The sequence below is a fragment of the Polypterus senegalus genome, chromosome 8 (assembly GCF_016835505.1).
Source record: "Polypterus senegalus isolate Bchr_013 chromosome 8, ASM1683550v1, whole genome shotgun sequence".
Taxonomy (NCBI): Eukaryota; Metazoa; Chordata; class Cladistia; order Polypteriformes; family Polypteridae; genus Polypterus; species Polypterus senegalus.
Genome location: NC_053161.1, coordinates 29,049,006 through 29,121,094, shown reverse-complemented (window position 1 = coordinate 29,121,094; position 72,089 = coordinate 29,049,006).

The window sequence follows — 72,089 nt, the reverse complement described above, 5'->3', positions numbered from 1 at the left end:
TCCAACTAGAATTGTGATTTAGATTGCTTAAAAATTTATAATTTTCCAACGCCATTTTTGTTTTCTTCTACACTATCATTTTGATGTGTGATTGCCACTCAAACGGCACAGCACTGACATCATCAGACCAACTGAAGAAAAAGGTCAGCAGTGCTCTTCCAAGTTATCCAACAAATTGGTAACCATGGTATCTGTTAAGATATTTATCTCAGCAACAAACTTCTAGTTTCTGCCATTAAACTTTGATTTCTGAAATATCATGCAGGCCTTCTGTTAACGGCTTGCTTTGACAATTGTTCTTGACATTTCTTTTTCTGGTCACCACCATTCTTTTTTCATGCATTTTCTTGCATTTTATATAACAAAACTTGCCTATATCCATTGTGGACAAATTAAATTTGGAGATATATACGAAATAAATCGTATAAGAAATATTGTCTTCACTAAAACCTCATTGAGACAGGAATCAGGCAGGAGGAAACTTGTCCAGTTTGTCTTTTATATCTCTTCAGGAAATGTTGAAGAGGGAGCATTCATCACAGGGCACAGGAATGAATTGGGGTGAATTGTTTGACAGTTTGGGACTCCATGCATTTCAGATCTTAAAACTTAAACACTTTCTTTCTTCTATTAATGTGTTTAATTTGCAGTAGAGGATAATGTTTACAGCATGTAGTATCCCAATACCGCTTCCTATCACTCAACACTGTTTTCTACTACTTATTCAATTCTCTATAATACCAAGCTATCTATTCATCCTTGAATACAACTTCTTACATACCTTAGCTCTGAAATCCTGTCTGGCTATAATATATAATAGAAGATATACCTCTTATACATTCTCTTTTCAAAACTATACCCTTAGCCTTTAGAAGTCCAAAGTATCAACAAACTCAGTATACAAATTGTTTACTTACATCACTACACATAAACACAACCTCATGGGCTTTTCTTCTGAACCATTCTGTCCACTTTGTATCCCAAAGGTTTCAAGGACTGTTATTCACACGTTCTGGGAAATGTGTGTTACTTTCCCAATTCTTGTCATTTATAATGTCCTATTTGTTTAGTTCAGCGACCACCTCACGTCTCTCTTCTTCCCAATTTATAGTCTCTTTTCTTGTCTTATTTCCACAGAGAATTGTATTCTGTTTAGGAATAATTGTAGCAAAATTAATCTTGGATTCCCCTTATTCAATGGGAATTATCCTTTTATAAATGCATTTTTCTTGAATACTCAGAAAAGAAAATTAATTGTGCTTCTGCCTCAAACATCCATGGTAAACTATTACTCACAACATCTGAAAGCGACTTTCATCTAAGGAAGTATAAAACCTCTGACGCTCTTTCTTTATACATTATTGCTTTTCCTAATTTTCTTTCTGTTACAATGGTTTAATTGATCTCTTTTTCGCAGATACTTTGAGCATTGCCGAGGTGTCTTTTTTTACAGTTTATATTAAAAATGTATTGTTTCTCCTTTACACTCTTTAATACTTTGCTACAGGGTCCTGGGTTATAATTTCTGCCTGCTCACTATATGTGTTAGATTTGTATGTTGTATTCTTGTCTGTGTAGGCTTTTCACTGGGTGCTTCCGATTTTCCTTCCATATTCCAAGAATAACTGGACATGTTAAACTGGCCTGGTGTGGATGAATGTGCTGTGAAATGGACTCCCATCTTTTCTATTTCTGGTTTCTCTCTTCTATTTCTCTATTTTAGGGACAGGGTTTGCCCTACTATAACTATTACTATTACTATTATCAGAGTAAGAAGGGTGTACTCCTCTAGGCATGTTTGTTCTGTACTGTGCCCAAGCTCAATTGTCGCCCCTTCCTACTCCCCCACTGGCCTGTACTCACACTGTGCTTAACGTTCTGGGCACTGGCACGCTATTGTCATGACCATGCAACTTCATATAAAAATGACAAAACAAGATCAGAACACAGAGAGACAGCATGCAAGTCAAAATGATTTAACTTATTTTGTAGTTGTTTTGGAGTCTTGTAGGGCAGGATAATGCTCTGCCCTCTTACAGATTTATTGAGTGTGCAGTGCAGCATTTTGCTGTTAATCGTGCTGCACCTACAAGAACATTTTTATGGTAACAAATGATGTTAAGGGAGGAATTTGCAGCTTTTCTTGCCAACTACAATTCACGTTCATGTGTAAGGTGAGAATAAAAACCTGTTTTTAACTCAAATGGTCTTGAGTGAAATGAGAATGTTGCATCATTGACGTCACATCTGTTTTCCGTGCTCAGGCACGTTTAGCGATCACATTGTTCCCGAATGCTACTGTAGCATGTTCGGGCCCACCTTTCAAAGTGGGCCAGGGCACGGTACGGTTGGTCCGGCCTGGCGCAATCACACTAATTAAACAAAGTAGACTTTGTGGGGTTACACATGGACAAACGTGCTTGGACATGGAACAAATTGCCAGTGTAAATAAACCCTAAAAATAAATCGACCGATGCATTAAAAACAACTATCTTGTACTACTGGCAGAAGAATTTCTGTAATCAATGATGATCACAAAACTAGATAGGAAGGAGACAAACAAATTGCTGATTTCAACACTGTCACTTGTTAATATGAGTTAAGTATAGCTTTTCTCACTCGTCTGTTAATGATGTTTTCCATACCATGATATCAGCTCAACAGACCACTTGTGGAAGGTTGCAAATTGGCCCCTTAGTCACTATATTCCAATATCTTTAAAGTGCCACTTGATCAAATTTTCTAAAATCTATCAAAAGCAGAATCCTAACTGTGAACAATTTTGTCACATACCAGCCTTGAAAGGTCACATATTTTTGCAATGCTGCAAATTATGACTATTTTAGAAGAAAATGTTTACTTGTCTTTTAGATAGCATTATACTTAAATTTGTTCCTATATATCCTAACAGCATTTTTTGGAGTGTGTAGGAGGAGAACGGGCATCCTGGCTGGGTAGGAGGATGGTTTATTACCTGGATGGGAGGCCAGAGTTGAATGACAGATAGAGTACCAAGTGGGACAGAGAAATAACTTGTGTCCGGCCAGCATAATATAATGGAATGGACTGATAAAAGCAAAGGATTTAGAGTGGTTAAATTCTGCATACGCCATTTCAAAAAAACTCAGACCACAGCGAGAATAAAGTGTTTTTGAAACATTTATGGCAGAAAGTCCCACCAGAGAAACAGGAGACATGTTGGAGCTGAACAGATCAAAAGATTAGCACTGCTGTCTCACAGCTTCAGGATACTAGGCCCAATTACTGTGTGTATTGAGTCTGCACATTCTCCATCCAACTGCCAACATGGATTTTCCTTAGTGTACTCCCAAAGGCTTGCAGGCCTTAAGATTTGTAACTATAAATTGACCTAGCGTGAGTGAGTAAATGAGGTATGTGATGGACTTGTACCTTGCAGAAGAATTGTTACTGTCTTCCACTTAAAAATAGACTGACATCTTAATAACTTCAAAACTGGATTTCATTATACTGCTCGAGCAAGGTTTGATTTCAGCCCATTGTTTGAATTTCTGAATTTTTTATTTGTGTACAGTATATCAATTTGAAAAACTGGTTTTCTTTTTGCAGACTGGCACTCTACTAGCTACCTTATGTCATGCATGTACAATTGTCTGAAAAGCAACTGTGTAGTGCAGATTTGTTTCTTTATTTTAAAGTGTTGAGAGGCTAAAGAAATGGTTCAAAAGAGAAGCAAGACACGCCAAGTCAGCGATCACTAAATTCAACACAATGACCAAAACCAAAGGGTATAAGCAAGATTTGAGCAGTTTTACTTATGCAAAATTCAAAACCAAAAAGCAAAACCTAAAAAGTACAAGAGAACTGATCAAGAAGGTTGTCTTTTTTTGCTGACAAGCCCTTTCACTTTAAGAATTAAAGTGCAGATGCCAAGCTAATGTGTCTTGGTCTTTCATAAAAGACTGATGTAATCATAATATAAAGTTTACATCTGAAAGAACTTGCATGAACTAATACCATTTCAATAATTATCTGCACCATCCATCCTTTCGTTTTCAAACCTGCTCATCCTCACTACAGTTGCGGGGAAGCTGGAGCCTATCCCAGCAAGCATCAGGTGTTAGAAATGAAACCGAAAACGGCATTTGTAATGACATCACTTACACAAACAACCAATAATAGCAAATAATTCCTGATACAATGTTTCATTTTAACTTTTCCACCTCTTAAGAATGCTTGCTGTTAATGTTTGAAGCTTTTTATTTTTAGATCTTCTTCATTTATTGGGGAGCTTTTCAATTTAAACAAGCCCAAAACATATTAAACGTCATTATTTCAAAGCACATTTCACTTACAGTACATGTCTCACAGGCAGACAATAATTGTAAGTAGAGCTCAGGTACGTGGAATGCATCACACAGTGTAATAAAATGAATTAATGGTTGGGATTGTGGTTTTCAGGTCATGCTCCTTAACCTCTAAACCATGCTGCCCCTAAATCATTTCAAATCCCCACTAAAGCTGAGCAAATCTGTATGTTTATTAATTTAATATACAGAGTATTAGAACTGGGATAGGAGGACATCATTTTCTGTTGTATACTTGTGTTCCACAGCCATCTACTTTTGATAAGCATGCATTTTTGAATTATATTTATAACCTGAAATACAATTTCATTCAAGTTAATTTAGCTCTTTGTACTCGTAAAATAAGGGCCAAAAGCACTCAGCTGCCCACTGCTTAGGATATATAAAATACTTGCTGCTTTAGAAAGGCAAACAGGATAATAAAACACTTCAGCCATCCAGCACAGGCGCTTTTTTTACTCTTTTCTTCTGGTAAACGGTACAGGTCCATTGGAACTCGCACCAGTAGGTCCAAAGACAGTTTCTACCCAAAAGCTGCAAGAATGATGAACAGTCAATGATAAGAATTTATGTATTCCATCTATCTATCTATCTATCTATCTATCTATCTATCTATCTATCTATCTATCTATCTATCTATCTATCTATCTATCTATCTACACAGAATATATATTGTCAGGAAGGAGTGGCATGGTGTCATTTTCAGGACTCTGGAAAGGTAAGTGATATAACTTTGAACCAAGAGAGGGCATCCATGTTAATGCCCTTTTCCTCTCTGTTTACAGGACCAGAAGAGCCATGACATCACTTTCACTCCCACCACCATGTCCTCCCCCTTCCAGGTACACCATATAGAACAGGCATGTCAAACACGCGGCCCTCTGGGCCGCATGCGGCCCACAATAGAAATCTGTGTGGCCCGCATGACGGATCCTAGTTAGCACTAAACTTGTACAAAATGATTACTATCGTTTGTGATTGAATCATTCTGCATCTTCTGCGTTACTTTTTGACTTTTCTTACTTCTGCCTTCTGACAAAAGCATGTTTTCCCATGGCATTACGATACCGGAAACGTCATCTTCTAGTATAGCCATGAACCTTGACCAAAGTTAATGAGCTCCAACGTCGTAACTGAAGTGCTAGGCTGCAGCAGCCTGGCGCAGGGGCAGCCTTAGGCATGTGTAAACTGTGCACCTGCACAGGGGCGCCAAATCCCAGGGGCCGCCACATCAATATATATTGAATATAAAACAGAAAGAGAAAATAACGACACAGCTGACAGCAATGTGGCCGAAAAACATTGTGTTTCTTGTTAATTAGGACGCTGTATTTACTAATATCGCTAGAGTTGGAGCAGTAAGCTATGTAGTATTATAACGTTCTGCCGTAATGATTATATCATGGGCTGCCACTTGGTTTTCAAGTTACAGACACACGCATATAGAAGCGTGTCATGAGCACAAGGTGGCTATGCAGTTTCCGCTACGGACATGGCCATCCGCCGTGCATAATACCATATTGACATTGGCGGGCGAAGGGGCCACCAATTCTTTCTCTGCTGAGGGCTGCCACGAACCTAGAGCCGTCCCTGCTAGGCTACACTACTGGCTGGGCTGCTGAGACTGGCCACTGGGCAGAACTGACCATCACAAGTAGTAATAGCTTGCATATTTTCACATTTTTTTGCTCTAGTTTTATGTAATTTTGTGCTAGTATTATAACAAACAGTTAGTGCAGACTACAGCTGAAGATCTAAAGTAGATGCGAGAAGTTGATGAGTTGTTTATTAACAAATTTTTGTGATTTTGAGTTTGTAAAATTAGTGTAGGTCAGGGGGCTTTTTGCATATTGGCTTATTTTACAATATAAACTTTGAAGCAAACATAGAAAAGTAAAATTAGGTTTTTGGAGGATTTGTTTTCCAACTTGAATCACTGAGCAATAAATACAGTGACCGTTTTTGTGATTTCAGTTCACACGAACAGGACTTTGTGCTGTTTACGTCATCATACTCTTACAATGTTGAGAATGCGCCTGAGAATATCCAAATGGAATTGATTAAACTACAGTCAGATTCTATTCTGAAGGCAAAATACAATGAAGTTGGTGTGCCAGGCTTGTATGCTTACCTGCCACTTTCGTATGTGCAGATCCGTAAGTTGGCACCGAGAGTACCGTCTATGTTCAGAAGCACTTGCCTTTGTGAGAAATTGTTTTCGTTAATGAAAGCTACCAAAACCCCACATCGCTCAAGACTTACTGTTGAGCACCTTTCATTCCTCATAAAACTTGCAGCTGCAAAAGATTTCAAGCCTTATATTGATGAACTGGTTACTAACAAGAGATGCCAAGTGTCAGGACAAAAGAATTTGATCTCAGACTGTAAGACTCCTATATAAGGACCTAGCTAAGAGGCTAAGACTCTAATTGTACGCTGTTGTACGGAGATTGTATGGAAATAAATTGCTTTTCTTTAAACTTTACGTGTTACATTTTTTAAAGTTTTCAGTATTGGAAAGAAAGCTACAGTAACTGTATAATAGTATAATAGTATTTGTTACAGTGCGGCCCACTGACGCACGTATGGCAGTCGAAGTGGCCCACCAATGGTAGTGAGTTTGACATGCCTGATATAGAAGGAGGGGACTACAGGAAGTGGGTATTCAGTCTGAACCTGGAGATCGACCTGACATCTACTCTCTATCTCTATTTTGACAGATATGTTGTGATTTTCGCACCATTGTGTGCCACTTCACACCTCTGATGTCACTTCTGGTATCTGCCCACTTGGACCACCTCTTCCTGTCTGGCCTGTATTTAACCAGAAGTGTTTCCATTTAGGATAGCATAATTTCAGACTTGTGTATTCAGAGATAGTCCTTTTTGCTGAAAAGTATTATTTATTTTTGTCTTTACAATATGCAGGATCATGATGTTGCTCCAAATCTTTATCTCGTCTACAGGTATGTCCTCTTTTACAAATGCCATATGGAAATCAATGCTGTCAGACAGCCTTTTATCAGACTTTTTTCAAATCCAAACAATTCTTATGGATCAATGAAACACAACTATGGCAATGTTGAATAACAATATATGTATTTTAAACATAAATACATGTAACAAAATGATGACATTGAGTTTATACCAGGGCTGTGGAGTCGAGGAGTTGGAGACAATTTTTGGTACCTGGAGTCGGGGTCAGAGTTGGCAAAAATGTACCAACTCCGACTCCTAAAAAATTTAAATTGTAATGAAAAAAAAATACAGCAAGTTCAAATATGTCCCATTTCACAAACAATAGTCATAATTATGTACTTCTCTGATGTAAGAATAAAGCCCATTGCATAGTTGTGTTACTACTAGTGTGAAATTCAGCTGAGCTATTATACAACCTGACATTCACATATTGTAATCTGGATTATGGTACGTTACAATTAGTGTTTTCATTTTATTTCAGACATAATGTGTTTAACAAGTTCATTTGAGTGTAAACAAGTGTAATGATGTAGGTTTAGGTGTATTTTATGGCCTGATGTGTGTTCAGGTGTTCTTGTCTTTTGTTTTAACTGGCCAATACGATAGAGAGTCAGCTTCCTAGCCAGTATTTCTGAATTAAATGACATGTATGTTGCCTTCCTTCAAGCAACATGGAAAATACATTAGCATATTAAAACAGAGGAGTTGGAGTCAGAAGTACCGGAAATGTCGGAGTCGAAGGATTTATCTACCGACTCCACAGCCCTGGTTTAAACTATAAGATAAGTGGTGTGTCATACCATTGACTTTGGCAAAGTGATATTCATCTCGAGAGCAATTATCATATATTTTAGAGACAAATATATGGGACATTGGGTATTAATTTATGGTACTTGTAAAAGACAGCTTTTTTCAGTTTTATTCTCTCAATCACGATCACGCTCTAACACCCCCCGCCTCTCCTGATTTGATTCTAAGTAACAGCGCCAGCATAAATTCACACCCGATCTGACGCTGTTCGTTTTCAAATAATATTGCATTAGTGCGATGATGTTTTCTGATTGGTACTATTCAGGTCATAAAATGATTTCTTCAAAATGTCACATATATTGTTCTCTTTCTTTCAGGTGTGTAATAGAAACCACAGCATAGAGAGAAGTGTGCGCATTGCAACAGGTACACATGTCGTAAATGTAGGAAGGATGGTCCTTGCGTGTGTGTGAACTGTTAACATTTGAATTTGATGATTGCATATAGTGCTGAACTGACCTCATAAAAGGTCATAAAATGAATAATTCCAAATATCATATATTCTGTGTGAACAGGAATACTCAATAAAACTGAATAAAAAAAATATAGTGACGGTGAGATACAAAAAAGGCAGATTCACCAACGATTGTGTGTCAGCTTTTATCCCTCCAGATTACAGAATGTCCAGTTCTATTGCTTCAAAACACTACTCACATCTACAGTTATTCCCAGTTTCAAATAAAAACTAACAGTGTCAGGTCCCTAGTGCGGTAGTATGTATCGTGATCGTGACTGAGAGAATAAAAGTGAAAAAAAAAAAGGTAACTTTTACAAGTACAGTACTATAAATGTACATGGTCTGTTACAGACACAAACCAAATGTATGTGTGTACTGTATAATATTAGCAATAAGAGCAGCTCACTACTGAAAACAGTAAATATAGGAGACAGTCAGGATCGAACCGGGTACTCTTGATTACAAGTTATCAAATCTTACTGCCACGCCACGGAAACTGTTGTATCATCCTTGAACCTTTTGTGAAAGTGTTTATTTGATCTTTGGACTTCAGGCTTCACACATTCTATACTTTATGCCTACGTTTTGTAACATTTATTACTAAAATATGAAAAAGTTTCTGTTTTAACAATGTGTTTACACAGATTACTGTAGAAATGGAACACATGAAATGTATGTGTTCCAAATAACGATCTATTATTTCCACTCTAAAACTCCAGCACTTCACTCCCAGATAATCAAACAAGACATGAGCTGGGAGAACTTTGTGAACGTTCTGCAATGGTGAGAGGATGGAATAGCAGGCTGCTTGCTGCTTGACTTAATCGGCACATTTACAGGACAAAAGTCGCTGACAGAGAGGTGTGAACGGATTTAAGGTGGGCCGGATTTACGAGTTTTCTCGTGGGCTCTGGTAATTCTATTGTTAAAAGATGCACATTTGACAAATAAGGACCAATTTCAACTAAAAATAGACTGGACCATTCAAATTTTTTATTCTTGCTATAAAAGAAAACCAAAGGCATGGGAAGTTTAATCCATAAAACAATTCCACTTGTAGCAACTGACATACTGTAGTATCCAATTCCAAAGAGCACTATGTCAAGGTTGTGTGAACTTCTTCAAAAATACAGTAACTGCGGTATACATATATGCACTTGATATGGATGACAGAACATTTATACAAAATACATTCACATTAACTCCTAATATGAGCACTCATAAAATTACAAAGGCTGTAGATTTTAATTGCATTTTAATTAAACACTTGGATAGGTCTGCATAACATCTAAAACTGCAAAGACAATTACACAATTTATTACGGATCACAATCTATCAGACCCTTAGAGATTTTTATTACAGAATTCAAGAGAATATTCCTTCTTACCAGTACATCATAGTTACACAAAAATTATTTCCTCATTGATAATAAATTCCTGTTAACTATCAAAGCTTCTAAGTACAATGCTATTGTCATTTACAAATGCACTTCTGTTATTTTGGAGCTTAAATCAATATTTCCTACATATTCAAGTCACAACTAGTGTCAGCCTTATGTCATTAACAGACGAGGACTTTATAGTATTAATCTCCAAATAACTCAATAATTTTTAGAGACAGTGCAGAAGGAATACTCTAGAAAACTCTGAAGGCAGTTTTATTTGGACAAATGGTTTCATATGACTCTCTGAAAAATAAACTGTACACTAGGCAGGTGTCAGAACTGATAACTGAGAGTCCAGAATATATTATGAATATGCCAGATCTCCTAATGAGGTACTCTATAAGAAAAGACTGACAATTGTAATGGACAAAATAGGTTGGCTGGCATCCCGGCCAGGAAGCCCTTTTAATGAAAGGATGTGGGACGAGGGAGGAAGGACATACCGACCAGGTTGGTAAGTTTTGCCTTGATGGATGGGGGAGACTGCTTCCTTGGGCCATGTGGTTGCTTTCCCAGGACACTGGGTGACAAAATCCTTCTAACATGCATCCCATTTGAACACCTGCAGGACTGAATGGGAGGTACAGTTTTGCATGGGTAGCCCTGTTGGGATTCTTGGGTGCTGCTTGGGGTGGATGCTGGAGGCAGATGCTAATTTCCTGGATTCAATGTGACAGCACCAGAAATACTGCCGAGCATTAGCACAAGAAAAACCTAAAGGAAAGCTATTGCAGCTTGCTTGTAACCCTCAGCATTGCACACCTTCAATGGTAATGGCGTAACTAAAACTTCCACCAATCCTCCATAATGTAAGAGGACTTAAGGACTTAAGATCATCTTAGCGTGCCTAATAAAGATTTTTATTTAGGCAATGTTATCTAACCTTAAGGATTTATTGTATTCATTTAGAGTATACCTTTGTTAATTACTGCTTAGTTAACTATTTTAACTAGCTTTCCAAACAAGAGAATGCTCATATGGACTGCATTCAACTTGCATTCTAATTCCTTTTCAGACATATTGTAAGTTGAATAGTTATTCAATCACATTCACATTTAAAGTCTGTAATGTTTTTATCCATTCATCTAGCCACTTTCCATTCAGCTTATCCACTTCAGTGTTGTGGAGGATAAGTGCCTATCTAAGCAGCACTGAGCTAAAGCCAGAAACTGATGCTGTTTTGTGTGTCAATGCATCAAAGTATGCACTCATGCACACACACCTACACTAACACACACAAGGCACATTTAGAGATGGAAATTAACTAAATAAGCACTACTTTGTAAGGTGGGAAATGATTGCAAACACAGGGAGAATATACACAGATGGTGCCAGATGGCCCACATAAGACGTATAGATCTGACTATGGAATGATGGATTTTTAACAGTGTAAATGATTATTCCTGAGCCGCAAAGATGAAAGCTTATTTGCAAGAAATACTGAAATAGGGTCAGTAACAAGTGTCAATTATTTTTGTCAAAATTCAAGAAGGAAAAACAAAGCTTTCAATCACTGGACAATCAAAGTAAAAAAAAAAGAAAAAGAAAAAAGACAAACAGAACCTGATATAATGAAAAATAGGTATACTAAGAATATTTGACAGAACAAGAAATCTATTGGCACAGTGTGTGTGTTAGAGGGCTTGCCTATTCATATACCAATAAGGTATTCTGTCTTTTACCTCCTATTTCTCAGAAATCTGGCCTGTCCCTTCTACCACAGCCTTCACAATATGTATTCCTTCAGTTCTAAACTCAAATTTAGCCCTGTCCTTGTCACAGAACTTCATTTTTCATTCATTTTTATTCTGCTAAAGAAACCCATTCACAGATTAACACATTGCTGCCATCAGCAAAGATGTTCTTGTGGCATTCTAACATTGATTTACTTGTATCAAATGTGCACCATGAAACAACACTGCACACTGTTCTAGTGTCACCATCATCTTACTGTGCTCAGTAAAAATGGATCCATAAACACATTAGGTTATGTCCTTATCCTGGTTGTTCCATCATCATGAATAAGCAAGAACCAAGTAATAGTTTTCTACTCCTACTGTGTGTAATGATCATATTCCTTTGTCCACTGCAAATGCATCTTTTTGTCTTTTGTTGACATGAGTAGAACTCAGTTGAGTTATCAACTATCATAAAAATATAAAAGTTAATCACATTTACAATAAAGTTAGAGCAATGTTTCACATGTGGATTTATAGTTTTTCATCTACTGTATGTTACCTTTTTGTAACACTGATTGTTTTTTGATCAATAAAAATGTTTCCACATAATTTTCCTGTTGGAAGACAGAAGAGTGGGCATTCTTTTCCCTTTCCATCCCATAAGCGCTGGTAGAAGTTAAACTTAACTGACTGACTAAAACTTGGCATCTCTGATGTCAGAGGATAGAGAGAGAAACAGTGGTAAAAATCGTCATGTACGCTTGATCTTTTCATCATTACAGTACAAAAATCAGAATAGGAATTAGGACCCTAAAAATGACCTGTAAAGGATCACCTGACTCAGAGAGCCAATAAAATCTAAAATGGGAAAGGCTGATCATACCTAAAAAGGTGAAAAAGAGAAGGCAGAAAAGAACAGAACCAGAAAAAAGTTGTGGATATTACAAGGAAAACTACGCTTCCTACAGGAGTCAGTTGATCACAGGTTCATTTATGGAAGGCAAGTCAAAAGAGAGGATCATTTTACCATTTTATGGAGAACATGGGAGAGGGCCTGACATGCTTGTGGGAGCAGGTTTCCCAGTATTGAGGAGTGGTTTGGCGTAACCCATGCAGTAACAAACATTAAAAAAAACAACAGTATATTAATCCTTTAAGATAACTGTTATTTGTGTATTCATGTTTTATCAGTGGAGTGTAAACCATCAGTCTGCTGCAGTGTGAGATTTGTTCACAAAATAATTATATTTCAGTCATCATTCTGCTTCTGTTGGTGTGCTCTGTGGTTGTGTGGTAGTAGGGAAGTACTTTTGGTCATTTGCACTCCAGATCATTTATTTATTTACCAGTAATGGCGCACTGCCTGATAACGTGCAGTGAATACACTTGACTAGAGCATTCCTAGTTTTCATACTCTTTCTCTGTACATTTAGCATTCATTTGCTCAGAGGTTGATGCGTTTGCTGCTTCCTGAGCAGCTCTTTTTTTCCTCCACCCAAGTATCCCGCTTCTTCTTTTCTTTTGTCAGCATCTTTTTTGCATTAAAACTGATTTAGTTTGTGTTGCAATTACTTAGTACATTTTCCTTAATTTTTCACTTAAGCTGGCACTTAAGTCTCCAATCTGCACTTAACTGACGTTCAGACTCAATGCATGCACCACAGGGCCACTGCCGAGAGTTGATTCTACAATAAAATAAAATAAAAAAGGAATAACCTTGGAGGTCAATCATCACCCTGAAAGCGGATAGTAGACATCACATAGTATATGTGTACCAAGTTTCAGTTCAACAGTTCAAACAGTTTGTGAGCTACAGGTGAGTCCAATATTTCAAAATGACATGCTCTGTGGTGTGAGAGGAGTGTAGCGGTGATCCTACACAGAAAGAATGGGGGCTGACATAGAGAGGGATCGTTTGCATTACAAGGAATTGCTCTGCTCACAGCGTTCAGAAGCAGTCTCTGTGCAGCTGACTAATGGAGCTCTCCATTTAGCTCATGCTACAAGAAAATCACTTTTGAGCCAGAAGAAGTGGGTTTGGAGCTGACCACCAACAGTGCACCACAAGGCAAATCTTCAAGCTGAGATGCTTCATAGTGTGAGTCCACAGCAGTTCACTACTGAAAATAAACTTGTTAGGAAAACCATAGCTCCTGTGGCTTGAAAGTGACCTGCTTGAGACGTCTATGTATAGGCATCAAAAATGTTGCTCCCTTTCAACAAAAGAAGAGCTAATTCTCACTCACAATGCTATAAACATCACATTATACTTATAAAAGAAATGAATGCAACATTTCATAGGGAGTTAAAACATATTCAATCACAATTTACACCTAAACGCCGCCCTTACTTGGTGAAGAGCTACTTTATTTGGTGGAGAGTTTGAGATAATATAATTTTTTTTTTTTTTTTGAGTTATGGAGTCTATCTGGAATCAATCAATCCACATGCTAACGATGTAATGTAGGAAATCACTGTGAGTGAATCTAACCCTAATCGAATCTCACTCGGAACCGGTCTTTTAGTGGATAGAAATATTCACATAGATAAGTAAAAATCTTCTCACAAAATGTTTTTAGTTTAGGACAGTTCCTAAACCTATACTCCATCACTCACAATTAGGGTCTTATTTCTCATATATTTTAGATAGCTATAATATACTGTAGCAGGATGTGTACACAACAGAATTTAAAGATAAGTTACAAAATTATTTCTACAGAATAATTAAGAATTTATATCAGTAATAACTTAGTTCCATTCTTTGCCTGAGATATTAACATAAATATGGGCGGCACGGTGGCGCAGTGGTAGCGCTGCTGCCTTGCAGTTTGGAGACCAGGTTTCGCTTCCCGGGTCCTCCCTGCGTGGAGTTTGCATGTTCTCTCCGTGTCTGTGTGGGTTTCCTCTGGGCGCTCCAGTTTCCTCCCACAGTCCAAAGACATGCAGGTGGATTGGCGATTCTAAATTGGCCCTAGTGTGTGTTTGTGTGTGCCCTGCGGTGGGTTGGCACCCTGCCCAGGACTGGTTCCTGCCTTGTGCCCTGTTGGCTGGGATTGGCTCCAGCAGACCCTCGTGACCCAGTGTTTGGATTCAGTGGGTTGGAAAATGGATGGATGGATTAACATAAATATATATTAATTAATATAAAAATATATAAACACTGAGGTGGGCTGGAGCCCTGCCCAGGGTTTGTTTCCTGCCTTGCGCCCTGTGTTGGCTAGGATTGGCTCCAGCAGACCCCTGTGACCCTGTAGTTAGGTGGTTGATGGATGAATATATAAACATCTATAAAATAATATAAATATAAACATATATATAAAAATCTGTTTCCTAGCATTGCCTGCGATTATCTAGAGGTACACACTGTGACATTAAATGATTAGGTCTAGATGATACATACCCAAGCATGTATACTTAGGGAAGACTACAGGAGTGATGTAGGTTCCTTCTGGCAAATTGTTTGACTTATACATAGAAAAATGAAATTTGTAAGGAATTCTATACTACAGATAATGTTGATCAAAGGCGGAGGGCACATTATCAATTTTAAAATCTCTTAAGTTCTATATACAATAACTAATGGCTTCTGTGAATTGAATACTCTATAACTAGGATCATCAATTAGCAGCCTGTGCAAGTTTACTCTGGCCCCAAGTCACCCTTCAACATATTTTATTCAGCTATATCAAAATGACGTACAATCTATAAATGTCAGGCATCTATAAAATCAGCTAAATGAAGAAAGTTTGATGGGTACAGGTGCCTAATGATAACAAAGCATGCAAGGCATTGGAGAGAACTCATAATGAAATTAAATAATTCACACCTTACAGTTCACAAAAGCATAATTAAATAATCACTCCACGGTTGCTTTTTTAATTACACTGTAAAGTCAGTGCCTAAAAGTAAGTTGAATGAATCCCCTTCAAAAGCAAATGGCACAAACAGCTTGAAATCTACACTTACAACATAAGGGGGCAGATGCTCAGTCATCGTTAAACACCCCTGCCTTCAAGTGCCTGCTATTTCTCTTTGAATTCTGCCCGATCAAAATATCAAACATAAATACACAGTAGCTCCACATGCCTGCTGTCTATGAATTCATCAATAACTAGGGATATACAGTATGATCAGCCTGATTGACACCATTTATTACTTGACTTTGAATATTTGCTGCCAGACATGAACAATACATGTAGTAGTTGCAGCTGACAGAGAGTTTGACAGATTTAGCAACTTTATTCATCTATTTATCACTAACAAGCTGTAATAAATGCCCACAATGTATTTCTTTTAATACCTACACATGAGTGAAGACCTTGTTGTCCTGTAACCAGCATCCTCACACATAGGAAGGAAGCACTTGTTGCTCAATCTCCATGCGTTTATGAATTGGTGAGTATTTTCCAGCTGTTATCATACCTTACTTTCAAGGTGTCAGTTCTCCTACTCTGTGCCCCAATCTGTGGTGGATAAGGCTGGAAGAAGGAAAAGGTTTCTTTTTTCATTCTTAAAATGACATGCTTCTGCTCTTTTACAATATGTATGCAATCTCAAAATGCAAGTCAACACTTGATAACATTTTTAGGGCATAAAAATTGGACATATTCAATAAACTTTTTTTCCACATTGGGACCTGGGTACCCATTAATGTCATTATAAAATGCAAGAGCAGGCTAGTTATTTATTTATTTATTTATTTTTAAATATACATCACCTTAGAAGGCAATTTCATCTGACAAATCAATATATACCATGATTGTGAAAAAACAAATTTGACTTGAAAAATACCAAACTTATTATTTAACTGAAAGTTCCATGTTTCTGAAGATAAAGGTGTTCATGTTGTACTCTTTTATAATACCAAAGGTTTCATTACAGACCAGAGAGGTCGGTTGATCGTTTTAGAATTATGGCATCATTAAGACATACTTTGTAGTCCATTCATGATAGTTCTCTGCATCAATTTTCCTCTAAAGACATATTTGCACAGAGATATTTTTGCTAGCTAACTTGCAATGTCAGTTTTGAATGTTACTTCCTGGCTAATTAGTAACAGGTGACTGGGTACAACTACTGTGGATTTTTATGAGAAAAAAAATATGAATTTTAATGATTGAGCGTGCTCGTTTGGAATGATAATAACATCAGAATGAATTCAGTGCAACTTATGCTTGATGATTCTTCATCTTGCATGAATATAAATTTGACACGTTTGCACTGACTTTTCACGTGTGATGTGAATGAGTGCCTGATTAGACAAAAATATCCAGGAGCAGATGAGGAAGCGTGTCGGCTAATATATGTGAGATGTGTGCACACTGGAGGTGGTCAAGTTACAGCAAAAAACATCCTCTTCAGAAGCTCCAAAACTTTAGAAAGAGTGAGCGAGAGAGAGAGGGGTAGGGATACATAGTGGGCGATTTCATGGTAGATTAGCAAACTCTGAAATTGATTTAAGGATGCCAAAATATATGCAGTGTTTTTTATTTTCAGTTAAATACACAATGTACTGATAAACAGATACAAATGATTAACTCTGTAGCCTTTCTGGGCCACCTTATACAGGTCTCGAGTCTTTGACTTTCTGTTGGGTCAACATGCTCACTTACCTAATTTAGCATATACCTAAGTACTGTTTTCCTCAGTTCTTATCACTCTTGCTATTGTTTTCTTGTGACCCTGGTCTCTTTCTCCTGCCAGTTGAATCATCATTCTAGCATCTTGGCATTAAACTCTGTGTCTAATTCATTACAACTGTACCTCCTAAATGCCCTATTTTTACTACAGGGTCACCAAACTCTAGCTCTGTTAGGGAATTCCTAATGCCACTGGATGCATACGTTTTCAGTGGTCCATGAAGGGTCATTTCTTACAGTTGTTCTCACTTAACATAGTCTCTCTCTTCCATATTAGAGGTCAAATTAGAGGCCATGAATTCCCTTTTACTCTTTAAGGGCAGATGTAGACTTTTGTCAAGAGGAGGTGTTGAAGGTGGTAATCAACTATAAGCACTGACCAAACCTATTGTTATGTTTTAGGTCAACTCTCTTTGCTAGAAAGAAAGTTAGCTTCATTAGTCTGAGCGAGATTACCTGCACTCACGTGAGTAACGAAGAGCAAGCAATGGCAAAAATGGCATAGACATCTGGCAAGATATTAAAGTGAATGCTCAACACAAAATGCTCTTTGGGAAACATTTTACATATTACCATTGAATTTGACTCTGACTTGTTAGTCTCCGATTTTGATGCAAGTAGCTGAAAATGAATGTGAGGTACCAACATCAACTGATCATGAGGCTGAAAACCTTTTGAGTAGCTGGTGCACCTACACCTATCATTTGACTGCCACTTACAATGACAAGAGGTACAAACCAGATTGTGTTGCATAGCAATTGCGACCACTGCTGCCACCCATGCCCCAAGAAGACGGCATGGTAGCCAGCCTGCCATGCATTCCTGCCAGCCGTTGTGCAACCCATGATCAGTTTGAGCCACAAGAGACTAGGAACTGGTGGCTACAACATGCAGCAAAAGATGTTTTATGTTGATTTATGTGTGAAACAATTGCTTTGTGTGCTTTCAGAAAACTGTTTTTTGGAAAAAATATTCAGCCCTCAAAGAGTTAAGTAGGAGAGTGATATTCGCATGCCAGTTTCACTAATCTTACTGTTAAATGGGCAAAGTAGTCCCAGCAGGTGGCCACACTCCTGGAAGTCTTACAACTCCTTTAAAGGCCCTCCTTGTTGCCAGTGTGGTTCTCCCTCTCTCTATCTCTCTTCCTCTCTCTTTGACTCTCCATTACTATATCTATCTACCTATCTAGTCATTTATTGGGGGCTCTTTAATTGTGTATTTTTTTCTTATTAGCTACTCATTTTTCCACTACAATAAATATAATTCAAATGAATCTTCTTATCACTGCAATCCATTCCATTTTAATAGTGTTCAGCATTATGACACCCAGTCATTCTATATTTATCATTTAATGCTCTTAGGAGCTGAACAATTAAAGCATTTGCTCATCAGCAAATATGCCATATTTGAAAAAAAAAAAATGTGTTGCTACAAAGAACATTAACTTGTTAATTAAATGCCCTTCATCTAATTTTACCCATGACTGCATGCACTTGGGAAAAAAACAACCTTTTGTTTAATTGTATCATATGCATTCAAAAAGTACTGGGTCATTGCTACAGTTAAAATACTAATAATGTTAGAAAGTTTATATTATTCTTTTGGATAGTTACATTATTATGGATTAATGTCAATGTTACCATAAAATTATTTAAATTGAAACAGAAAGCTTACTATAAATTAAAACAGAAATGTATTCACCATGCAGCCTAAAGAAATAGCCTATCTTTCCTCCCATCCATTCGTTTTCTAGTCAGTTTCTCCAGATGCAATTCTTTATAAGATTTCTAGGACAAATAAAACTAGTGTAGTAGTTATACCATTTAGCTATACAGACCCCAAATTCTAGAATACTCTACTGTCTGAGGTCGGTATCTCTCTCACAGGGTGCAATTGGAAGAGTATGGTGCGAAATAATCTAACCTTTACATAACAGTTTTCCTACTTTTGTCATCCACCCTCAGCCAAGAATATCCTGACCAATCAGACGTCACCCACACTACAGTTCTCACCCTTTTGATCCATTAAAAATTAATCAGTTCAGTCAATAACAGGAACCCTTCATCATTCAAAGACCAGTTCAGGAGACAGGCAACAACTAGTGTCGTCAAAGCCCTTAGTTACTTTTGGTAAAACTAAACTCCATCATTAAATGGGGTACCTCATTTCACCTCAACCCTTTTCTGAACATTTTGTCTGTTCTTTTCACAAACCACATCGATATTAGTGAGGCCTCATCATTTACCTCATATCTGAAGATGTTCTAACAAAGCAAGAGGGAGTTCATATTTTCTTTGTTTTAATTAAGTTTTACTCATCCCATTCCTTTTGCTGGAGGCATATGGCAGCACTTATCGTCAATGTCATTTTGATCAAATTATTCCTCCAAATTTGGAAATGGGACCTTAAAACAGGTATGATTTGATATATGATGCCCCTCTTCTAACAAAATGGGGCTGGATGACTAAAATCTGACTTTAGTCTGGGAAGAATTTTCACTCCTTTAATTATTAAAAAAACAAAACAACTTATGTACACTACGTACTTGCTTATGTTTCAGCACTGTATTTTGTTATATATAATTTTGTACCTTAGTTTAACTGTACTGTGTTTGGAATAGTTTCTAGGTTACAAGTAAAATACTATGTATTGTGGACTTGAACCCGGACACAGGCAGACGGACATCTTAAGTTCACCACACACCCTTTATTTACAACTATTTACAAGTCAATTTATGTGCACCACAAACCCCAGTGTCTCTTGCACCGTTTCCCCAAATGTCCAGGCCTCACAATGCCTCTCTCTCCTGGCCGCCACCAGTCCTCTCTCCAGCTCCGTCTCTCTTCCACCCGACTTCCGCAATTGACTGAAGGGAGGCGGCCCCTTAAATAGGAACCCGGATGGGCTCCAACTGCTTCCCGCACTCCTCCAGACACGCCCCAGTGTGGCGGAAGTGCCGGCTGCGCCGAAGCCGTCCGGGTGTCCCTGTCGTCTTCCCCCCAGCACTTCCTGGTGTGGCGGAAGTGCTGGGCTCCAGGGATATCCAGGCACCGGGGGCGCCGCCTGGCGGTGGCCATGGGTCCCTACAGGGCTGGGCTTCCAAGCCCTTTACCCGAGGCCCCCAACATAACCAGGGCGGACGTCCCCTCGTGGTCTGGAGGAGGCACAAGCCCTCCTCCGGTCCTCCTGGGCGTCCCGGCCGGATGCCACAGTATCCATTGTGATGGATGGCTGGTGCCCTTTGCTGGCCAGTAGGCCATCGTAAATGAAGGGCCGGGAGAGCAGATGTGCACAGAGCTGTGCCTCCCTTGGAGTGCTAGATGGCAGTCCCCCTTGGTTGCATTGGTGCCACGGATTCCCTTAGGGATCCATGGGAGTTCAAGTTTGGCAGAGCCATCTTGAGGTCTGGGGCAGCCAGCAGGGTAAGCTGCAGATTCTTCCACCACATGTGTGAAAACTTCCAGATAATGCTGATGGGCCACCTGAAGTGCTTCCAGTTGCAGCATAAAAGTGGGGTTGGTGAATTAGGTAGAAGAAGAAGACGGATAGAGAGAAAGAAGAAGAGAAACTGTTGAACTGTGTTGTTTATTGGTGCTTTGTACTGTGCTATGTATTGGAGAAAAAGGTGGAAAAGAAAACGTGTGTTGGACTTATGCCTGGTGTCTGTGTCAGGTTTGGGAAGCTGGTGCACCCCCTGGTGGCCGCACCATAAACTATGTAAAGTATTTTGTACTCACTTCAAGAATCTCAGGGACAATGGTACACTGGAGAAATTCATATAATTCTCAAAAATGCTTTACTTCAAAGTCCTGTGAAGATTAACAGTCACAACCAAGAGAAATTAACATCAATAAGATATAGCATTATAAAACAATATTTACATAGACAAATATAATAAGTATATTTAAAACAGACAACTAATACAAGGCCCTGCGGTGGGCTGGCGCTCTGCTCTGGGTTTATTTCCTGCTTTGTGCCCTGTGTTGGCTGGGATTGGCTCCAGCAGATCCCCGTGACCCTGTAGTTAGGATATAGCAGGTTGGATAATGGATGGATGGAACTAATAGAAGAAGAGTATAACAGCCTCACAGCTCCAGGATCCTGGGTTTCAAGAGCAGTCGAGACACACTATGCTTTTTGTTAGTTGTTCTTTATGGTAATCCCATCATCCTCTGCCATCCTAAACACGTCTGCATTTTGTCAACTCTGCATTGATCACAAGTGAGAGAATAAGTGATGGGCTAACACGGCATTTAGGGCTGGTTCCTACATTGTGCTTGAGGATGTCTAGATATGCTGTGGCGTCTGTGAGTCTAAACTGGATAAAATACGTTTGAAAGTGGAGGATCTGTTATTTGAAAGTAAGTTATTCTAATGTGGAAAGAAAACCAAAGTACCTGGAAGAAAATTCATGTAGATATGGGAAAAATGTGCGAAATCCCCATAAATCTGTGAAGCAGCAGCACTAACCACTGCACCAAAATGCCGCCCCTAAGGATAACATCAATGTGATACTACATAATACTGAAGTACTGAAAGGAAAACATTTGTAGAAGCAATAGGAAGTGATTTATAGGCATAAAGAATCAGTTGAAACTTTAAAGGTAGTGACAAAAAAGCCACTTTAGAAACACTAGGCAATATTAGTTTAATTATTTTCAGAACACTGAATGCTGCTATAAATTATAAACCTATAGCTTAATTGTTTGCTGTCAAGAAAATTTTCGAAAATATGCAAAATGCTACAAAGGCAGTATATAAATTGAAAACCATGAAATTAGCAGAACTCTTAAATAAGGCTTTAAGAAAATACAATGTGCAATTGTGTAAAAACCTTTTGCACATAGCTGCAGCATTGTGTTTCTATCCTTCCTTTCTATTTTTCAGCTGGGAAATATCCTTTACATTTTCCCTATTTATATATTTGTAGCCCTAGTTTGACTTGAAAAACCCATGTGAATGCTGGTAAAGATTTCAAACTCCATACAGAAGACATCCCAGCTACAGCGGAGCTGAACACTGATTTAATAAAACTGCTTGCTCTTCTACCCAGTGTCAAAATCTGTGTTTCATTTCTTGATTTATTTGCAACACATGTGATACATAAATACTTGGCTCACAACACCTTGAAGAAAGAATGGAATATAAATGCTTGCTGCAAATCAAGGGTGAATTCAGTGGTGGCAGATGTAACAATGTAAGTGGGACTGAGCTTCCCTCTGAATCCCAAGTAAAAAATAAATAAATAAAAAAACTGATTTAATTGAGGCCAACTTCACTCAGTCCTCATGTGCCTCTGGCTGCATCTAAATAAACTGTTTTGATGCTTTGCATGATTTATGTGAAACTCCTTTGCCTTTGGGAATGACTAAAGGTTTAATGGGCGTACAGTATGTCCGTTAATTTTCATCTGCACCTTTGGCTTTTTTGATTAATTAGAAGGCACTGCAGCCTCAGTTCACATTAAAAGTTTGAAGTACATTAGAATTGGGAACAAATGACTGCAAATTCCAGTGGTTTCAAACAGTAAAGGCAAAGGGTTGTTTCAGCCTAAAGAAGAGGAATTGTAGTTTTCTACATAATATATGGGCCCAAAACAATTTGTATGATTTCTGTTGAACATTGTGAGAAGTTCAGCCCGCATACAAACAGACTGACACCGGCAGTTCTTAAAACACATGCGTTTATTAAACAAAGGTCCCAAAACCCAAGTACCACACACACACAGTGCTTCCAGCACCAAGCACCCTTACTTGGGCCTTTCAGTGTCCGTAGACCACCTCTCTTCCATGCACTTGAGCTTCGTCCTCCTCTAGCACCCGACTCCAGCTCCTTGAGTATAGGAAGGCAGCCCCTTTTATAATCACCCGGACATGCTCCAGGTGCTCGCTGACATTCTGCACTCCGGGCGTCCCTGGAAGGTTCTTCCTCCACCTTCCCAGGTGTGGCGGAAGTGCCAATCGCATGGGCTCAACGATGCTCGGGACGCCCCCTGGCGGTGGCCACGGGCCCCAATGGGCTTAAGCCTCCTTGCTTCATTCCCGTCGTCCTATCCTTATCCAGGGCGGTTGCCCCCTCGTGGCCCAGGGGACGTATAGACAGACTCCTGGTCCTTCCAGGCATCCCAGCTGGGTCTGGCCTGCCACAACATAAAGTGATATTACAAAATACCAAATTAAATTACTTACCCAGAATTTGGCATTGTGAGCAATTCCAGTGGTCAAGTATGATTAATTACCTAGTTATTGAGATCACTTGATCGGCATGAAGCAATGCTATATTTTAACCCTTACGTCCTGTGCATCCTTAATCTTTCTACATGATTATTAAAGCTGAAGTGTTTTTGCCAACACCAGGATCCTATCTTAGATTTCCAATTAGTTCCAGTCACTTTTTTTGTGCAGTTTGCGAATTCTCAACATGCTCACTTTAGTCCTTCCTTGTAAGTCATGACAGATACCATCTCTATACATATAAAATCCAAAGTCTGTCTGTATGTCTGTCCGCTTTTCACGAGAGAACTACTTAGTTGATTTTGCTTTGTCTCTAATTGTGCTATGTATCATAGTTCGCTTGTGGTACTAATTTATTTGCGCGAATCTGAGAGACACACAGCGGCCAAGGGGAGCGGGGCGGGGCTGGGCCTTCCTCACTCACGCTCCAGCCTCGGTGGGTGTACCTAACTTCCGCTTAGCTAGCAAATGAGAGAACTACTTAATGGATTTAGATTTGGCTTTTTTCTAAAATTTGCTTGAATATTGCTGTTGATTTTGCATCGCGCTAAGAATCATAGTTCACTTGCAGGAATGATAGACTAATGCTAATCCGAGACAGATACTGTGGGGAAAGGGGAGGGGGAAGCGTAAGGTCAGGAGTGTCCTGTTTCATTACTACGCAGGCAAAGCCACAGTGGACAGCTAGTCTATTTATGAAGCTAAGCGTACTCAGAGACTAAGCAGGGAAAATTTGGGTTAATACTGGAAGAGGTGTTGCCAAGGCTAGCACGGGGCACTTGCTATGTGGTCTGAATGCAGATGTCAATGTCCCAGTGCAGTGACGGTGACATTGTGCTGTAAAAATGGCATTATCCTTCAAATGAGTAGGGTTTATCCTGATGTTCTCACTAAATTACCAACCACGGCCTAGTTATTCTGGTTCCCTAATCATTTCCTGTCTCTAATTGTCTATTTCACTTCCCCACCCCTTCACAGCTAATGTGCGGTGAATTTATTGGCACAAAATGGCTGCCGACACTCAACTAGGTGATGCTGCACATTGGTGGTGGTTGAAGTGGCTCCCCACTCACTATGCAAAGTGCTTTGAGTAGTGTGAAAAACACAATATACATGTAAAGAATTATTTTTTTTTTTTAAGAGGACCACACAGTTCAAAATATTTGTGAGAATGAACAAGAGATTTTTGGGGGGCGATTTCAGAAGAGTCTTCTGCAGATAATAAGAGCCAAATCATTTTTGTCACTAAAAAGTCAGTAAGCAAAACAGAAAGGCTGTAAGAGCTTTATGTTCAAAATACAAATGGTCAAAACAAAAATTCAAAGAAAACTACCAGGAAATACAAAAGGTTTTTCCTTTGCAAATGAAGTTTAGAAAATGACAGAGCACCCGACTCAACCCTTGACCTTCACACACACATAGCTAAAATCCAAAATGGCTGAATGCTAATTTTATCATCACACAACATCCAAATGCCAATAAATAAAATAAAATGATGGGAAAATATAAAACATTGCAATTTTTCCATTGGTCGTGGTGCCTTATACTTACAAATCGTGAGAACTAATTCAAAGTGCCAAACACTTCCATGTTTTATTTCTTTGCTGTAAACTAATGTGTTATCCCTGTATTCTCCACTCTTATGTTTTATTTATTTAAAAATCAAACTGGCTTCTTTTGCATCATTCTAAGATAGATAGATAGATAGATAGATAGATAGATAGATAGATAGATAGATAGATAGATAGATAGATAGATAGATAGATAGATAGATAGATACTTTATTAATCCCAAGGGGAAATTCACATAATCCAGCAGCAGTATACTGATACAAAGAAACAATATTAAATTAAATAGTAATAAAAATGAAAAGAATTAAAATAAAATTAATGTTCGCATTTACTCCCCCGGGTGGAATTGAAGAGTCACATAGTGTGGGGGAGGAACGATCTCCTCAGTCTGTCAGTGGAACAGGACAGTGACAAAAGTCTGTCACTGAAGCTACTCCTCTGCCTGGAGATGACACTGTTAAGTGGATGCAGTGGATTCTTCATGATTGACAGGAGTTTGCTTAATGCCCGTCACTCTGCCACAGATGTTAAACTGTCCAACTTTAATCCTACAATGGAGCCTGCCTTCTTAACAAGTTTGTCCAGGCGTGAGGCGTCTTTCATCTTTATGCTGCCACCCCAGCACACCACCGCATAGAAGAGGGCACTCGCCACAACCGTCTGGTAGAACATCTGCAGCATCTTACTGCAGATGTTGAAGGATGCCAACCTTCTCAGAAAGTATAGTCTGCTCTGAGCTTTCTTACATAGAGCATCAGTATTGGCAGTCCAGTCCAATTTGTCATCCAGCTGCACTCCCAGATATTTATAGGTCTGCACCCTCTGCACACAGTCTCCTCTGATGATCACGGGGTCCATGAGGGGCCTGGGCCTCCTAAAATCCACCACCAGCTCCTTGGTCTTGCTACAATAGACCTGCTGTTACTACAATACTTCTCACTGTGATTGTGACAACACAGTTGAGAATCACTAAAATCACACACAAATAATAAAGACCTGAATGATAGTGTTATGAACTGAGAGTCCCAAAAGACAAGATAATCCTAAAAATGCTCAGAAATGCCAATAAGATGGGGATATAATGTCAAGCTGCTATTAGACAGAGCAAACATAGGATCTTTTAAAAAAAGATATACTCTTCAAAAATGTTCTTCAACAACAATGAAGCTCAGTGGAGCATAAAAGGTAATAGGAGTTGCCCAAAACAATCAAGCAATCCAATGCAAAGAGAGAATTGTCAAAAAACAGAACAGAAGCTCAAAAAATCTACTGATAAAACAAAAACAAGCACAGCAAAAAACAAAAGCATAAGTAAGTTCACCAATAAACAATGAACCACCAGGAACTGTGGGAGACCCTCACCTTTATAGGGCTGAATGCAGTCCCTGGTGGTGATGGGCACATGGACCGGCCTCATGGGGAACCACCCACAAGACACATAAAGGATCAAAAGCAGACAATTAACAAAAGTAACATTACCATAAATATATGACACAACAATTACATAAAACAAGGGACTGAATCGCAGCCAGGTGAGGAATCTTGGCTGAAGTATAACAGGTCTATTATGCATTGTGTGCAAAATAAGGATACTCGCTTTTATGAATGACAGTTCCTGATGCAGTGCTGTCTGAGGGATTGGATATCACAGGCAGTCAGCTTAGGCTTGAGCCCTTGCCCTTAATGCACCAAAATTACTCTAGACTTCTTGAATCCTCTAATTATATTATGTAATGTTAAGGGTTAAATACCCACATATCTTACAACCTGTCTTTGACAAAAATTACTTTTAACCTTTTGAAGTGATGTTCTCATGCATTTGTGGAAAAATTAGTGATCCTCAGTCCATTTTTTCTCCTAAAAGACTAGGGCTTTTCTGGATGCAATTTTTATAGCAAAGTGATTATAATCACCTTACTATTTGTTTCTAGTTCCTCATTATTTTCTTATTTTATCTCATTATTGGCACTAAATAGCTACATCCCAACTTTGTTTGAAATGAGTTGCAGACCCTCAAAGGCAAGAATGGATGTATACTTATCAAAAAATGAAGCTGACAAGACTAAACATTAAATATCTTTTCTGTAAACTGTTTGTGATGAATTAGTCACAAGTCAAAGTGAATTTACAAAGTACTGCTTTTGTTTTTATTTGCATTTTCCATGCCATCCCAACTTTCTCTGTGTTGGTGTTGTACAGTATATCACAATAATATGCAGCTGCATAGATGAAGATTGACGGATGAAATCAGTGGGACTACAGACACAACATTTGCCACCCATACCTTTAGCTGATGGCCTTGCTGAAAAGACTGCTGCTGTGTAAAGTTGTGAATTTTCAAAGCAAAGTGGTTGTTTGTGTTCATGATGAAAATGTTGTGGATGCTAATTCACTCCTCCCCATGACCCTGGTCTAAGTAGCATGTTTATGTCATACACAGCACCACAGAGTCAATGACAGATTTAACATGTATCATAACTGCGGTAAATGGCTGTTTTAGCATTATCGGACTATCTGTTCTTTGACAGAGGCTGTTCTTGGCTTAACACTGGACACTTAAAATACTGTATGACGTACAACTCCTAATCATATCATAATATATTGTTGTATTTGTTTTATTTAAAAGACTACATATACAATTAACTCCTGATCATGTCAATAAAGTTGTGCTCCAAAAACAAAAATACAAAAAGTAGTTTATGACATATTTTTCACTTAACATTCTAAAAAAAACTGTGGTGGGCTGGTGCCCTGCCTGGGGTTTGTTTCCTGCCTTGTGTCCTGTGTTGGCTGGGATTGGCTCCAGCAGACCCCCGTGACCCTGTAGTTAGGATATAGCGGGTTGGATAATGGATGGATGGATGGATTCTAAAAAAAATCTAACATGCATAATACATTAAAATTTTCTTGGGAAAACTTTTTCTTTTAAGAAGCAGATATTTATTGCTTACAATTAATAGTTGTAATTTAATCAAAAGGGGCTGACTAATTTGTTTTTGATCCTATTTTTGTACAAATGTATTTATTTGCATGGAATGTTGTGTGATAAAATCAATAAAATAAAGGGGCTGACTATCAATTATAAAAATTTTATCAAAAGATGAATCAATAACCAAAAAGTTAAACCTACAATTACTTAACTGAAATAATATTTTCTTATATTTTAATACGTAATTAAAGTTTATTTTCACATTTACAATTTGAAAATAAGTAAAAGTAATTTTGGCATGTGCAAAAATTTGAACATCTGTGGCATTATGCATAACAACGTGCGTAGAATTCACACTAAAACATGGCGTACAGACAAACGTCGAAATGTGCGTACGCACAAAAAAATTCAAATACAGAAAACCGTGCATAAGCCAACTTCCACTCACGTCCGCTACATAAATCCCGGTCTGCATGAAATGAAATGCTCGTGCACGTGCCTGTTGCACCTCCCAGAATTACGTCTCTTTGAAGATGCAAATAAATGTAAATATTCCCTTAAGCTCAGCGTTCTTTGAAAAGACAATGGCAAAAGCACAGGGAAAAAAGAATATACAATGCAATTTATTTTTGTATAGCCCAAAATCACACAAGAAGTGCCGCAATGGGCTTTAACAGGCCCTGCTTCTTCACAGCCCCCCAGCCTTGATGCTCTAAGAAGACAAGAAAAAACTCCCAAAAAACCTTGTATGGAAAAATGGAAGAAACCTGGGAAAGGCAGTTCAGAGAGAGACCCCTTTCCAGGTAGGTTGGGCGTGCAGTGGGTGTCAAAAGAAGGGGTCAATACAATACAATACAATACACAGAACAGAACAAATCCTCAGTACAGTATAAAAATAACAATTTTACAAGTATGGACCAGAATTTAACTTTTGATGATGTCACATAGTATGATTTGGATTTGTTTAGAGTCCTGGAGACCTCATCCATCAAGCTGCCTCCCCATTTGGCCATTCCACGGCTGAAACATTGCTTGCCTGCCAATCTGATGAAAGGACCCTCTTTCCCATGATTCCTGTGATCCTCCATCAGGGATGACTTTACCATAGGCAGGCAAACAACTTGGCAGGTGGGCGTGGCACCAATGCCACATTTGAGTACCGAGAAAGAAACAGAATAGGTGAGGGTTAGTATTCAAATTATAACTATCATGTTACTTATGTTTTAGTGCTAATGATTAACAACAGAGATGCAGTCTGTACAGTTAATCAGCAGCTCTAGTCAGGATATGCTAAACTGAAGTAGTGAGTCTTTAAAGGCTGAGACCGAAGGGGCATCTCTTATAGGAAGCAGGAAGACCATTCCACAGTTTAGGGGCCCTGTAACTAAAAGCTCGACCTCCCACTGTTATTTTATTAATCCTTGGAATCCTAAGCAGACCGGCATCTTGAGATCTTAATGTGCTCAGGTTTGTAAGTCATGATAAGTTCAGACAAGTAAGCGGACCTTGGCCATTTAATGCTTTATATGTTAAAAGGAGGATTTTGAAATCTGCCCTAAACTTAACTGGGAGCCAGTGTAAGATTTAAGAACTGGAGTTATGTGTTCATATTTTCTTGTTCTTGTAATAATTCTTGCAGCGCATTTTGGATTAACTGGAGGCTGTATAAAGAACAGTTTGAACAGCCAGTGAACACCGCATTGCAGTAGTCAATCCTACTAGAGATAAATGCATGAATTAATTTCTCACAATCCTGTTTATTTAGAAAGCGCCTTAATTTCCTAACATTTTTAAGATGGAAAAAACATGTTTTGGACAACTTTGTAATATGCGCTTTAAATGACATGCTAGAGTCAAAGATAACTCCTAGATTGCGGGCTGATTCAGTAAAATTAATTGGGATTCCAACTGAGTTAAATGATGACAGAAATATTGCTGTGATCAGCGTCATTCCCTCCAACAATTAACATCTCTGTTTTATCTGTATTTAAAGACAAGTAGTTCTCATTCATCCATTCCTTTAATTCACTAACACAACTAATTAAAGACAACATCGGAGAAACTTCATTTGATTTAAATGAAAGGTATAACTGGGTGTCATCTGCATACAGTGAAAATTAACATTATGTTTCCTAATGAGAGATCCCAGTGGAAGCATGTAAAGTGAAAACAGTAAAGGTCCCAGTACTGAGCCCTGCGGACACCATATTGAACTTCTGTGTATAATGATGGAGTACTGTCAGCACATTTCTGTACATATTGGAATCGATTTGATAAATAAGCGAGCAAGCGAGCAGGCCTGTAAGCCCAACATCATTTTCTAGCCTGTGCAGTAAAATAGAATGGTCAATGGTGTCAAATGCTGCACTTAAGTCCAACAACATAATTACAGTGGAGTTTCCTTCATCAGAGGATATCAGAATGTCATTTACAACCCGTGTTAGTGCCGTTTCTGTACTATGACCAGTGCGAAAGCCAGACTGGAATTTCTCAAATAAATTGTAATGCGTAAGGTGTGACTGAAGCTGACTGGCGACTACTTTTTTTTAGTATTTTAGAGAGAAATGGTAAATTTGAAATAGGCCTATAGTTATTTAGTATGTGTGGGTCTAGGTCTGACTTTTTAAGTAAAGGTTTAATGACTGACACTTTTAGTGCATCAGGTACTGTGCCATGCAATAATGAACTATTGATAATGGTTAGAATAGGTGCTGCAAGAACATCCATTGCACTTTTTACTAGTTTTGTTGGCACTGGATCTAGGGAACAAGTAGTGGGCTTCATTTTAGTAATTAAAGTTAAGACTTCCTGCTCAGTTACAGGATTAAAATTACTAAAGTGCTGAATGCAATGTGAGCAGGGTCTGCTAAGCTAGTATTTGGTTTGTACTGTGATGCTGAGATCTGTGATCTTATATTTTTAATTTTCTCATTGAAGAAGTTCATAAAGTCTGTACTGCTAATATCTGTTGGTATTTTGCACTGTTGGTCTGAATTCCCATTTGTTAATTTAGCCACTGTTCTAAAAGTACCCTAGGATTTTTATTATTGCTATTTATTAATGTAGAATAGTATTCTGAGCGAGCTTTAAAGAGGGCTTTTTTATATTTTTAACACTCTCTGTCCATGCAATTTGAAAGACATGTAGCTTTGTTGTTCTCCATCTGCGCTCCAGTTTTCGACACTCTAATTTAAGAGCTCGAGTGTTTTCATTAAACCAGGGAGAGTTTCTATGTGCTTTGATCACTTTTGTTTTAGGGGAGCCACTGTGTCCAGAGCATCTCTCAAGGTCACATTATAATGTGATGTTAGCTGATCTAAATTGTTTTCCACGTTTACATTTGATGTTAACTGATCTAAATGGTTTTCCACAATTACACTCGACTTACTCAAGGTATCTATAAATTTTGAAGCAGAATTACAATCTAGATGTCGCACTGTCTTTGTTTTAATCTGTGAGTGTGTTGGCATGGGCAGAACTAAATCAAATGTAATTAAGAAGTGATAACTACATTTAATGGAGTAATATTTAAATTTTGAATTTCAACTTTGTAAGTTATAATTAAATCTAATGTGTGGTTATGATTATGAGTTGGACCTTTGACAATCTGACAAAATCCTACTGAATTTAACAAATAAGTAAAACATTTGCTAAAAGTGTCAGTTTCCACATCAATGTGTACATTAAAATCCCCATCAGAACTACGTGATCATAATTTATAGCCAAATCAGACAGAAGGTTGCTAAATTCAGTCATGAACAATGAATATGGCCCTGGTGGTCTGTAGACTAGCACTATAATTGTGTTGGAATCTGTTTTAATATTTAAAATGAATGCCTCAAAGGATGTAAAGTTGCCTAAATTTTTAGGAGTGATTTGCATTTTGTTACAATGAATTATTCCAAGGCCTCCTCCTCGACCAGAATCTCTAGACTTATGAAGGAACGAGTATCCATCTGGTGACGCCTCAGCTAGGGAACAGTGTCACATTTACTAAGCCAGGTTTCAGTAAGAAGACACAGATCAGATTTTGTACTTAATATATATCATTTACCAAAACAGCTTTAGTGCCAAGAGAGCGAATGTTCAATAAACAGCATTTAAAACTGCATGGTTCTTTCTGAACTGCTGATATATTTTTGTTTTAATTTGAATTAAATTTCTATTACAGATGCCCCTGGTGGAGGTCTGGTTTTATCCCTTGGTCTAATTATACACCTTATTTTTTGGTTATCAATTAATTTATGGTTTGTATCAAGACTAAATTTACTGGATGCCCCACAACAGGGATTATGGGTAACCAGCTTCAGGAAAATAACAGGTGGGATAAACAACAGCCTGTGATTTAAGATCACATGACTGCGGCCTGGATGGTGCTCTAATCAGTCAACCAGGCAGTTTTGCTGCCATATTTTGGGATAATACATAAGATCCCTCCAGTTAGGATGAAGACCATCTCTTCTGAAAAATCCAGGCCTTTCCCAAAAATCATCCCAATTGTTCACAAATGCTATGCTTTTATTTGCACACCAGGTTTCTAGCCAGCAGTGAAAGGAATGCAATCTGCTATAAATCACATCCCTCTATATAAATCTTGGTAAGGGACCAGATACAATTAAATTCCGACATTTTGTTTTAGCTTTGGTGCATAGAGAGATGAAGTTCGCTTTAATACCTCAGATTGCTGTAAATAAATATCATTAGTGCCGACATTCAACAATAAGGTAGATACTTCATCGTTGGCAACACGGTCCAATCGCCTTATGCCAGAAATCTTGGCCCCTGTGGCATTAACATTAACTGCTGGTTTAACATAGTTTGGAATTCTAACATTACACTATGGAATCTCCAATTATGAGCACTTTATTATTCTCAGTTTCCACAGGCTGCTGAGAGCTGAGAACCTGTTCTGGGTCCAATTGGTGACCTGGGTGCTGGGGACTAAATTTTGGCTTCTTAGACCCCGTCTTACTGTTACCCACTTGCCCTGTGGCTGAATTGGTGCTGCTGATTTCGGCCTGCACTGACTACAGTGGGACCTGGAGAGACTGAATCCAAATCAGATGTAGCCGAATTGTCTAAACAAATTGAGTCATCCCAATTTTCAGTTTGCCTAATTTCTATCAGGTTCCTAACGCAGTCCTCCAATTCACATATTTTTCTGACCAACTCTAAATTAACTAAACACTTTTGGCAGGTGAAGCTATCTACACTGTCAGCAGGAAAACCTGAACTGTACATGCTGCAGGACACACAACATATAAACGTGCCCTCAATGGGAAGAGATCAGATAGAACTTATGTTTAGCGCTGATATCATCTTCTCCGTTATTGTAGTAACTTCAGTGCTTTGCCGTTTTCCGCGTTTAGCTGAATCACTAAGTGACCATTGACTTTAAGTTTCCACCACCAGCTGATTTCTCAATGCTGGTTATTTCATCTGGTCAGCTGTTGGCTTTACTCTGGTGTTTGCGAATGGGCTATGTGCCTGTGGGAGACGCCACTGCTCTTTGCTTCCGCTAGCTGCTACTCCGAAGAGGTGTAGCATGAAAGAAAGAAAGAAAGAAAGAGAGAGAGTGAATCAGATGGATGTCAACATACCCTGCTATTTCCCATAGCCAATGCCAAGTAGAGGCAAGGATAAACATACTATTTGTTAATTTAGATAGTTGTATAAATAACAAAAGGAAGTTGATCAAAAGTTCAAGTTCAGAAAGGTGCACAGTGCCCGAAATAAAAAATAAATGGTCAGATATCAAAGTCGAAGTGCAAAGGCGAATCGTAACCCACCATTTCAGTGTCATATGGAAGCTTATTAGGGTACAGAGAAATGAAAAAAATAGGGACACAATGGGAACAAAAAAAGCTTGAAATGTCATCTGGAAAGGCTCTGCAGCGTTTGCCTTATGGGAGAGGTTCAAATAGAGGCAGCATGTGCTAGAAGCTCTATCCTGATATTTTTCCCCGCTCTTGACACATTCATCAGTAGAGCTTTCCGATCAGCTGCTGTAAGCTGTGATTCCACACTCAGATACACTGGGTTAAAATACAGGTGCACTGAGAGCAACAACACTATAGCAGCTATAGTATTTGTGATTTAGTTTGGGCATTCATTGCACCATTATATGGTTACAGGTTGATTACAATCAGATGCCTTAAACTAAAAAGCAATACGCGGTTAATATCGTTAAAGCCAGGGATGTGAATCTAAAAAATAAAGGGAAGCCACCCAGACACAGTAGTACTGCTTTGACGCTGGGTGCCACCAGTTTGCAAAACCAGGCCAAAAACTTTGATTTAAGCTGGCATGAGAATGTGTGTGGCTTTACGGCAAGTTTAGTTATTATATATTGTGATGTGTGTGTGGAAATGGGAATTTGTGTGTGTGCACCGTTTATACATGAGACCCCATGTCAATTAAATAAACTAGTATTTTGCTGAGATTGGATCAACTTTTTGTCATTTTATAGATCCAGTGATGTATGCATGTGCCCAAATGTTTTCCATACAGCTGTAGTTATGTTTGTTAAATATGTATATTGCTGCCAAGTTTTGATCAATGAGAATAACCCTGTAGTGCCCTAAACGTCCAGTGGTTTAGCGATGTATGATAATACTGTATCTGAAATTGGAAAATTTCAGTCTAAAATGACCAGCTGTTTTGGGTACAGTTCTTTTGTCCTCCTTAAACCTATAGTTCCTCTGCTTTGCTTTGGTTCCTAGCTCGATTAAGGAATGAGAGATGAAAGGGAGAAAAAGGGAAATGCTTTAAACTGTTTACATTATAGATTGTGTTATTGTTGTATTATTTTTTAATTGAATTAAGAGATTTTAAAAAAGAACATTTATTTACACATTAATCAATTTACATTTCTAAACAATGAATAAAATAGAAACCTTTTGTTCAGGGGTTTGGTACAACTGGGGGAACTTTGATAATATTGCACCCAGCATCTGAGTAAACAAATAATAGACACTGCTGACATAAACAGCATGCAAACACATTGATTTGTAGGGTCTCTTCTATTGTTTTAACTGCACATCTATAAATCATTTTGATAGTTTAGCCGAGATCCTTTGTCTTAATATATATTTTTTTTATTCAGGTAGGTGCAGATTTTGTGCAAAATCAATAGTAATGCAACATACATTTATCCTATGCATTGTTTATGAAAAAGACATAATTTAAAATGTTACATATATCGTGTATATCTTACACAGAAATGTCTTTTTCTATTAGCATAGATTATAATAAATACAATTTTAAAACTGCATAATTATATTGTACCAAGTGCTTAAGTAAGTAACAGACATTATTTCTACATCACTAACAAAAATATTTCAGTAATCCCTTTAATATAGGAAAGGCGTTAAAAAGTTACAGTACAACTTGAATCCACCAAGAGGAGTATAAAAGGCTAATCATTAATACACTTTACCTCAAAACCATGAAGAAATTGTGAGCTGAAGACAAAAAATCAAGTTGAAACAGACATCATGACTTTAGAATGTAAAGACCCTGTCTAATAAAGTGTGTTGGGTCTACTGAGCATTAGTACAAACACACACACAAATACATGTGACATATTTATTTTTCAAATAGTGTTTTACTTGGCTTCTGAAACTAGGAGTTATTTGCTTTAGTGGATATCTACAGTACTTGATTCCACAATGGTTAATGGACTAAAGAGAACACATCAGGGCCTCATGCATAACTCCGTGCGTAGAATTCACACTATAACATGGCGTGCGGACAAAAGCGTAAATGTGCTAACGCACAAAAAAATCCAGATGCATAAATCTGTGTGTACGCCAACTTCCACGTTCTTCCGCTCCATAAATCCCGGTCAGCGTGAAAAGTAACACATGTGCATGCACCTGCTGTCCCACCCCAACTCCTCCCAGAATTACGCCTCTTTGAATATGCAAATCAACATAAATAACCCTTAAGCTCAGCCTTCTGTGAAAAGGCAATGGCAAAAGCACGAGGGAAAATACAAAAATTTCAGCAAATACCAAGTGGAGGCAAGGAAAAACTTACTACTTGTTGGTTTAAACAGTGGTATAAACAACAAAAGGAAGTTAATCGAGTGACATAGCATGTCGGAGAAACTCGAAAGCTCAAGTTCACAAAGTTGCACAGTGCCCGAAATAAAAAAGAAGTTGTCAAATATCAAAGTTGCCATGAAAAGGCGAGTCGTAGCCCACCATCTGAGTGTCATATGAAAGCTTATTAGGGTACAGAGAAAAAAATAGGCACACAGTGGGGAAACAAGCATGAAATGTCAACTTTAATCTCTAAATTTCCACTTTAATCACGTATTTTATTTTGTCATTAAAGTAGAACATAAAAAACTTCATCTTAAAATCATTTCATTTACTAGTTTCTCAAATCCCATCGTAACTAAAGTAACAACAACAACAACAACATTTATTTATATAGCACATTTTCATACAAACAGTAGCTCAAAGTGCTTTACATATTAAAGAATAGAAAAATGAAAGACACAATTATAAAACAAAATAAATCAACATTAATTAACATCGAATAAGAGTAAGGTTCAATGGCCAGGGGGGACAGAAAAACAAAAACTCCAGGCGGCTGGAGAAAAATAAAATCTGTAGGGATTCCAGACCATGAGACCGCCCAGTCCCCTCTGGGCATTCTACCTAACATAAATGAAACAGTCCTCTTTGGATTTAGGATTCTCACGGAAGGGCTTGATGATGATGATGGTCACATAGACTTCTGTCTTTTAATCCGTCCATCATTGTTGGAGCATCATGAAGCTTTGAGTAGGTGGTGGTGGCGCAGGCCACCACCACAAAGAAACCGGAAAAAGAAACAGAAAAGAGAGTAGGGGTCAGTACCGATTTTAGAGCCACCATGAATAGTTATTTTGAGGAAATTGAACATATAGAGTATCAGGATTAAGTTGAATTAAGATTAAAATGAAGTTATAAAAAGGCCATGTTAAAGTAATGTGTTTTCAGCAGTGTTTTAAAGTGCTCTACTGTATCATCCTGGCGAATTCCTATTGGCAGGCTATTCCAGATTTTAGGTGCATAGCAGCAGAAGGCCGCCACCACTTCTTTTAAGTTTTGTTCTTGGAATTCTAAGGAGACACTCATTTGAGGATCTGAGGTTACGATTTGGAATATAAGGTGTCAGACATTCCGATATATAAGATGGGGCGAGATTATTTAAGGCTTTATAAACCATAAGCAGAATTTTAAAGTCAATTCTGAATGACACAGGTAACCAGTGTAGTGACATTAAAACTGGAGAAAGTAAGCACGTTAACTACTTTGTTTTGTATTTGATCTTCTATGTGCTCTATGTGTGTGAATCACTACATGCTTCTGGACTTTCTCTTCCTCTGACAGGACACAGAATCCATTACATTCGTAATATTACAGCTCTCTGAATAATTAAAATACTGAGATGTATATGTGATATAATTTTCATGATGATAGGAGTTAAAGCATGTTATTAAACATGGGAACACGGTGGCGCAGTGATTGTTTATGTCTCATGCAGGATGATTGCAGCGACATGCGTGACCTTCGATGAAATACTTTATTGCAGCAGTACTGTCTCTTTCAAACATACTAACCCCCAATTCCTGTCCTTACTTTTCTATCTCCAAATACCCAATCGCCACACAATCAACTCTGTAAAAGATGTTAAGCCATCTGTAACCTTAGAACGCTGATACTTCAAAACTTTTGAGGAATATTGAAATATCTTTGTAGTACGTGTTTAATTATTCTATCCATCTATCCTTCCAGTGTCGTGCCAGCACCAGCAAGAATATAGTGTGAGGCAGGAACAATCCATGAACGAAGCACCAGTGCCTCGCTAGCATTGCGGCACCGTGTCCTCACATGTTCAATTACTAACAATACGGATTATTTAAATGAAGTTAAAATTTTATCTGTATAATATAATAAAATATTTTGCTGCATTTCATCTTAAAAATGATATCGTCATCATATGTAAATACGCCCCTTATAAAGTGGCTCAGGTTGTGCAATATTATAACTATCACAAGTTTACAGTTAGATAATTGTACTTATAAGTACAACTAGATCTACAAGGAGAACTTGATGGACTGATTGAGTGTGTTTAGAGTTCTTGGGATGAAACTGTTTCTGAACTGCGAGGTCAGTACAGGAAAGACTCTGAAGCGTTTGTCGTGTGAGAGCAGTTCAAATGACAGGTTAATTACAAGCAAATGCAGTAAACTAATAAACAATATGCAGTTAATTTCAGTGTATTTATAAAGCTGCATCAAGGATGTGGATCTAAAAAAGAAAGGGTAACCACACAGGAACAGTAGCATTGCTTTGACACTGGGTGCCACCAGTCTGCAAAACCGAGCGCAGAACTTGAAATATGCCAGGGTATGAGCTACCGTGGAAATGTGCGTGGCTTTACGCCAAGTTTAGGTTTTATACATCACGATTTGAACATGGAAATGTTGTTACGCAACATTTTTATGCGTATGCACTGTTTATACATGAGGCCCCAGAAGAGAGTAAGGTCCTAAGTAGAACCCCTCTGGCATCTGTGCTAGGACTAGTACTTTTTGGTATATTTATGAATGGTATACTGTAGACTGTATATTTAGAGTATATTTCTAAAATTTGCAGATGATACCAAAATTATTGGGACAATAAATTCTTCAAATTAGAAAGACCAGGACAATCTACAAACATGGAAAACATTTGAAGAATGCAGCTTAGTGAAACAAAGTGATACATAAAATTAAAAGTAAGTATTAAGGTGGCAGTTGTTATGGGATAGCATTGACACAAAATGTTAGCTTTCAAGCAGTGTGCAGCAGTATTTAAAAAACAACTATAATGTTAGCATATGAATTGTTAAAACTCTATAACATGTTAATAAAACTGCATCTGCAGTACTGAGTGCAGTTTGGGTTGTCAGTTTACAAAATAAACCATGACTTACTAGAAGTTGAGCAGAGAGGTTCCGTCAGAAGGGGGAAGTCAGAAATTCCATGTTTCTAGCTGAAATTTTCAACTGGAACTCAGAAACTCTGGGCCAGTCTGTCAAGTTTCTCTGACTTCAGATCGTGTGAAGTTTAGTGAAAGCTGTATTAGTATACTGTTTATTAGCACTTTTGTTTATTCCTGTCTCATTAAATCAGTCGTACACACAATACTGCCCAGCTTCTATCTGTAGACATGTTGTTACAGTGTTTGGATATGCTGTCATCAACTGCTATATATTCCAATTGAGTAAGCACAGGAAAGGTTTTACTGGATGTGTTCATGTTGGTTTTCCTAATGTTTTACTGGAATGCAGTCAATTCAGGTGTGACATCATTCCTAGCTCCAACATCCGACTTCCAAGTTAAATGGAATTCAGAAAAAAGGGCATGTCCTTCTTATACTGGTTAAATGAACTGAGCACCTTTACTTATGCTTTCTATAAGATCTGAACTTGTGTAGTACTTATAGGTTAATGCAGCACACACAATAACACAAAAAAATGAAATGTTGATGGGCAATTGTTAAAAATACACCTAAAAAAGTTACTAAAATACTGTATGCAAAAGCACCACTTCGATATCAAATAATCTGTATCTGTTTTTTTTGTACTGTAAAAGTCCAAGTTCATATTAGGATAAAACTCACCAGTTGATTATTCATTCTTTTCTGCCTTTGATTGAGTAATTACTGACTTCTGTTTAACAATGAGTGTCTAATAAAATTTGTGGTGTGCAGTTTAAGTCAAATCCCATATTTCTTTTCATTTATAACACTAAATTAACTAGAATACTTTCAAAGCATTTATTAAAAAACAAAATAAAATGTCACTTTTTTTTTTTATGTTTAAAGCAAGAGCCCAAAAATGTTGTAGTTTTAAAATAGCAAATTATGTCTCTGGGTATGGCCATGAAATTTGGAATATGTGGGACTATGTGAGTTATTGTAAGAACGTGGAGTTGATTGCCTGTTTTGCCTTTAAGCAAGAGCTTATATGGAGCAAAGAAAGAAAGTGGGAAGCTGTGTGGAAGCTAAATTATCAAAAAGAAAACCCCATTCTTTATGAATTGAAGACCCCCACCCAGCTCATTCATTGGCCCTAAGTTTAATTCATAAACTTGAATTTGCTTGAACGCATTTAACCTTACTGCACCCCTCTCACTTTCCTGAAGTATGTATTTAACTGTATTTTAGCAAAAATAAATGTGTTCTGGATGTTGTGAGCAAATGACTAGATACAGTAACTGACATGTGGAATATACAACACAAGTAACTTAAGGCATTTTTCATAGTCGTTTTTATATTGTTTGCTGTTCTTCTAAAGAGGCACCTGCTTGTCCTCACTGAAGCCAGTAGCTTTGTCATCTCCATTCTCCATGAAAACATGAGCGAAAAATTTTTCTTGGCCATCACACTGGATTTAAAAACAACTGTAATTTTTGGTGGAGTATTACTTTAGTATTTCACTTATTTGGAGGGTAGTAGAAATCAAACAATGCTATTGAATTTGCCATAATTACCAGTAGCATTGTCCAAAATAATGTCAGCTTAGTGTTTATTCACAAATGTTAAATACAGCAAACGAAGCAGTATAAAATAAGTTTTTCCTGAAGTCTTTAAGTAAAAAGTTCTACTAAAGCAACCATATAAGAGTCTAGCAGTATAGACTGCATCTGAAGCATACTTCTCATACAGCATGAGTAAGCTCATGTAAATTTATTGTGTTGTTTGAGATTTTAAAGTTAATAAATTAGCATTATTATGCATGTTTCCTTGTATTGTTTCTGTTTGAATACTCATTACAGTGGGTTTTCTACCTTACCATAACAGCATAGCAGTTAAACTGCCTTTTCATATACTGTAACCCCTACACTGTGTCCTTTAATTGGATTAAGTGGGTTAGAAAACAGATGATGGGATGGATATAAAGTTTTAGCTATACGTAGATGACAACAAAAATTGCCGAAAAGGTTATAATACTGTATTCTTTTCATTATTTAAAACAAATAGCCTGTTTAGAATGTATTTTAAAGTCAAATAAGTACATAATATTACTTTTGCAACTCATTTTTTCCTATTTACAACAAATAGTTTAAATGTATCCTTATAATTTCTAAGTCGATTTTTGAATTACAGGCTTACCGAAGTCAAAGCCTATTGTGATATCATCAGGCACATGGCAAAAGACAATTCAAGACTGAACACTAGTCCAGCTCAGGACACGCATACACCCACATTCACCTCATAGCCATAACAGTTTAGATATGGTGATCAACCTAAAAGACACGTCTTTCAGAAATACTGAAGATGTCATTTTAATAGCAAACTACCGGAAACTATCACTGAAGAATGGGCTTACTATCCTGGACACTGACTCTCATTCTTTGTATAAGATAAGGCTGTGGCTAAACAGAAAAGCACTTTGAATAATGGAGTGAAATAACTGTGTTGCTCCAAGGAGTACCATGTGAGGTCATTTCTATCATCAGACATCAGGCTCTATAATGAGTCACCCCTCAGCTGAAATGGTATTGCGACTAGCAGTGGGCTTAACAGACAATGACGTTATGTGCAGTATATAGCGTCAATGACTGACATCTTGTACTGTGAAATTGTAACTGATAAATATGTGCAATTTTTATCACTTTACATTTAGTAAGTACCTATACTCTGTTAATTTACTTCTAGATAATTTTTATTGTAAGTTCTGTATATTTGTGCCTTTTTTGTTTGCTGCTGTATCCATGCAATTTCCATCCATCCATCCATTATCCAACCTGCTATATCCTAACTACAGGGTCACGGGGGTCTACTGGAGCCCATCCCAGCCAACACAGGGCGCAAGGCAGGAAACAAACCCCGGGCAGGGCGCCAGCCCACCGCAGCCATGCAATTTCCGACAGGATTAATAGTTTCTATCTATCTATCTAAAAAGTCAAAAGAAAACTTGTTTGCATATATAAATTTCCAAAGACTAAGAGAAACTCTTTGGAGGACATAATCCAAGTGTTCTTTAATCTTAATGTTAAACCTTTAAATATAAGACTAATATTGATGAAGCAGAATTCCCTTTTAAAACAGTCAAATATTTAAATAGAAAGCAGAACATTCAGGTAAGCTAAGGAGTAATATATCTATAAAAGGTCTACTCCTGCATGTCCTACTGATCTGTACTGTATGTTCTCTTGTGAAACTTCAAGTCAATAAAATTAAAATAAAAGAAGGAGAAATTATGCATTGCATACAATTAATGATATAAAAATGGTTTATCTGACTCATCTTGGTTAAGTCCCATGTTTCCCTATTAATATACTATATTATAGTTTGCTTACTGTAAATGCATATTATTATCATTATGTTACACGTCTTTTTCGGTCATGTCAACTGCAGTATTTATCTGTTTAATTAAATATAATTATAGATAGAGGTATTTAATAGTCTATTTTTTGAGCTTGGGGAAAAAACTGTTTTCATTTCTAGTTGCACTTTTCATATTAGTAAGATCTATTGCATGCCTTCCTCTTCTTTTTCATAAAGATTTATTGTAGGACCATAAAACAGCTGCAAAGAACACAAAGGAAATAATTCAAACCCCACTAAATCATTAGTTACAAGCTTGTAAAGCAATATTGAAGGGTTCAAGCAACAAAATGTCAACATCTTTATGTTTAATTTGCATCTTCTAAAATTTAAAGTCAAAGCTGCAGTCACTGGTAGCTGTTTAGGGTATGCATCTGGATGAGTCACTGCCACTGACAGGCAGCAGGCAGACATTAGAGTTGGACCCAGTGAGGCAGCAGGATTGTTTTGTGTCTTTTGAAGTTTGCAGCCAAGCTTTAGAGATTCCCTCCAGAACAAATGATTCATTTTAAAGCCCTTGTTCTTCATTTGATCCAGCCGTGATTCACTGACTCTTCAGGGAAGAAAAGGTGAAATTACATTACAAAAGTCAGTTTAAAAGGAGTACCCACCTAACAATATAAAGCCAACAGATGAGATCACATTCCAATTATTATAATTATATTACAAATAAATTTGTATAGTAAAGAAGAGTATTTCTAAGAACACATCTACATGACTGAGTCCAAAAATAATTATTTGGCATCTACGTTAAATTTACAGCAACAGTGGCTGTCATTTGCTGATAATCTAAAAGGTTAAAAATTAAATAAGAAAAACCTCCCAGTACAAAACAAATAAAAAGAGCACAAAGGATTAAGTTTTTATAAAGAAGATTATAAAATCAGGTGAATAAAATTAGTTTTGATTTTTGGCTCAGAGCTAACTGGAGTATTCGTCTTGCTGTATTTGTGCTTTAAAACTAATGATTCCAACAGTTAATGTATGTATGATAAGTTATTACTACTTCTAGCTCAAAGCATTACTTTAAAACAAATGAAAATATATATGTCTTACTTACATACTATAGATAATGAAACAGAATATTCTACCAAAACAAATTTTGTTTTCATACTCATAATGTTTTCACTGAAATGGCAGATGTACTCAAATTAGGGAAAAACACTTCACATAAAATATACTCAACAAAATGAATATTGATTATTGAGTGACTGACTGAGGCAGCTAAATTGTTATTTATAGCCCTGAATCTCTACAAGATCTCCATGTGCCACTGTCCCGGGTTACAATTAACGTGGTTCATTATTAAAGTGATTATTCCCAAATACTTAACACGTTTGGTCACTTTTAGTTTCTTTCTTTCTTTCAAATGGTATGTGACCCCACATCATCAACACACAGCACGGTGATCTGTCACACAGATCATAAAAATTCAACAAAATAGTTAAAAACATAACATTCAAAATAACCAAAACAGAATGAATAAATCACCAAATTCAAATGAGAAACTGACAGTCTGGGAAGTTGGAATTTGACATTTTCAGATAATATAATATTGTACAAAAACCTATTGTAGCTGAGCACATCGCGGGAGATATGCTCATAGCATTTGCTCTTTGCCAGAACTCTGGTAGTAACATCTTGTTATAACTCATTGAGACTCTGACCAAGAAGACAACTCAAAAAGTCCATCCATTCTTTAATCCACTAATATAATTGAGGGTTGTAGAACCTGATGACTATCTGTTGCATGGTGGGAACCAACACTGGTTAGAGTGCCACATCTTAAATAATACGCTACTGTGGCTGTCTGTTTGTCTGTTCAGGATTTGAAATCACCTGTAGCTCGCAAACCGTTTGAACTATTGCCCTGAAATTTGGTACACATATGTTACGTGACGTCTACTATCCACTTTCGGGGTGATGATTGACCTCCAAGGTTATTTCTCTTTTAATTTTTATTCTATTTTATTGTAGAATCAACTCTCGGCAGCAGCCAGCAGGGCAGCCGTGCAACACATTAATAAGGGCACCGTTCTCATCCTTACCACCTTTGCCGTCACTTCCACTACCTCTTCATATCTTAAATCATTCTTGAGGCAGATTGAAGACTTGAGTGCCAGCTTAAGTGAAAAAATAAGGAAAACGTACTAATTAATTGCAACACAAACATTGACTTAATCACTTTTAACATGAAAAGATGCCGACAAAAGAAGAGGGGAAGTGGGCCGCTAGGGTGGAGAAAAGAAGAGCTGCTCAGGATGCAGCAAGCGCATCAACCTCTGAGCAAACGAATGCTAACCATACAGAGATATAGTCGGAACACTATGAATGCCTGAGACCGCACCGTAACTGGTTATTTATAGGTGAAAACTAGTTATTTAATATTGAGGCAAAGAAGGCATGAAGGAGGAAGTACATATCAGAAAATAACAAAGTATTGGAACAATGTGCTACTAATGTTCCACAGATGGTAGACAAATATCCTCATTTAATTCCAAACACTGAGATTGCTGTAGAGCATGGCTGAAATGTGGTGACCATGAACTATTAATATAGTTTGCAGGTGCCAAGATCAGATTTGATTGCAATTATTTAGTTAATTTGTTTCAACAACAAGCAGCTTAGTCTTCTTCATGTCTAGTTATAGAAAGTTAGGAGACACCCATGCCCTGGTATAACCAAAGCCAACAGCCAAGCTTGTCTACTGGATGCTGATTGTGCATCAATGCACCAGGACACATATTAAGTGGTATTAGCAAATAAAGTGTACCAGTGGCAACACATATTTATGGAAAACAAGTGGACCAAGCACTGACCTCTGAGGCAAACCACACAGACATGCTGTAAAAGGTTTGACTCACAACTAAACCCAACAGGCTGCATATGTCAAGACAGGAAAGAGCACATCAAGAAGGAGAACATTCTTTTAAGCCCATCACAGTGTTTTTGGCACTTTAGGAGAATGTCGTGGTGAACAGGGTTAAAGTCAACAGTAAGTTCAAGAACTAAAATCATAGTGGATTATTTAATACCAGCAGCAGCAGCAGTAAAGGTCACTTACAACATATATGGCAGCTGTCTCAGTGCTGTGGTGAGAGCAAAATCCAATTTAAACAGATGATTTGTTACATGTTTAGTAATTTAAATGCAGACATATGTCTTAAGGCTTAAGACAAAAAAAAAGAAAAATTACAATTAAATATGTACTTCTGAAAATAACATATTGCATAATTAAAATGACCATAGCTTTTATGCAAGATGACTTACTACATCAAGATATATTTCAACTCTTTACAGTTGGAGCACAGGCAGATTAACAAACTTCCTCTGGATCACACAGCAAGGCAGAGGCTGCAACTAACCAGCAAACCTATGGTGTAAATTACATGGTTCTGCCTTTAAGTCAATAGCTAGTTTGTTTGGATCAAGAACAACTTTTGAATAAACTGAATATAGCAGAAACAAAACCAGACTGAAGGGACAAGTTATTTTAAGATGAATTGAGTAAACTTGAGAAGATGTGTGGATGGAGAACCCACTGAGAAGAATAAGATAGGAATTTACAAATATCAGATGTAAAAATGAGTGAGGATATAACAAGAGGTAGGGAATGAGAGAGATCATTAAAATAAGTTAAATTAGGAAGGGGTGAAGCAGGGGAAAGAGTGTATTAAACAAACCTTAACTCAAGCAGACAAAATTATTTTTAGTTGAGGAGAATGTTATGGATTACATGAGAGTAAGGAAAGAAATAAATACTGTACTTAATATTAAAAACAGCACTTTGAGTAGTAAGAAAAGCGCTTTATAAATGTAAAGAATTATTAATATTATTACTATGAAGCCAAATTGTAGTACTTCTAACTTTTGAAAGGTGTTTGATAAAGGGGTTAACTTTTTGTAGTTTCTTCCTCTTGTTAATGTTGCACATTATAATGGTCTCAGTCCTCTGGTGTACAAAGGTTAGGTTATCTTTTTTACTTTTTCAGCTGATTAATGCCAAGCCAGAGGTGACATAGTAGTGTAAAAGTTAGTAGTGCTATTTCATGGATCTATTTACATTGACTCATTTAGCAGATGCTTTTATCCAAAAAGAGGTCAACATAATCAATTAAAAATCAGTCTGGGGATTTATTTACAGTCAATGTACAGGTAGGTGGTATAGCCTGCTTGGCATTGCTGCCTGTCGCACCTCCTCCGGTGCCCATTGGTCATCTGCAGGGTCTTCAGCTAGGAACCACCATTCACCAATGTTTCGCTCCTTTAATCGCTAGAACGTCTCCTGGTGGCAGAGCAGTGACAGGGACGTCTCCCTGTCACCCACTGCAGCTGTTATTGGGGTTATTTGTTCTTTCCCCAGCTCCTGTCCTTTCTCCTCAACCAGAGCCAAAAGCTGCCTTTCTCTGCCTCTTCTGCCAGATCTTTAATGGCCTTTCTTAAATTCCTTCCAGTCACCCCTGCGTCCCTCAGGAGGCGTGTGGTTGACAGCCCCACATACCCTCGGCATCCCACCTCCACTGGGAAGATGGTGGTCTTCCAGCCGGCCTCCCTGCACTCCTCAGCCAGCTCGGAGTACTTGGCCTTCTTGCGCTCGAAGGCGGCCTCTATCTCCCCTTCAGATGGAACGGTCAGCTCAATGAGGTGCACCGATCTTACTTTGGTGGACCACACCACAATGTCAGGGCGGAGAGATGTAGTTGTTATCTCCGTGGGGAACCTCAGCTGTTTGTTGAGGTCAACCCTCATGTTCCACTCTTGGTCGGGGGAAAAAGGCCTCGACATCTCTCTTGGCCTGGTGTAACTTCCCCCCCCCTCCTTCCGTGACGAAGCTGGTACAGTCCTCTGATAGTGGTGGTCCTGTGCTGCCCTGTCGACGCCCCTCCAACACCTCAGCCAATTTCCTCAGGACCTGGTTGTGGTGCCATCTGTAGCGCCCCTGGGAAAGTGCGATCTTGCAGCCTGACAAGATATGTTGGAGACTTGCGTTTGGCGCGTTGCAGAGTGCGCAACTTTCCTCATTCCCAAACCACTGGTTGAGGTTGCGAGGACAGGGAAGCGTGTCGTAAGTTGCACGAATCAGGAAACTGACCCTTGCCTGTGGGATCCTCCACAGATCCGACCAGCTGATGTTCCAGCTGATGACTCCCTCCCAGGTCGTCCAGCCTCCTTGTCGGCCCTGCGACACGGCCTTGATCTTGTAGCGCTCTTCCTCTGTCCTTGACACCTCTGCCACCACCATCTCCTTCCTCTCCTTGCAGTTAGCCTTAGACCAGAACCGTGGCGCTTCTCCCCATCCTAGCCCTGCTCTTCCGACCTGGACTCTGCCCATGATCTCCTGGTGTTGCAGCCTGCTGACGGCTTGGTCAACCTCCGCTTGGGCATTCCACTTCCGGCCAGTGTAAACCATGGCATTGGCATTCCTCAATGACTGGTCGGTGGATTCCCTTAGCTCGAGCACCAGCCTGGACTTTTCTTGCTTGTAACCCAGACTGATGGACTGCAGTGGGAGCTGTAATATGTTCTTCCCAAAGAGGCCCGTTTCGGAAAGGCTTTTCAATCCAGCACTTGGCCAATATCTGTGTGGAGTTGGCATATTCCCCCTATGTTTGCATGGCTTTTCTTCCAACATTGTTAAAGATGTGCTGGTTGGGTTCATTGGTGATTTTAAATTAGCTCCTATGGGTATGTGCATATGTTTGTGCCCTGCGATGAACTGATGCCTATTTCAGAGCTCTTTCCTGCCTGGATGGGAGGGCAAGACAAACCCTGAGTGATTCCTTAAAAGAATCAATGATGAGATCTAAATTCATTCAGAGAGGTTCAGTGAAGCTGAGAGAGACACTATGCAGGATACTGTCACAAAATTTAGCAGCCAGACCGGCCACAGCCTAAAGGAAGTTCTCTGTTTAGCTTGGATGCTTGCAATTCCCAATATCCTAAGTTTACACTCCGTGGATGCTATCTCAGGGACAATGAGGTTGTGGGAAGGAAGTGACAGCTTGAGCAAATTCTCGGCAGAAACTATATGACCCTGCATTAGAGTTAAACTTAGTAGTTCATGTTCATGTTATGTTCATGCATAAATAGACAGTCATATATCTCGGCTCCAAATTAAATAGTTAAATACATCATAATAGTACAATATCATCAGCGCAGCCTTCAGGATCAGAAAAAAAAACATTAAGGAGGCAAAATAAAAATATTAATACATTTTCAAGGCAGGCATGAATCAAAGGAAGAACCCAAATCCTCAAATAAACAGCATTAAAACAATATTTTGCTGTCTTTTTGGGTGGACTAAACAGTTTTGATCCACTGATCCGTTGTTTCCCTTTCACCTCAGGTCAAGTCTGGGTGTCATCCGTGACAGTACTCTATCTTTCCAATCTCACATTAATAACATCACCCGGTCTGCTTACTTCCACCTACGTAAAATTAATCGCATCTGCCCCTCCCTCACTCCCCATACCACTGCCATTCTTGTTCACAGTCTTGTTACTTCTGGACTATTGCAATTCACTCCTCTTTGGTCTTTCTAATAAATCTCTCCATAAGCTTCAGCTAGACCAGAATTATGCTGCTCACATCATTACTCGAACTCCATCTATTCACCATATTACTCCGGTCTTGCAGCAGCTTCATTGGTTTCAAATTGATTTTAAAATTCTGCTGTTAACATTCAAGGCCATTCATAATCTCGACCCTCCATATCTATCCAACCTTCTTCATGTTGCCATTCCCTCCTGTAACCTTAGATCCTCTTCTTCCATCCATTTGACAGCCCCTATCTCCTGTCTAACCACAATGGGGAGCAGAGCATTCAGCAGTTCTGCTCCCAAGCTCTGTCACTCACTACCTACTGATCTTAGAAATATCAAATAATTTTCAACCTTCAAATGTAAACTTAAAACCCATCTGTTAAAAATGACTTTTTCTCTATGATTACAGTGGCTTTGTTTGGTTTTAATTTTTATATTTTTCTGTATTTTCTGATGTTTTAAGTTGTTTATAATGTGTTTTTTTATTTATTGTTTGTTCTTTGTCCTTGAGTTCTTAGAAAGGCACCTTGTATAAATAAAATGTATTATTCTATCCAAGGGCTTGTCTTGCACCTCACAAAAGTACTCTTCCTCCCACACCCTTTCTTCACTATCTTTCTTACTCCTATAACCCTGGTCTACTTTGTCCTGCCTGTTGATGTTTTGTCTCAAATTCCCCTTTTGCTTGCACACTTAAATGTGCTGTGGCCATAAGGCAGTGTAAACCCCCATCCAGGGGGCATCTACTTGTATCTGCTCATTTCTCAAACATTCTCCAGCAGCTCATTATGTCCCTACACCTCTGAGACATTAGTTGTCCCATATATTCCTATTAGAGTCCACATGCCCTCTGGTTGCCAGCAGGTGTTGCTACTTCTTGTTTTTCTCTCAGTTATATTAGGGGTGAGGATTTCGTACACTTCATGAATTACTTTCTCCTAGCATCCTGAGGAAACACTGCAGGAGTTCTCCTGCTACCAGTCCCAGAGGAGATCTGTGGGACTTATCCTTGTCCTGTGACATCCTATCATCCTCTTGCCCTAGCAACCTTCTGAAAGCATCCAATTCAATACGGCTGTTTTTTTTCCCCTTTGTCAATGGCATTCCTTACTGTAAAACTCCAATGAAGCATTCATAGCACATAGTTAGTACTTACATAGACTGTACTCCTGTTTTTTTCAGAGACTGATAACAAATTGTATCACTATGTGTTCTTAAATAATGAATGTGTCCATTGCAGAAATGTATGTGTTCCGGTGATTAACAGTATTATACTGATTTTTTCTTTTTTCCAGACTACAACTATAGTACAAATATACCTACCAGAATTCTTACTGAGATGGCCTTGCTAATAGCAAGAGTTCAATCCTGTGTATTGACCCAAAGCAATACCAACCCTGTATTGCCCATATCAGGGGTCTCCAGCTCCAGTCCTGGAGCGCTACTGCATCTTTTCATTCCAACCCTTCTCTTAATTAGTGACCAGCTTTTGCTGCTAATTAACTCCTTTTCCCTTCATTTTAATTGACTTGTTTTTTAAGATTTGGTACTTTGAATTTCTTCATTTTTTTTCTTAAATGGCACTGAAATAGAAATGAAAGTTAATGAGCCAACAGATGACCAGCTAAGTCATAGCCGCAAACTTCAACCAATTTCATTCCAAACAGTTTCTTATTTATCTTTTATTAAACCTGTTATTTAATTAAATGGATCCTTGCTGCTCTCTTCCTACAATAGCAGACATTTCAAACACTGTTAATTTTCTTTTTTCTAAGAGCATCAAAATATTTTGGTGGTCTGAGCAGATCAACGTTACTGAGACCTTCAACTTTCTTTGTTTTCAGATATTGCATGATAGACACAAGTGCTGTTCATGTGTTGGTTTGTTTTGTATCTCATTATTGTTTGGCTGCTAATTAAGGAAAAAAGAAACAAGGGGTCAGAGTCTTAAATAGCAAGCCAATTAAAATTAGGGCAAAGGAAGTTAATTAGCATCACAAACGAGTCACTAATTAATAAAAAAGTCAGAATGAAAACCTACTGCCACAGTAGCATTCCAGGACCGGAGCTGGAGACCCCTGGTCCAGATAAATACAGAAGATAGCACCAATTATGGGACCTGAGAAGGAGAGTTATATAAATAGTTGAAACATGGACTCTAAGGAAACAAACATAATGAAACCATATCAAACAAAACGTAGCTAAGGTCTGTGGACCTCTTTAACTTCAAACATGGAAAAACTGGTAGTGTTTTCTATATTTCACGTGGCATACTGTTGGTCATCTCACCCCATTGATTATTGAACTTCATTGGTCAAATAACCTTGTAGTTATTTATATATGTATATATGTATATATATATATATATATATATATATATATATATATATATATATATATATATACACTCACTTTATATATCAAATATTTGTTGGCTTACTTTGCATAACTGAATAACCTTTATGGCACAATAACAATTCAATACATTTATTGTCACTATGGTATTTGGACTTAATAATCATGTGGGAAAAGGCTGACTCGCATAAATAAATACAGCTGAATAATGCAGTCAAGGAGGTAGCACATTTCCTCATGTTTGGGTACTTTTCCTCTGTTGAGTTAGTTCCAAAACTGTCCATGAGCCCCAGACTTCAGCTGAATGTCATCCTGTAGTGTCAAAATCTCATCCTCCACTGTAGAGGAGTTTTAGGGTGAGACGGTATTGCAATTTCTGATGCAAGTGAATCACCCTCAACATCTTCCCTAAATGGATAGCACTTAAATGTAGCGATTGGCTCAAGTAAAGCCGAGTCTTGAAACCGTCTGTCAAAGTCTGACAGAAAATTTTCAATCTGCGTGTTCAGCTCTGACGCTAGGTTTTGGATGTTCCCCAAATCAAGGCGCTGTAGTTTTCAGGACAGATGTTGCATTTTCATTTGAAAGCATTAACTGAGCTAATCATATTGACCATGGTTTTGTCTTTTCCTTGCAGCTGTAAATTAAGCTAATTTAACATGTTGGTCAGATCGGTAAAAAATGCCAAGTCTAGCAGGCATTGATCGTCATTAAGTTGCTTGTATTCTGCATGTTTAATGACAAGGAGAAACTCCTTTATCTCAGGCCAGGAGTCTCGAAATCTCTGTAGGAATTTCTCCCTAGCCATCTGCCTCAACGAAGGCCTCTTATATCATCTCTCCATCTTGGAAGGAGTTCTTATGATTAACGATCGAGTGACTCACACAGAACACGGTCTGCCTTTGCTTCTGATTTCAGCAGAGTGAAAAATGATGGCTGTCCGATTAACTGCGATTTTACTTCCCTCTCCTTTTTCTTTCTCAGATCGCTTTTCAGAAGGAAGTCAGTTTCGTAGTTTTTATGAACAGTTTGAAAGTGCTTTACCATATTTTCCTTCTTTGGAATAGCAATGATAGATTGACAGATCAGTCAAACACAATTCGATTATGACATTGTGAGAAAAAACTTCCTCTTGCAATTCCACATGTAACCCCTCCAATTTTTTTTTCATACCCCTTCTTTAGTCGATATAAATTGGAAGGCTAACTAGATCACTTAGATAGCCGGAGTTTTGCAGTAACTCGAACATTTGATTGTTCTTGCGGGATGACCAGTGTGTTAGAAGAAAAGAGATCTCAGACTGGCTGTATGTCAATCAAGTGGTAAATGCCATAGAGAGGATATGATAGATTAACATCTAAAAAAAGTTTATTTGAATGCAACGCAATCTACCTGCACTACCTTTCCGATCTACCAGTCGATCGCGATCGACGTCTTGGGCACCCCTGGCTTACGGTATGACTACTGTGAGTCATGTAGCTAGCATGTGCTGAAACCCACTATATGTACCTTTAATTATACAAAGGTGTGCAGCTCTGTGAAAAATCACTTAAGATGCTATTCTTGATCATGGATGTTGCAGACAGTCAGGGAAACTACAGTAGTTTGCAACATTCTTATACTTAATATGGCCACAGAGTGTTGACTAGAGAAAACAAAGCAAAAGAAACATGAGGCATCTTCTTCAAGGAACAGGGATCTATTTATAGATTGTAAAATAAAATGACTGTGTCGCATTGTGATGATTAATAAAGCCTTTAGCAATCAATGGCGCTCAGATATGCTCTTTTTGTTTTCACTACAACCATTAGGTACCGCTCTGTAACGGTCTGTTAAACATAATATTCCCATAAACAATTGCTTCCTTGTTTATTACAAAAGCAATTTTAGCACATCCTATTTCCAACTTTGATGTGTACGTTTAAATTGATTTCTGTGTTAAGCAATTTAAAATGCTTTGTCAGATTGTTTGTTTTGAAATATTTACTGCTAAATATTTAAGACTGCATGAGGCAAAGAGAAGAAGCAAAACTTTAATGTAGATTAAAATACATGCTGTATATCTGGGTAGCTGAAGTTAGACACATGCAATTATAAAAAGAATCTGCATTCACATTTAGTGGCTTTACAAATGTTCTGTGTTAAATACATAATAAAGCATTACATGTTTTAAATTTCTTCTGAATAACCAAATAATGTCATATTGTGGTGCTGATAATTGTATTGTGTAGTATTATAGTACTTGCCAAATTCTTCTCTTGAAAACTATGACCACTATTCTAAAAGTACAATACAAATATTCTCAGTTCTGGGTTTATGGTGTGCTAAGCGAACATTGATTTTCTGTGACTTTAGCAGAATTATCTGTTGATGTGTGATTTCTGCATTAATCTCATTGATTGCTGAGTTTCAGACACTTTGGGCTATAGTAGATTTATTTTTGTTACGTCTCTCCGTTGCCCGCCACCCTTCACTAGAACAAGCAGAATAGAAAGAAATGATAGATGGCTGAATTGCTCTCTCGTTTGTGTGGTGGTATCTGTCATTTGCGCCTGCCTTAGAAAATCAAAAATGTTCTGTAGGAAAAAGATTAAGTGAAACGAGGAGAAGAGCAAGTTTTAGATATTTTTTTAAGCTACTAAGCCAGGAGTTGCCAGTCTTGATTTTGCCAAAACACTTTATAGTTTATCTTTAATCAAATTTCCTAAAGACTGGAATTTATGGATGAGTAATTATTTGTATTCAAAAGTCTGATTTGACAAATCATCCCTTGCAAGAAATCTGAGTACAATTCTCAAGCTAAACAACCTTAACTGCTGCTTTTCCAACTGATGAAGAGCACTGATTAGCGGATTTTCTGTATCAGTTAAACTGCTGTCGCAAAATTCCGTGTTAAAGTGCAGTGTTTATTGGGGTTTTTTTGCATGGGGTTGGTACATTCTAAAGTGTATTAAGTGTGTTGCCTTCTGTTTTGCAATTTTTAGAATCTAATTACTTTTCCTCTTCCTTTTGTATTGCTTGCCTGCTCATCTTTCCTAATTTCAAATATCCAATATGGCCATGGCAGTCGGATGTCAATAGAAGAGTGACTATAAAATGAGGTGGGTATGACCATGTGACTCTCCCACCACATCCTTAGCGGAACATTAAGACTGTCAACACCTCGTAACTTTCTTTTTGGAATTGCCAGAGTCCTCTGTTATTCAGTTCCTTTAATTTTTTAAGTGTTTTGCAATATGGTTTGTTGTGTTTGATGAAGGCTGTTGCATTTTATTTTTTTTTAGCACTGAAATGTTTGTGGGTGGCTTATTTAGAATTGAGCTTATATAAGCAGATGTCAGTGGCAACTGCACTATCATGTGGTGAATAAGTACTTTCAAGCATTGTGTATAACTTCTGTTAATACTTCTTTTAAGACTAGTCTGGGACTTGTTAGATTTTTCTTTTTACACCATGTGTGGATTCTTCTGCCTATGACATGACCATCATAGAATTAATTGTGTAACACCATTGCAATTCAGTTGTTTATAGGTACTGTAAACAAAAACAATAATCAATTCACTTTTATATTTATGTGATATTTATAGTTGAGTCAGACTAGTGTAAAGACAAGGCTAGTGAAATACAAAGCTATTATTACTGACACAGAAATTAAAGGAGGTGTACTTTCACAAGAATAATTTGCTTGAGGTTTGTATCACTTGTTGTCTTTGGACAAGGGTAAGGCTAAAAAAAACATTTTACCACCTGAAAACATTAATTATATAATTAAGTGTATTAAATAAAGGGTTCAAAATTCTAAATGACTAATGGATAAATTTCAAGACTACAAATTTGTAAAATTCAAAATGACCACAATTCAAAATTTAAATATCCAGGATGTCAAAATAAAAAAATACAGAAATGACAAAATATCAAATGAAATCAAAACAAAGAAGAAAACTAAACATATGTAAATAAACAGTTACCAAAAGTAAACTCAAAAATCCAAAGTTCAAAATACAAAAAGTACAAACAGTATAGTCAAAAATGCAGCAAACCTCTAAGTAAGTAAGGACAGCCAATAAACTTACAAAATGCATGGAAAGTAAGCTAATGCCACAGGAAAGGAGTTGCGGAAGGATGTATCTTATAAAGGGCTCTCTGAGAATTCCTGATTGCACAGCTAGGTTTTCTACCATTAGAAGCTGTTTCAATTAGACCAGAAGATGATGATGCGAACCTCAGTTAGTGACAGTCATTAATAGAAAGATAACAGACTGTGCAATTAACATCAAAATCAAAACTTGAAGGCACAAAACAAAAGCGAACGTCATACATTGGAAATCTTAAGAAAGAATTTAATAGAATGTTCGTTATTGACAAAAAACAAGCAAATCCATACTCGGACAGGGTGTGTCGGGCAGAGCTGCATTAAATAGTGAGCCACAACTTCTTTTTGTAGGTGAGCCTTATAACCAACATCCATGTGCTAGTAACAAGAAAACAAAAACGGAGTTGGCGCTAAAAAAATTTAAATGATGTCATAGGAAGTAACAAAAATAAAATAATTACGCTAAAACAAAATTAACTTTAATAACAACTACAATACAGAAAAACATTTACAATCAATAATTAGAAAAAGAATCCATTAAGAATGGAAGAAATATCTTAAATTCAGAAAAAAAAAGGTTACCTGAACCAAAATCGTAACTGAGAGTTCTAAATGGCTATTGCCTGTGTAGGAACAGGCAAGAAAAGATTGTGACAGAAGATGAAATGTTACCAAAAACCAAACCTAGATTCTTCAACCAAAAGTCTGTCCTATCTGTCACCAAAAGTGAGTCATAACCAAAAATCAAAGTCAGAGGATCAACCCAAAAAGGAAAGGTTAGTTATCTAGTCTCATATACCAGGAAGTGCATGAGGCTGCCCTTTATTCCCTTGACCCCCGATGACACATGCAGTATGATCCCGGATGTCACCCATAGTAATGGCATAGCAACCATTATAACAAAATTGCACAATATGGTGGCCTCCATGACAAACAAAATGGTATTAGTGGAAAATGTAAAATATATGTAGGACATTTATGAGAAGAGAATTCCAGAAAACTGATTACACAAATGAATACTACACATAAAAAATCCTATGTCATGAAGTATGGAGTACCTTAGGATAAAGTTCTCAAAAAGCTCTAACAAGTGGAAGGATCTGTTAACATTCAGCTGGTAGACATTAAGGGTAGAGGAAAATTCTGTACACAGTTGTCTGCCAGTATCCATAGAGTATTGGTTCGAGGACACCCTGTGGGATGCTCATGTTCCTTATATAAAATAACCTCCATACATCATCCCTTATATTTTAAATCATTTCTTGATTACTTATTATACCCAATACAATGTAAGTGCAAGGAGAAGAGTATGTACATGTTTAGTACAAACACAACTATCATAGCCTAACTACATAGTACACATAGATAGATAGATAGATAGATAGATAGATAGATAGATAGATAGATAGATAGATAGATAGATAGATAGATAGATAGATAGATAGATAGATAGATAGATAGATAGATAGATAGATAGATAGATAGATAGATAGATAGATAGATAGATAGATAGATAGATAGATAGATAGATAGATAGATACTTTATTAATCCCAAGGAGAAATTCACATAATCCAGCAGCAGCATACTGATACAAAAACAATATTAAATTAAAAAGTAATAAAAATGCAGGTAAAAACAGACAATAACTTTGAATAATGTTAACATTTAATCCCCCTGGGTGGAACTGAAGAGTCGCATAGTGTGGGGGAGGAACGTTCTCCTTAGTCTGTCGGTGGAGCAGGACAGTGACAGCAGTCTGTTGCTGAAGCTGCTCCTCTGTCTGGTGATGATACTGTTCAGTGGATGCAGTGGATTCTCCATGATTAACAGGAGCCTGCTCAGCACCCCTCACTCTGCCACGGATGTCAAATTCTCCAGCTCCATGCCTACAATAGAGCCTGCCTTCCTCACAAGTCTGTCCAGGTGTGTGGCATCCTTCTTCTTTATGCTGCCTCCCCAGCACACCACCGCATAGAAGAGGGCACTCGCCACAACCGTCTGGTAGAACATCTGCAGCATCTTATTGCAGATGTTGAAGGATGCCAAGAAAGTATAGTCGGCTCTGTCCTCTCTTGCACTGAGCATCAGTATTGGCAGTCCAGTCTAATTTATCATCCAGCTGCACTCCCAGGTATTTATAGGTCTGTACCTTCTGCACACAGTCTCCTCTGATGATCATGGGGTCCATGAGGGGCCTGGGCCTCCTAAAATCCACCACCAGTTCCTTGGTCTTGCTGGTGTTCAGCTGTAAGTGGTTTGAGTCGCATCATTTAACAAAGTCCTTGATTAGCTTCCTATACTCCTCTTCCTGCCCACTCCTGATGCAGCCCACAATAGCAGTGTCGTCAGCAAACTTTTGCACGTGGTAGAACTCCGAATCGTATTAGAAGTCTGATGTATATAGGCTGAACAGGACCGGAGAAAGTACAGTCCCCTGCGGCGCTTCTGTGTTGCTGACCACAATGTCAGACCTGCAGTTCCCGAGATGCACATACTGAGGTCTGTCTGTAAGATAGTCCACGATCCATGCCACCAAGTGTGAATCTACTCCCATCTCTGCTCTGTCCCTAAGAAGCAGAGGTTGGATGGTGTTGAAGGCACTAGAGAAGTCCAAAAACCTAATTCTTACAGCACCACTGCCTCTGTCCAAGTGGGAGAGGGATAAATGCAGCATATAGATGATGGCATCCTCCGCCCCACCTTCTCCTGGTATGCAAACTGCAGAGGGTCGAGGGCGCGGCGGACCTGTGACCTCAGGTGGTAAAGCAGCAGCCACTCCATGGTCTTCATCACATGTGACATCAGAGCGACAGGCCGGAAGTCATTCAGCTCATTAGGACGTGATACCTTTGGGACTGGGGTGATACAAGATGTTTTCCAAAGCCTTGGGACTCTCCCCTGTTCCAGGCTCAGGTAGAAGATGCGCTCAAGAGGACTCACCAGTTCCAGCGCACAGTTGCCTCAGCAGTCGTGGCGATACTCAATCTGGACCCGCTGCTTTGCTGGCACGAAGTCTCCTCAGCTCTCTGCTCAACTGCACTGCTGTAATTGTGGGTGGGGATGTCTCTCCTATGCTGGTATCAGCAGAAGGATGGTTAGAGGATGCAGTACTTTGAGGTGAGAGTGGGTTAGGGTGGTCAAACCTGTTAAAGAAGTTGTTCATTTGGTTTGCTCTCTCCACGTCTCTCTCGATGGTGGCACTCAACTTCGAGCTGCAGCCAGTGATGATCTTCATCCCATCCCACATTTTCTTCATGCTGTTATTCTACAACTTCTGCTCCAGTTTTCTCCTGTACTGCTCCTTCGCCGCCCTGAGCTGGACTCGGAGTTCCTTCTGCACGAGCTTCAGCTCATGTTGATCACCGCCTTTAAAAGCCCTTTTCTTCTGGTTCAAAAGGCCCTTGATGTCACTTGTAATCCATTGCTTGTTGTTAGCATAGCAGCGTACTGTTCTTACTGGAACTACAATGTCCATACAGAAGTTGATGTAATCAGTAGCGCAGTCAACAACCTCCTCAATGTTCTCACTATGTGATCCTTGCAGGATATCCCAGTCTGTAGTTCCAAAGCAGTCTCTCAGAGCCTGCTCTGCCTCAGGGGACCACTTCCTGAATGAGCGTGTGGTTGTAGGTAGCTCCCTCACTCTAGGTTTGTAGTGAGGCTCAAGCAGAACCAGGTTATGATCTGCTTTCCCAAGTGCAGGCAGCATACACATTTGCACACATTAACATTTACATACAGTAGGTCGATAGTCCTGTTACAATCTACATACTGGGAGAAGGCAGGTAATGTTTTGTCCAGCATTACATGGTTAAAGTCTCCAGCGATTAGCACAAGCGCCTCAGGGTGCTGTGTTTGTAACTTAGCAACCGCGGAATGGATGACGTCACTCGCTATTTCCACGTTCGCTCGAGGGGGGTTGTAAACAATAACGACAATCACGTGTCCAAACTCTCTGGGCAAGTAATAGGGATGCAAACTTATGGCCAACAGTTCAATGTCCCTGCAGCAAGTGGAGATTTTAACGTTTACATGTCCAGAGTTGCACCATCTTGTATTGACATAGAGAGCAACACCTTCTCCTTTCTGCTTCCCGTAGGTACTTGCGTCTCTGTCCGCTCTAACTGGGCTAAACCTGGGTAGCTCCACGTTAGCATCTGGGATGTTAGTTGTTAGCCACATTTCACTAAAACACAGCAAACTGCATTCTCTGTAGATCCTGACATTTTTCACCAGTGCAGCCAGTGTTTTGATCTTATTTCATAGTGAGTTCACATTTCCCAGGATCACAGAAGGCACCGAAGGTTTGTAGCTCCACTTTCTTGCTAGATGCTTGGCTTTTATCTTAGCACCGGCTCTGCTGCCCCGATACCGCCTTCTTACCTCGTCGGGTAAATAGGGAACCACACCGGCATGCGCATTTGTTCTCTGTGCTTGAAGTTGACTACTTGAACAGACGAGTCACAGTGTGTAAAAATCCATCTCCAAGTAGTAAAAAGTCTCCGGGGAACGAGTCCACATAAAAGAAAGTGGTAGGAGTTAACAGTGAAATAAATTTAAATAGGGAAAAAGGTAGAAAAAGGTAGAAAAATAAAGATAAAGACTAAGATAAAGTCATATACAGAGCTGCTGGAAAGGCTGCCACAGGCGTTGGCGCCTGAGTCAGTACACTGACAATGACGTAAGCAACAATATAACATTTCCTTTACTTCAACACTTATAGATTGCTTTCATTCATTGAACATGAAGAAAATTATGTAGAATAAAACAGAATATTTAAACTAGAAGTACATATAGTAGTATAATTATAAGTAGAGAAAATACAGTATAGAGTAAATGAATTAGCAAACATACCAGACATCTGGAGAACAATGCTCAAATAATGAGTGTTGGACAGAGACTGAGGATCTGTGAAATAGCAGGAGGCTACAGCAGGGTATGCCTATGCATCACTTCATTCACTGGATTCAGTGTAGTGCTTGGTGCATGGCAAATTAAAGTTTTTCTTTTTGGAAATTTCTGTAATGTATTTTTTTTTTCAAATATTTTCTAGCTATGGTTGGTTGAATCCACAAATGCAAGACCCTCGGAGGTGGAGAACCGATCGTAAATAAAAATATTCATTATAAAAATGCTCTTCTTTAACAAAAACCTCCAAGAATCACAAAAATGCACAGCAGGAGCTGCCTGAATGAGGCAATCCCAAAAGCAAATATGACCCAAAACACAAATCCAGAGAGAATGGTCAAAAGCATAGCATGGAAATGCACAAGAGTACAAAACATCAGTCAAACTCATCAAAAACCACAAAGCATATTCAAATGAACTGCATTTGAACAGTAGGCCTCCTCCGCCTTTATAGGAAAGGGGGTGCTTCCGCACAGAGATAAGTGGCCTCGCCCCTTTGGGGACCAGCTACAAAGGGCAAAGGACACAGCTGAACACATGACCACACAGATAAACTAATTTACACAATAATGAAATATTATTGTTTATTTTTGTACTTGTTTGTCACATTTCTTATGTTCTTGCATGTTTTTATAAACAAAACATAAATACACATAATAAACATATGGAAAATACTTTATATTGCAAAAAGAAGACATCAAAAAGGAACTTAAATGGAGAACAAAGACCCAATCAGACATAAACAAGACACCCTAAACAGAAAAATGAATTATAAAAACATAAAACTAAAGGAAGAAAAATAATTAAGTTTGAAAGCAGATCACGGCATAAACAATCTGTCCTGAAGAAAGAGACCATGACAAAATCACAAATATCAAATAAAACATAAACAGAAGACAAACAAAGGCAGAGGGTGGATTTTTTAAAAAAAATGACAAAACATCTAAGAAAACAGAAACACAATCATCATATAGTAAGTAGACCTTAAATGCCAAAAGACAATAAACAATTTTAACATGCGTGACTAGTAGCTCTTCTTCCACACCAGCACTGTTTCAAGTTAGCCGTCAATACTATCAGCAATCCCCACAAGCATATTCTGTTACACACAATATAAACCTTACCATGGTCCCACTTAAACTGTGCTTTTCTCTGAGTTTGATCGCTGAAAAACCTTAGGACCCTTTCAGTGTGTAATATTTTATACAGATCCTTTCACAGAGAACACCAAGGTACTTTACATACAGTGAGAAAAAAAAGTGATTACGTTTTTTTAAATATGTGATAAAAGACAGAAAGAATAACATTGGGAACAGATTTACAGCAGAAGATTGTAACAGCACAGAGTTTCATTTTAGCCTTTTGTGTCATTAGGTGTACTTGTAGATGACAATTTGGCGGCTACCCAGACTCTGCACTATTAAATGAACTTCCCCTGCTGTTAGGGCTAAGACTCTAAAATAACCTCCACAGAGATCTTTGTTACAGACAGTAACAATGTTTACTTCAATTTCACTTAATTCCTTTTCATTTATAGCAATTACTTCCTCTCCCTTCTGTCACTTTTGTCAAACTCATATTCTTTCTCTCTCTCTCATCCAACCAATCTGCAATCTTCAATCTAAAATATACTGAAAAAGTAAGCTGACATGCCAATAATATCAGATATTAATGTCACAATTCCACGTACTTATGTACCTGTTTATCCAATATGGGTCACAATAATCCACATATTATTCTAATGACATCTGGAGAAGGCAGAACCCAACTCTGGACATAATGAAAGTTCCTCACTAGCTCACTAATACTATGTCAAGTTAGTTATGTGTCTTTGGACTGTTAGATTAAACCCATGTGTGCTCAACAAAATCATGCAGATGCTATAAACAAGGCACTCCAACTAGGGATCAAACTGGGGTTGTTAGCACTAGGAGGTCTCAGTACTACCAAGCATATCACTGTGCAATTCTTATTTTCATTTAAAAAAACATTTTGTCATATTGATAATGTACTGTAAAAGAAAGCAGTTTAAAAATAGTATATACATTTTAGGAGATTACTTCAATTGTAATGGCTTAATGTAGTTAAAAGTGAGCTCAGGATGGCACTAGCTGAGTGTATGTGTCAGGAAGAGCTACAATGAGAGTGGAAGCCCTAACTGGAAATCAAGGAATATTTGTGCTTGAAAATTCAGACAAACATGGACTGTTCCAAGGTGGCAACACAAGTATGTATTGTCAATGGCCTAAAAGTAAATTATTCAAATATATTAGAGACTAGTAATGAATAAACCTTGTGGAGTTGGCTTTAACATGAGTTCTGCAAAATTATGAAAATGTTCGAGAACTTCACTGCATTTTTAGAAATGCACTGAGGGCTAGGGAAGAATTTGTCAAATATGCTGGACTGATTATAGTGGCCAAAAATGTGATATGAGTGAGTGTTGTGGCAGCAGTGGTAACCACCATGCCACAAACAACAGAAGATGCCTACAGAACAATAACCCCAAACACAAAAACAAAAAATGGCCACAAACTAGCAATTAGTAAAAAAAATAAAAACCACACATACACACTCACATAGACACATACACATATATATATTGAGGTGGGACGTCTATATAGTGAAAGGAACAGGGGAGAGAGCATATGCAGGGCATTAATTCCCCCAGAGCGCTAAATGGGTTGAAGTAGTGCCTCAGGCTGCAATAGGGCTTTATAGGAGTTGGAGCTTGGAGCAGTCCTGTTGGGTTTGTGGTTGCCACCAAAGGGTGTTGCAGATACTGCTGAACCATTGGTTGCAGCACTTCCGTCACACCCAGAAGTGCTGCTGGGAGAAGGTCATGGAACACCTGGAGCACTTCTGGGTGCTCTATAAAAGGAGCCAGCTGCCGCTTTTTAAGGAGCTGGAGTTGGGAGGAGATGGACAAAGCTTGCTGGAGGAGGAGTGGAGACAAAGAGGGAGGAAGAAGGAGAGAGAAAAGAAAGGAAGAAGAGACAAAAGAAAGTACTCTGTTCGGTGCCAGTACTCATAATAGTTTAATTATGATCAGCTAATATACTCCTGAAATTAAAATACTGTAAGCTTTGTTTTTTTTTTTTTTAATGAAAGCATGCAGTGTGGAAGACTTGAGTTGTGACATCATTCATGCCCAAAGCAGCTCAGCAAAAATCTTACAGTACACATGCATGAAAGTTCTGTTCATGACTGCTACAGATCTATGATGTCACACTGGTATCTTAAAGCATCAAAAGGCACAGGGAAAAAATTCATATTAGCCGGCCGCAGGGCCAATATCCTGGAAAATATTTGGTGAGTAAGGTAACCGGCAAATGCAGCATAGTTACTGCAAACAATGCTTGCCGAATTGAACCAATTAATACTTTTAGAGATTATGGTGGACTGGCAAGATACCAGCATGACCCCGTTTATCTCTTGTAAGGCAGCAGAATGGTTCCCTGGTTTTCAAAGTGTGGAAAAATGCTTGTGGCCTCTTCAATTTGCAAAACTTTTAAATATGCATATATTTAGTACTTTTAAATACACTTGAAGCATAGGTCTATGTAAAAGATTTAAAATGATTGCAGAACTGAAAAAGTTATACAAGTAAAAGTAAGAAAGTATATTTGTAAGCATTTTATGAGGTCTGTAACAAACAAAAGTGTTTCCATAAACTGAATGAAGCTGGGTTTTGCACATATTTCTTTATGGCTTTACAAATATATACAGTATGTACTGTATATTTGAATATACTGTATATATATTGTGGTGGACAGCCAGGACCCAGGCCCAGCCGGGACACCTAGAAAGACCAGGAGAGGGATTATACCTCCCATGGGCCACAAGAGGGCGGCCACCCTGGTCTGTATGGGGCCCATAGGAACGGAGCATGGAAGCTCAACCCCATTGGGGCCCGTGGGAGGAGGATGGAGCCCTGGGTGGAAGAGATTCCAGGGACACCTGGAGTGCCAGAAAATCATGAGGGAGCACCTGGAGCACATCTGGGTGATTATAAAAGAGGCTACCTCCTCCAAGTGAGAGAGCCAAGTCGGGTGGAAGAAGGCAACACTCAGGAGGAGAGGTGCAAAGGCGGCAGAAGTCTGGAAGGGAGAGAAAAGGACAGGAAGAAAGGTGTTTGGTGCAGCAGCACTGTGTTGTTTGTGGGACTTTTATTTATAACTAGCTGATTACCCGGTGGCTTCGCTCACTGAGTGCAAGGGAAAAAAATAAAATGCAGTATATACAGTAAATTTTTAAACAGAAAAACATTAACATGTAAGAAGTAAAGATACATTGAGCAGTGCTGGAGTGCTTTCGGGTAAAGTACATTTTAAAGGTTCTATAACACAACAGGTAAGTAGCACTAACAGCAGCTTAAATGTATTTGGATCATTTCTCAGTAGCAGATCCCTTGTGAAAGGAGCTACATGACCGCTGTTGTATAGAAATTACATTTTCGATGCGATCCTGCAAATTTCTGCCTGACAACCTTGCACTACGTGCCTGTGATTTAAAAGAAAAATTATTCTGAGAAATGTGGGCACTGCCCTTCTGTGCTTAACGGGCAGAAGGTCCAAGCAATTCCATGAAACATGAAAGAGGTCAGTACATCTTCTTAGATATAAACTCTCCATCGTCTTAAAAGAATTCATCACAAAAGTAACCTTGAATGTTGCGGGATTTTAGTGACCTGAACTCATCTTAAGGGACAGTAAAAAGTCATGCAGCACAATTTACAAAGAGATTTTTGCTTCGATGGCGCCAACACTCTGAATGACACTCATTCAGAAAGATTTCCACTCTCCCAGGAGCCGACAGGGCACACAAAGTGTAACAAACAGTGCGAGAAGAGAGGACGCCGCCCAAAACTGCGAAGCTCTCAACCCGAAGGAGCAGCTCGACATTCTGCGCCTCCCAGAGTCCAGTTTGTTTTCACAACCCCTCGCCATGGAAGGCAGTGTCGTCTTCTCATTGTTTACAGCTCGGCGCAGTTAAAAAGTAGAAAGACACAAAGCTGTTTTCCTCATCTCTTCTACAATCAAGTACTGCCAATTAAAAAAAGTTATAATGTGGCAGTTTCCGCGACAGTCACATGGACAAATAAATAAAACTTCTCTGTCAGAACGCGCCTGGCAGCAGATGGCTGAGCACTGGAGTCCAGAGAGGAGGGCTGGGAGAGGGTGACTCGGGCACACTTCTATGGGATAGATCGGCATGTTTGTGTTTACTTCTTTTAAATATTAGTAAAATAACTCTCACACAAATAATAACAATTCGTAAAGATAATATAAAAATGTCGTCCACAAACTAAGTGATAAGTTCCTGTATTATAATATGTTCTATGGTCATACGTAATGTCCGCTTCAAACACGAAAAGAATTTTATAAACAGTATATAGCTTAAACGTGTGTTTTTGGAACATTGTGTCCGTGTCTGTCTGTGTTGGTGTCCGGGCTGGTTTCCGCAACATATATATTTTTATTATGAGCCACAATATTACACAGACTACATTTTCCTTGTGTATTTTATATCGAAACTGGAGTTTTAGATCTTGCCATTTGTTCTTTGTCTATGTTGACAATAATTTTAGATTTAAATATTGTATTAAAAATCAAAAATCACCCTGCACTTTAGAAAGAATGTGTACTATTTGAAATGCTTTTTATTGTGTTTGCTTGGCATATTTACTTAATAAACAGACTGAGCTAGAAATAGACAAGAAAAATGCTTGCCTCTGTAGAAGCAAAAATGATGGCATTGTATGTGTGCATCTGTCCCTTTTATGTATTTATGTGGCATTCCTGACAATTGCATTGCATTTGGATCAATTTGTCATTCTCATAAAATGTATACAAATTGCCACTCATTTTTTATGATGACAGGCATTCTGGCATTTTGATACTTTGGCTGATCAGAGCAATGGAGCCTTTAGAATCCACTGTATTGATTAAAACAGGGATGTCTCTGCAGTGCTGTCTTACTAAATATCTTCTGCAAACTCCATAAACTGCAAAATATTTAATTTAACATTAAGCACTCAGACCATGAAAAAGGTTCCTTTGCTTTATATAGAAAATGTTTAGGACTTGCAATTAAAGCCAAAGTATCAATCACTTCATAAATGCGCACAGGCAGTCTGTTGTAGTCCCATGTTTCCTACTGACATTTAAATGACAGCAAGAACTGATAGCAATGTCCATGAAACGTGCAATATGAGTAACTAATAACATTTGTTTCATGTTCTTTTATTGAAAAAAATGTGTATAGTCCGGTACTATAGCAACTATTATGTAGCTTATGTAGACAAGTTCCCTCCCGCATTTACAATTCCCTTTTTACAAAAGACATTACAGGAATTATTATCATCATCTTAAAATAAGATGTGCATTTTTTTATTTAACAGTGTTTGGTCAAGCATGCAAATCTTTCATCTTGCAGTTTTTTCATAAATATGTCTATATTAAATATGATTTTTGCTACTAGTGGGTAAGGTCATGATTGGGTTCATTTTAGTCTATAAAATAATATGCATTCATTAAGTAGCGCTGAATTTTCCTAAAGGTACATTTGAATATTTTTTAAGCAACATAAAAATATTCTTACACAATTTCCTATAGCTTCAATTTTTCTTTAAAATACCAACATAATAATATTATGTGTCAATGAGTCACACAGTCTTGTTTGCTTAAAATTGATTACATGCTGACTAACTGCATATATCTTTTCACACTTCTTTATGGGGTTGATGTTCTTGATCCTCTGCACCTTCTGCACCTCCTCCTAAGTCAAATCCTTTTACTTTAGATCCCCTTTTACTTTGTCCATCTAGCTCTGCTTTGGCCTCCCTTTCTATATTTTCCCCTGTATTTCCATTCCGATCACTCTTTTGCCCACGTGTTCATTGTCTCTCCTCACCAAATGTCCATACCACTTCAACCTACTTTCCTATACTTTCTTTGAAATCTCTTCCACTTTTATTGTATCTCTGATTATCTCATTTTTTATTCTGTCCTTGTTTGTAATTCCACACATCCATCTGAACATTTTAATTTCTGCCACATCTAACATTTTCCCTGCGCTTCCTTTACTGCCCACGTCTCAGCTCCATACATTATTGCTTGGTCTTACCACTGTCTTAAAAATCTTACTTTTAAGCTTTGCCTTAATTTTTTGATCACACAACACTCCTGATACCTTCTTCCAACTGTTCCATCCATACTGCGCTCTATGGTTATCTCTGCATCTAATTTTCTATCTTGGGCTACCAGTGATCCTAGATATTTAAATTGATCCACTGTTTTCAAATGCTCTTCCTGCAGGATAACTTTTGAATTCTGGTCATCATTAAACCTCACATATTCGTCTTCTTCCTATTTATCTTTAATCCTCTGTCTTCCAAACCTCTTCTCCAGTCTTTCTCCATCCTTTCCACTCCCTCTTTTCAGGTGCTACACAACACAATGTCATCACCGTGAAGCTTGCACCAGGGAGACTGGTCTTCTATCCATTGACTCAACACACCCACAAGCAAAGTCAAGCAAAAGGCTGTCAATAAATAAGTTTTTGTAGAAATTTTTCAATAATATTGATAAATGAGCTGTTTGTTACTCACAACAAACAACTTGGCTGTCATGTTTTACAGTTATTGGCTTTACTTGTACCAGAAAGTGCAGTACTACGACACACTGGTAGCTGTTTGTATGTAACTTCCTGAAAAGATGGAATCAATCGGGGCTTCTAGTGTAAAAACAAATGTAAATCATTCAAATTTGAGCATTACAAATGAAGTGCTTGAGCAGTTCCTGGCTGCAGTTTCTTCTGTTCTAAGATGCATCACTGGTCAAAGCATATAAAAAGTGAACAGAAATCAATCTGATCAGATTTTAAATGCAAAAACAATTTTGCAGAAGACTCAACACTATGCTGTCTCTTTTGATGAGGCTATAGATAACCTGACCTCCACGCTTGACCACACCTCCACTAATAATATTGAGTTCAAACTCATTTACAAAGCTAAAACTTCCAGTACCCAAATCTACGTATTCCTGAAAAAGTATGTATCAAACAGCAGAGTCATTTAAAATGCTCTGATTTAATCTTTGCCACTATTCCAGATCCTTATTGTACATCCCTTACTAACTGCTCATTTAGTTTTGTGGGTCAAGCGGTTCTCAAGGTGTTTTGAACCAAGGACTATTTTTTCAAAGAAATAGTGTACCAACAGCATCCAATAAGGACTTTTCTTATTGACCTAGGTCACACTCAAATGCACCTTCTTAGTAGAGCTAACAGTACCCTGAAAATACCACTTTGAAGAAGTCTTTGAAAGGAATCTCTCCAAGTACAAAGTGCTAATTACAAAGTGTTGGCAGTCAGGATGGAGAGCAGGTGCTTGCCTGTAGTTGAGGGATGGACAGGTTTTGTACAACAATTGCTAGCCGGACCCTTCACCAAATTGAGCACTGAAGGAAATTCAAAGTGCACAGCCATCTTTGAAATCACCAATGCAGCAGAGACAACCTCATGTTGACTAGGGCTCAGAAGAACTAAACCTTGGGCTTACTTTAATTAACTCCTTGCCATTTGGAAACAAGCAGCAGTTTACTCAGCCCCTGATGGGTTACCTGAGGGAAGTTAGTATGATGTTGCAGAGCATGGAACTTCTGAGTATCCCAGGGACATCAGTGAAGAATGGTCCAGCTGTTGGATCAAAAGATGTATGCATATACCGTACAGTTAGTAATGTCCAAGGATCCTAAAGGTGTTAAAGAAAGCTAATCTAGCATAACAGAGGAGAAAGGTTAGGCGCACGCACTGATACAGCACATTGCCACACCATCCACTTGACAAATCAACCCAGGATCCCAGATTAGGACCTGAGTGCAGCCATGCACCAGACAGACACCTCAGCACCACTCTAGTTCAGTTTTTATGGTGGCAGGAGTGCCAATTCTGCCAACAACCGCCAGGCTTTTCCTTGCAGGTTGGAGGGCCTACATAAGGTGAAAAGTAAATGAGACAAAGTAAGACAAGTATGTAATGGGAGTGAAAAACAAAACTAAAAATGATACAGATCTTAGATAAAATAAATAAAATAAGACAACCTACCTCACCCTCATATTCCTGGGCAGTTTACACTATGTTATAGCCCAGTTTTTTTGTAGAGCAAAATAGAATTAATGCAGCTTTCTGAAGATGGGATCTGTCACTGCTCATGATATGTTCTGCATCAACTACAACGCTTGTCTAGAAGGTAAAGAAAATAGGAAAGGACTAGAAAGGACTGGTTGTAATTATTACTACATTACAGTCTTAGAAATGTTACATTGCTTAAGTTTGATGTAATTATTATTTTTGTAATGCTGCTTTTATAGTTCTTATTTGTAAAGGAGACATAACCAGGAGAAGGTGGTTGATGGTGCTGGTGAACAGTGGCACATCCATCTTGATGAACTAGACATTTTAATGTATAGATGTGTTGAATATCCAAAGAGTATCAATCTGTTTTATTTGTGTTTCACCTTTCTGCACGGTCACTGAGTCTACCAGAAGAAACAAATGCAAAAAGGACATTCATATTTTGACAGAATTCAGAGATATAGATGTGCAGCAACGGCACAGATAAATTATGAGGCAGTGTGAGCTAGACAGAAAACAACTATTGCTTCAAACATGTCAACAGTTATATCTGTTGAGGATTAAAAAATAATCTCAAGAGAAAGATATGTTAATGGTTATTAAATTTCATGCCCAGAAACAAAAACTGTTTTGCAATTATAAAGAGCTGAACACTTCATACAGTAGAGGCAGATGTATTGTACTTTAAAATGTGTTTATAGAATGGAAAGGAAATGCTGGCTCTTCTCAGCTGCAAAATCATTTTGGTGTCTGAAGACAAAATTAGAAATATTTTTTTTTAGAAAAAGAAAAATGGGAAATGGTTTTCTGTTGTAAACAAATAGCTTTTCCAAGGAAAACAAATGACTATAATGTTAAGTTTTGCTCATTCTGTTCATACAACAATAATCTTTATCTTGGGCATAAATGCATTATATTTTGAAAACGGGATCGGTTAAAGTATAACAATTATTTTGTGGCATTAATCAAATGTCTTCCCTTAGTATTCCATGAGCAATACATATCCATGACACAGGCATGATGAAATGAAAAACGACAAGCCCCTCCCCTTCATTTCACTTGTCTACTCAGGCATTCAGTCAGAAAACACTGACCTGCCACTTAATACACTTAATGGGAACTACATTGCCTGACCAAAAGGAGTAAAAGTAGAAAAAACCTTATAAATCAGCTGTTTGTTACTCACAACAAACAACTTGGCTGTCATGTTTTACAGTTATTGACTTTACTTGTACCAGAAAGTGCAGTACTACGACACACTGGTAGCTGTTTGTATGTAACTTCCTGAAAAGATGGAATCAATCGGGGCTTCTAGTGTAAAAACAAATGTAAATCATTCAAATTTGAGCATTACAAATGAAGTGCTTGAGCAGTTCCTGGCTGCAGTTTCTTCTGTTCTAAGATGCATCACTGGTCAAAGCATATAAAAAGTGAACAGAAATCAATCTGATCAGATTTTAAATGCAAAAACAATTTTGCAGAAGACTCAACACTATGCTGTCTCTTTTGATGAGGCTATAGACAACCTGACCTCCACGCTTGACCACACCTCCACTTTAGTGGAAAAATAACTTGTCTTTATATTGACTCTGTAATTTGACAAAAAGAAACAGAGTACAGTGATCAAAAGGAGTGGATCGTTTAGGCTTTAGTTGATCGATTGAAGAAAGATTGACTGACAATAAAGAACTGCTGCAAATCATTATTTAAACACCTTTTGTTCTAAATAGCACCCTTCTATAGTGAAAACACCCCAACTCACAATAGAGTGCCTTTGTTTCAATACATATTTGTAACACAGGAAGATTAAGTTATTTACTCAAGGTCAAATAGTGCGTCTGCCACAAACCTGTACTTTTAAATTCATTGCCTTAACCACTAGGTCATATAAACCATACTGACACTTATGTACTGAGATTTCAGGTCACCTCAGCTCGGACATTTCTCACAGTTGACAACGTTACAAAAGATGACTGCATCTGTCATCATGTTCTACAATAAAGCACAACTGCTCAACAATAACTTTTGAGATGCATTCTCTGATGTTATAAAATACTTTTAGATTGCAGCAACATTTTTCTACACCGTCAAGCAAGTTTTTTTTTTTTTGTATATTGGGGAAAAAACACCTTAAAACCTGCAGTAAGATACCTGAATTGTGTGTCACTGGATAAAGACTTAATCATTCAGTTTAGATTAAATTGTAACAAATGTTTTTAACATATGATCACAACAATATCCATCTTGGGGTTAATTCCCTGAAATATGTTGGTATAATCTGGTTGCATCTTCATCAAAATTGGCCTTTATAGCTTCAGGGATAGATAATGATTGAAGATGAGAGAAGTTAGACAGGATTCGTTTGATGATATTTCTAGGTTGTAAATAGAAAAAATGTGTTGCCAGAAGATTATATTTAATATGTTATAGTTGAAAGGACACATGCACATTATCTGTATAGAGATCTTTAAAGGTCTGGATACTTAGTGACTTTAATAAATTAAAGAAAGGCTGGAACATATGGTTATCATACACAGGGACAACTGATATGAATATCTGTACCTTAAAGTATGTCTTACAGTTGTATCATA